The 72,089-nt window shown below is 36.2% G+C and overlaps 4 protein-coding genes and 1 non-coding gene across 5 annotated transcripts; 2 read left to right on the top strand and 3 right to left on the bottom strand.

Annotated features, from left to right (window-relative positions):
- Positions 1-254: 254 nt before the first annotated feature.
- Positions 255-47,793, bottom strand: LOC120782616 (putative uncharacterized protein DDB_G0283051). The gene is made up of 3 exons (XM_040114985.1): positions 47,419-47,793; positions 18,073-18,472; positions 255-362 (listed from the first exon to the last, which is right to left on the bottom strand). Exons 2-3 carry the CDS (start codon positions 18,457-18,459, stop codon positions 255-257), a joined length of 495 nt encoding a protein of 164 aa, XP_039970919.1. The 5' UTR covers positions 18,460-18,472; positions 47,419-47,793.
- Positions 37,164-37,235, bottom strand: Trnam-cau. Its single transcript has one exon. It is a non-coding gene; the product is annotated as a tRNA-Met (tRNA).
- A 6,587-nt stretch (positions 47,794-54,380) lies between the features above and the next one.
- Positions 54,381-55,188, top strand: LOC120771829 (ATP synthase-coupling factor 6, mitochondrial). The gene is made up of 3 exons (XM_040100065.1): positions 54,381-54,499; positions 54,695-54,846; positions 54,921-55,188. The coding sequence occupies exons 2-3, from the start codon at positions 54,695-54,697 to the stop codon at positions 55,084-55,086; spliced, it is 318 nt and encodes a 105-aa protein (XP_039955999.1). The 5' UTR covers positions 54,381-54,499; the 3' UTR covers positions 55,087-55,188.
- On the bottom strand, positions 55,070-63,133 carry LOC120771822 (DNA polymerase epsilon catalytic subunit 1). The gene is made up of 7 exons (XM_040100051.1): positions 62,954-63,133; positions 62,765-62,891; positions 61,678-62,700; positions 61,027-61,621; positions 57,767-60,966; positions 55,782-57,244; positions 55,070-55,622 (listed from the first exon to the last, which is right to left on the bottom strand). The coding sequence occupies exons 1-7, from the start codon at positions 63,037-63,039 to the stop codon at positions 55,325-55,327; spliced, it is 6,792 nt and encodes a 2,263-aa protein (XP_039955985.1). The 5' UTR covers positions 63,040-63,133; the 3' UTR covers positions 55,070-55,324.
- Positions 63,134-63,394: 261 nt separating this feature from the next.
- LOC120766395 (protein SEC13 homolog) lies at positions 63,395-64,968 on the top strand. Its single transcript, XM_040091841.1, has 2 exons — positions 63,395-63,803; positions 63,870-64,968. The coding sequence occupies exons 1-2, from the start codon at positions 63,514-63,516 to the stop codon at positions 64,528-64,530; spliced, it is 951 nt and encodes a 316-aa protein (XP_039947775.1). The 5' UTR covers positions 63,395-63,513; the 3' UTR covers positions 64,531-64,968.
- Positions 64,969-72,089: the final 7,121 nt, after the last annotated feature.

Raw genomic sequence — 72,089 nt, forward strand, 5'->3', positions numbered from 1 at the left:
AAATTGTGTTAACTAATGCACTCAGACGCATAAATAAAATACTACTAAACAGATAAATTGGAAAAACAATGTGTTCTTTATCAATAAAATACACGACTGACTTCTGACAGCGTTGCAGTTGAAGTTGCCATCAGCAAAAATGCTTCTACAGTCGGAGTCCTCGTTAATTTAATAGAATATATTTGAATTTTTGGCATTTTTAGTTTTTAAAAAACTAATTTATCCTTACAAGAATAGCTCAAGACAATTTATTTTCACTCACCGATTGACGCCTCATGATCGGACATATCCGATAAACTGCACATTGGCGGCGGTATGTCTTTGGTGCCATCATCAGGCTCTTCTTTGATGCGGATATTTGTCTGAATATAAAGAAAATTTTATTATTTTTAAGGAAATTTAGTCGTTATAATAAATGTTGCTGACATATTTTGAAATTTTTTTAAAAAACTATAATTTTTTATTAAAAAAAAACATGTGAAATTTTGGTCATTTTTTTTAACAAATTTACAAATAAATATTTAATATTAGACAGTATCAATAAATATAAAATGCACTATGGAAAATAGGAGATACATATAAGTACACTCTTAGAGTGGTTTCCAATTTATTGAGCCGGAGGCTATATACGCCTAACGTTGTTAAGTTATTAAGTCGAGCGCAATACAATCTCATGAAAGCGCCATATATTCTAAGCTATTCGATTATAACAGCCTATTAATTTGATAACACTGGCTTAATCGATTTGCCACTGAGGCTACCTTTATGCCACTATTTGGTATTCCCGCAAAACTAATACGGCTGTGTAAACTGACATTGAGCAATACCAAAAGCTCCGTCAGGATCGGGAAGGACCTCTCCAAGCCGTTCGATACCAAACCAGTTTTCAGACAAGTTGACTTCCTATCGCGCGACTTCTTCAATCTACTGCTGGAGAAAATAATTCGAGCTGCAGACATGAATAGAGAGAAGGCACAATTTTCTATAAGAAGGTACAACTGCTGGCGTACGCCGATGAAATTAATACCATTGGCCTCAACAATCGCGCCGTTAGTTCTGATTTCTCCAGACTGGATAAGGAAGCCAAGCTAATAGGTCTGGCAGTGAACGAGGACAAGACGAAATATCTCCTGTCATCAAACAAACAGTCGTCGCACTCACGACTAGGCTGCCACGTTACGGTTGACAGTCCTAGTTTCGAAGTCGTGGATAATTTCGTCTATATTGGAACAGCATTAACAACAACAACAACGTCCGCCTCGAAATCCAACCCAGAGGAACTCTTGCCAACAGGTGTAATTGAGAAGTAAAGTCCTCTCTTGACGAAGAAAGACTAAATTCTACAAGTCACTCATCATCATTGTCCTGCTCCCAGCATCCCTATTGGGAACTCTGCACGACGTCGTTTTTGCAAAGGACTCAAGCCTTTTGGTAGGAGCCTAGTTTTAATAAGCTACATACCCAAAACATTAACCAAAATGTGTTGAGTTGTTCCATAAGAGACTGTAAGAGATTCTACGCTGTCGCTCCAAAGCAAGAATTTTCAATTACCAGTTATTTGTAGCAGATTAGGGATCAAGGACCACACGAGCTAAAGCATAATGAGCAGAGAAGTAGCGAAACGACATTTATTTTAACCGAACTAATTTATGACAGTTGTTTGTTCGATTCACCACACTCGAAATTTTAGCGAAACATAGACAGCTACATATGTATGTATGTATGTATGTACTACTGTGATCAAATTGAAAAATGAATTTTTAATTTATACTTTGCGTGTTTTTCGAATTGTTAAATTTGTTTCTGTATGTTGGTAGTACTGTTAGTGACAGCTATGCCAAATTTCCCCTCAAAATATTCATTAATATTTGAGATACGCGTCGTTTTGTGAGGCTCTAAAAGTGAATTCTTCGATTTTTATTACTAAGTATGTCTTAACTTATCGAACAAAGAAGTGCGACAAAGGACCATCTCATACTGCATTGGTTATTCGTGATCATTTTCCTACATTTTCAACTAATATCGCGCCGCAACCACCGCATTCGCCCCATTTACCTTCGTGCAACTTCTGGCTATTCAGCAAATTCACATGACCACTCCGAGGACACCGTTTTGACTCAATTGAGGATATAAAAGCTGATTCGCAGAAGGTTCTGATGGCCATCACGACGGAGGATTTTTCGAAGTGCTATGATGTCTGGAAAATTCGTTGGCATAAGTGTATTGCAGCGGGAGGGGATTACTTTGAAGGAGATGAAATGGACAAAATTCACCTTTCAATTTGGTCACAGTAGTACGTACATATATAATACATATTAATAAATGCCTATGCAAATCAAGGCAATTTTAATATTCATTTATAGACTTTTAGATTAGCGCTAACTTAAATATGAAAAGCCTAAAACAATTAGGGTAAATTTTCTAAATTTTCTTTTAATTTGAAAAATAATGGCTCTCAAATTATTATAAGTATTTATAATGGCAAATAAAAACAACGCCAACAACGCTATTAAAAACACAATCTACACACGCACAAACATTTATAATTATAAACAAACAAATAAAATATATGAGGCAGTGCACACAACGGTAGTCAATGCCACTGCTGCTGCCATTAAAACGTCGATTAAGTGCAATTAAAACGAGAGCCAACCACTACGTGACCACACATTTTATTACCACACCACAAATCTGACAGCCCCCGGCGTGGCAATGGGGAACAAGCGTGCAATTACAGCACTACAAATGCACTTATGCGTATACATGGGATTGTATGTGTATTGTGTAGAAGTTGCTGTGCACCCTAGTGATGATAATTGGCCATATAGGCTAATCTCAATGATCAATTAAATTGTCTCTCTGTCTATTTATAAACAAGACACTTTTACCCAATTTATTATATTGCATTATAAACAATATTTATGAAAGATGCGTTTCGTACACACACATATATACATATATATGTATACACACTTATACGTATATTATAGCTGTGGCGTATAATTTTGGATGAGTATTTAGCGACTTATGCCAGGGTTCCTCACTGCACACACGATTCTTTGGCAACAAACATATGATGTGTATGCGACCACCAACCGCCTCGTTAACCAAAACATACATACATACATACATAATTTTATATTATATGAGTGCAATGGTGACACTGTGACTCTAGAAACTTGGCACCCAATGAACATTTTGACTTGATCTAGACTATATTGCATTGGCAGGTTCTTCTAGTTAGTGTTTACGGAGTTGTACTCCATCACAATCGTATACAAAGGCAGCATAGTCATAAATGTTCGTATTCGCTTTTATTTTGCTTTTTTGTTATTGTTATGCGTGACTGCGCCTACTGCATGTAGAAAGAAGAAGCATGCGTTCGCACGGCTTGCCCATATACTACTTGACTCCGAACACTAAATCCAATTGTGCATTTGACTTGAATTGCTTCCACGCACAGTATGCCGACAGAGGAGTACTTTTCGCGACAGAAATATATTTTACGATAAAACCTAACCTTCGACTACCTCGAAGTTATAATACCCTTCACAGTTGCATTTCTCATAACATAAAGGCTACAAAACGATCTTTATTTCGATGGCATACCGGAACTTACGATCGGTCAGTTTGTATGGTAGCTATGTATGTATATGCTATAGTGGTTCGATATCGGCAAGTCTCACAAATGGGCAGCTTCTTGAGAGGAAAAGTAAGATGTTTCGATGTCTCCAAAACTGAGAGAAAAGTTCGATTATATACAGGCGGAAAGATTCTAGAGCTCGATAGACAAAATTAGAACAAAGAACTCTTTCGCTTTTGTAATATATTTTGGAGCCGTCGGTGTAAATTGATTTAATGAGAGAGAGTCAGATCTGAAACCTTGATTCAACCCAACAATTTTTTCAAAAGTTTGAGAAATACTCTCAGTAGGAGGATGGAGCTATGTGTAGAAGTTCACGATAATTCCAAATTCTGGGTTTGAGGTCCGCCACATAAAAAAACACACCACCAATGAAAAGATTAAAACAGTCTCGGATGAGAGACCACCTTTTCATCACGACCCTTGTAAACGTGTTAAGAATTACGATTTAAGGGCATGCACCTGGAACGACCGGTCCCTTAATTGGTATGGTGCCACTTTCCGGTTGATGACCATGTAAAGGCTGACATCACTGCCGGCCAAAAAGTGCGATGAACCGGACAAGGATTGAGACGTGTAGATCTTTGTCACATACAGTATCGATCATGTTGTGAAAAACGGAAAGAAATTATTATTTTTAAGACTTTTTCAAATTTCAACTGAATTCCATTAATTATAAATCGGTTTTATTTAATCCTATCAAGTTTTTTTTCCAACATGACAGCAAAAAAATATATTATATAAAATAATCGAAAATGTATAACTAAAGAATATTTATTACTACTTTTACTCCAATATTAATTGACGTCACCACACTGTACCATCATCAAGAGGGCACCGAGAAAGCCATGAAGTCCGCCAATGTTCTTCTTGTTTGTGTAATAATGGCTCGTACAATTTTTGATACGAGTATGATAGCGAAGGTCACAATGTCAAGTGAATATTTCACAAATACTACAATCATATTTATAACAAGTTTGATAACAACAAATAAGTTTCTAACGAAATGCCCAAAAATAAAAATAAGAGGGGTTTGAAGTGAGGTTTTGGTGGGGAAATGTGTGCCTTACATTAAAGTTTCTGGTAATTTTAAGTGAAAAATCGATAGACTTAATTCAATGTGATTATAAGCGTGTATGTTTATTTTTAGAAATATTTATGCTTCTATGCATATATCTTATCATTAGGTGAAGCGCCTAAAAGATGTACTTATATATATGTATAATACATACAAATATACAAATTGCAATATTCTAAAAAAGCGATAACAGCATAGACATACATATGTACATAAGCTTCATGTATTATTATTTATTATCGCTCGAATTTGGAAGCATGCTTTAGAAGCTTCAAAAAATCGATTCTTTTATCCTTACTTTCTTCCAATGTGTTAATATTCTGAGAAGTTCTGACAAAAGCTAAGATAGGAAAAGCGAGAGAAATCCATATATTGAAGCTTGAAACATTGAAAACATTAATATGCATTTATTTTTTTGGAGTTACAAAATTTTTTTGCGAAGGATAAAAAAATCACATATTAAAAACAATGTTTTCCAATAAGAGTGATATGATTTCTCTAAAGAAAAAACACACTAATTGTTAAGAAACTTCAAATGTTTCTTTATTTAATGAGAAATATAATCGATACGATGAAGTTCTGAATATAACATCATTCAAATTGCTACCACGACTTCCTTTGTAGGAACGAATTCGAAGAACCTAATTTTCGTGTACTTTTTCGACTAAATCAAATTGTATGTCATAGATAGAACGTGCAATATTGACTTCGAAAATTTGGAGAGAATCTGGTTTAGTGCTAAAGACCAACGACTTCAAATAACCCTACAAGAAGTTGTCGAATGGTGTTCAATCACAACTTCTTGAAGGCCATTAAATGTCACCATTTCTTGAAATAATCGAACCCCCATACTTTTCTCGCAATAATTGCATTGTTGCAAGTGCTGTGCGGCACATAGCCCCGTCTCGTTGGAAGCAGATGTTGTCAAAAATTGGTTGCCATCGATCTATACCGCTCTCCGTGGACAGTAACGGTGTCACCAGCTTTATTTCGAAAGAAGTAGTAACCAATGATCCCACCAAACCAAAAACTACCACAAACTGTCAATTTCGGTGAATGGAATGGTTTTTCATGAATAATTTGTGGATTTTCTTCGCACCAGAATCGACAGTTTTGTTTAATTACCGCACCAGATAAAAGTGAGCCTCGTTGGAGAAGACGATTTTCCGTTTACAGTGGTCTAATGGCTTCAGTTCTTGAGTTAGAACAATTTTATACGGATGCAAGCCCAAATCTTTTTTCAAAAGCTGCCAGGTTATGGTTTGCGAGAGCCTCAATTCTTGAGAACGTCTTAAAATTGACAAATTGCAATCTTCAGCAACTTGCTTGACTGAACGGCAGCCAAAATTTCATTACTTGAGCACAGATGGACAATTTGAGACCAAAAAATGGCAAAAGCGCACGAAAAGTTGCAATTGGAGAACGATTATTTTGATAATAAAAGAGAATAATTTGTAAACGTTGTTCTAGCGTATATCTTTCCATGATGAAAATGGGAATATTACTGAATACAATGGATAAAATTACAGATCATGACATATTAAAAGATGCGGAAACGAAACTTATACATCATATCATCCTGTTTGGAAAACCCGGAATTTGAGAAATAAAATATGTTAAGGCACGGTTTAAATAGAAACTAAAGAAATTGTTTACGTTGGATACCACGAGTAGGCTTCCATGTCATTGTTAACAGCCATAACTTCGAGGTTGTAGATAATTTTGTCTATCTTGGAACCAGCATTAACGTCAACAACTTCGAAATCCAACGCAGAATATCTATTGCCAACAGACGCTACTTCGGACTGTGTAGGCAATTGAGAAGTAAAGCCCCTCACGACGAACAAAAACCAAACTCTATAAGTCACTTATTATTCTCCTGTTATATGGTGCAAAGGCATGGGCGATGACAACAGCTGATGAGCCGGCATTACGAGTTTTCGAGAGAAAGGTTCTGCGAAAGATTTATGGTCCTTTGCGCTTTAGCCACGGTGAATATCGCATTCGATGGAACGATGAGCTGTATGAGATATACGACGATATTGACATAGTTCAGCGAATTAAGAGATAGGGGCTGCGCTGGCTAGGTCATGTCGTACGTATGGGCGAAGGAGACCCGCCGGGGGAAGCAGATGAAGAGAAAGACCACTACTCCGTTGGAAAGACTAGGTGGGAAGGAAGGCTTCTCTTGGAATTTCCAATTGGCGCCACGTTGCGATAGAAGAAACGACTGGCGCGCTGTATAATGGCGTAAGTGGTGTCTAAGAAGGAGAATTATTAGAAAAAAGTCGCGTGGTGAGCAGGGGCTTGATCGGCTAAGCTGCAACATACATATATGTACGTAATATGCTATTTAGGGAAGTTAATGTCAAGAAATAAAGTGGATCGAGGCTCACTGGTGCATTGGCTGGTGATCGGAATTGTATATAAATAATATTAAAGATGCGATATTCTCATCTCATTATTTATATGAATTCCTCTTCCTCCAAGTAGAATGGCAATTGGAGTGATGTACCAGTATATTACGCCTGTGTACGCAGTTTAGTAGAAGAATATTACTTTGCTTCCACTTTAGAGTCACAGTCAAAGCACTGATGGAGAAGAAATTATTTAAAAAATAGTTTGCTTAAATAAGAAAATGAGCTACTTAAATGATATAAACTGCACAGATCTACATACTATATATACTTATAAAAGCTGAAAAAAGACCTTATATTTACAAAAAAAATTTCGGAAGTGGCATAAAACCATAAAAGAATTTCGGTGCTTCTCGACAATATCACTTACGACCAAATGTCCTGATCTGTCTGCATGTATGCGGAGATAATTTTTTTTTTTGGGTAATCTGATATGCGATCGTAACCAGCTATGAAAACTATAAAGTACAGTACACAACGGGTTATGGAGTTAGTACGGCACACATACGCACAACCTTATGGGCCACATAAGTCTATATGTATTTAGTACACATGTTCTTTAATAATTTTGAATTTTGTTGTTGCTTAACCGATTGCATACAACTGTCTGTCTGCGCCATTTTACCTTTTGCACTGAATGCTATTAAATTTCATTCACTTTCCAAGACACTGCGCAGGCGCACAGGTTCACTGTCCTGCACTGTCATACGATTTTCGGCTTCCAATGTGAAATTCATAATAATAAAAAAATGATATATGCATGATCTATGTATTGGATATGAATATTAGATTACAAAGTGGCGTATGGCACGTCTGAAGATCAACGAACGTTTCCAAGCGAAAAGGATACAATAAGCACACACACACACACGCACACGTTCATACAATATTTTATGGGTTAGTGTGGGTCAGGGTGTGTCAAACGCTCAAACGATCTAAGCAGAGTGCATAAGGAAGCGAAATACGACAAATTACCAAGCACTCACCTATGTTCTTATTTATATTTGCGTGTGTGTGTGTGCTCATATTATGCATGTAAAAAGTGCACGTTAAAATGACCGGATGAGGTGCGTGGTTTGCAGTTTAGATTACATCAAAGTTGTCAGCCACAACTGGACAACCGTCCGGCACAATGAACTAACTGATCGATTGTCTCGAATGACTACCGACATGTCTCGCGATCGGAGTAGTTCAGTAGGTAGGTGCGGACGTCGTTGGCTTGAATTTTCCTTATTTTTTATGTTTTTGCTTTTTAGCGATGAACTTCACGCGGTGAAAAAAGTCTCCTTTTTATTTATAGTCATCAAAGGCATATACACATACATATATACATATTTATGTGTATAGATTAACGACTGATGGGTAGTCAGCGAGTGACACATGTTGAGGCAAGCATATATTCATACATATATGTGTGGATGTAATGCATTTAGTGTTGCCATACTACTTAAAAAGAATTAGACTGAAAGTCAAATTCAAAACTTTGAAATAATCTCATTTGAATACGAAATCGAGTTATAAATTTTCCTGATCCCCAAAATATCGCTCAACAGGGTTGTGCGCTTAGTTTGGGACCCGCCACGTAAAAAATATCAACAATGAAAAGAGGAAAACAGCCTTGGATTGTTGTAAACTCGGCTATAACCGCGTAAGCGGTGTCTACGCCAATAAAGAAGAAGAAGAAATAGCCGCACATACATATGTACCTACGCTCCAACGACTCTCTAGGAAGTCATAACCTTGAAGTTGAAGTTGAGAGAATTTAATTCACCTTGTAAACCGAATAATTCTAAGAAGAAGATTAGTGTTTGGATTTAAGGTAAAAGCAATGTCTTTAGGAAGTCTAATACTGAGAAGTAATATTCTGCCTCGACAATTAAATCTAACATAGAACAGAGAAGCGTGACTGCTGTAAAGAGTCGAGAATTTCTTTTAAATAATAAAGAGTAGGATCCTGCAAAAATGTATGGGTTTTCCTTCTTGACAACAGCCAATATTTTATAAGACTTTATCCATGCGCTGCACGAACGTTAAGCCGACAGCAAATATATTTAAAAATAGGTACATATATGTATGTATAAAAGCTGCAATATTCTCGATCTGGAGAGCTGACTGCTCATAACATCATTTAGTTTCGACAGTTACTATTTTGTAATAAGGGACTTTCTCATAAATCAGTCTAACATTTGACATACTTAGGATCCCTCAAATATTTTAATGGAACTCAGTACCTTAAATGGTAATTAACATTTTCGATTAATATCAGTAGCCAATTGTTACTGAATAAAGCAATATGACATTTCAGCAATAGACTCGATTCTCTCATTTATTTGGCATTGTTAACTGATTGCGAAGACTATACGCTGGAGTTTACGGTAAAATAGGTTAGGCGATTGAGATGATCCCCACACCAAACTTTGTTAAAATGGCTAATACTAATTCCAGCAACATCGCCAGGTTCGCCGAAAGTGTATCTACCGAGATTTTTTTTAACCTTAGTCTGGCAAAAGCTAGACAGTTTAGAAAAAACTGCCTAAATGATTCTTCCCCGCCTTCTTTCATACAGCTTTGGCAATTTTCATGTGACCTTACTGCATGTGAGCCAATTAAACGGTCTTTTGGATAGCGGAGTACGGACTGGTTGCCAATCTGATGAAATTTAGGTAAGCGTTTCCTCTCCAGCAAGCTTTGAAGTTTCAAAAAGTCAGCAAAGATCAAGGCTAATATTGCAAGTGAATGTTTGTGGTAAGAAGATATTTAAGTATTTTAATTTTGATCGGTCAGTTCGAATGGCAGCTGTATGCTATGGTACCTGAACAATTTGTTCGAAGGTTATAGCACTGTCTTGGACAATAATATGTGTCAAATTTCGTGAAGTCGTCTTGTCATATATCATATAAAGTTTTTTCGTACAAAGACTTAATTTTGACGAAGTAGTTTGTATTACAGCTATGTATGTGCTGTAGTGGTTCGATATCGGTAGCAACTTCGCAAAAAATGATCTGCTTGCATAGAAATGTTATAAGAGCTCCTACCGACCGTGTGAACACTCCCCATATAACTGGACAGTTAAAAACTACAAAAGGAGCGATAAATTAGTGACTAAATATGTCAGAGACACTTTTACACCCGAGATGGTATGAGAGAGTTTTATGGAAGCCGGGTAAAAATTGGACAATGGACGCGCACCGCCCACTTTTAGGTGAAATCCTACTTCTCGGGACCGTCTTACCGATTTCGACTAAATTTAGTTCGTTGGATTGTTCTCACATTCCTATGTCACAGCGCGAAAATGGGCGTCTACTTCCTGCAGAGCACAATTTTGAATTCCATTCTTTCTATTATACAAATTAAGAAACAATTAATATAACGGAATAAAACTTTGTCCAATTAATGTCTTTAGAGTATGCCACCCTGTGACCAAAACATGCCCAAATTCAATCAAAACTGGCTAAAATAATTTATTTCTTTTTTTCGAATTTTCGAAGATCACTATTTTAATTTTGATTTTTCGAAAATCACAATTTTGAACGTACATATGTATCTTCAACTCACATAATAAAATCGTTTCATTGCAGGTATATCCCCAAGCAACATATTTTTATCGTTTTTAGAATTTTTGAAAAACTCTCTTTAAAGCCTATAAACCTTTTTCCTTGATATTTCCTTGTTAAAATCGATTAATCATAGCAGTAACCTAGAATAATTTATTTCTATTCATTTTTCGAATTTACGAAAATAACTAATTTAATTTTGAATTTTCGAAAATCTAAATTTTAAACGTATAGTATATGTTTAACGTACATAATAAAATGGTTTCATCGTAGGTATACCTTAAAAAACAAAAATCCACTTTTTTTTGAAATTATCGAAAATCACTTTTTAAAGCCTATAAACCTTTTATCATATTTTTTTTTCTAAAATAGATATCGAATATATGGACCCCAGTATCTATAGTCGACTTTGGCCCAAAAATATCGGACAATGTATGGGATGTACACTTGAAATTCAGAGAAAACCCTTCCTGGCAACAGTATCTCTGTATAACAAAAATGTATTGAATCGGGTCAATACTTCCCTGAACCCCCATATACCTAATACAACGATTTTCGAGCTTCCAGCGGATTTTATACCGGTCAAAATGTGAGTTATCTCAATGAAAATTAGAGAGCGTGTTTCTACCCCGATATTACCTCTAACTCCCATATACTATATATACCTAAAATTATTGTTTTTCTAACGAACCTTATGTGCAATATAGTCTCAGTCAGTGTATAAGTTGAACATATAATTTATAAAATTTCTTGGAATCCGATCCTCTGGTTGACGTTTTCCTAAGGTATTTCGCTGGCTTTGGTTCTCGCAAATTGCAAGAGTATAAATTGTTCGGTTGCACCTGAACTTAGCCATTCCTTACTTGTTTAAAATAAATTTAGCAGAAAACAAGTAAGGAAGGGCTAAGTTCGGGTGCCACCGAACATTTTATACTCTCGCACGATAAAGTGATAATCGAGATTTCATTATCAGTCATTTGCATATTTTTCAAATACCGTATTTGTGTAAAGTTTTATTCCGCTATCATCATTGGTTCCTAATGTATATACTCGTATTATACAGAGAAGGCATCAGATGGAATTCATAATGGCGTTATATTGGAAGAAGGCGTGTTTGTGAACCCATTTCACCCATATTTCGTACATGTCATAAGGGTGCTAAGAAATTATTATATACTGAATTTCATTGAAATCGGTTTAGTAGTTCCCAAAATATGGTTTTTGGTCCATAAGTGGGCGACGCCACGCCCATTTTCAATTTTTAAAAAAAAACCCTGGGTGCAGCTTCCTTCTGCCATTTCTTCCGTAAAATTTAGTGTTTCTGACGTTTTTTGTTAGTCGGTTAACGCACTTTTAGTGATTTTCAACATAACCTTTGTATGGGAGGTGGGCGTGGTTATTATCCGATTTCTTCCATTTTTGAACTGTATATGGAAATGCCTGAAGAAAACGACTGTGCAGAGTTTGGTTGACATAGCTATAGTAGTTTCCGAGATATGTACAAGAAACTTAGTAGGGGCGGGGCCACGCCCACTTTTCCAAAAAAATTGAGTCCAAATATGCCTCTCCCTAATGCGATCCTTTGTGCCAAATTTCACTTTAATATCTTTATTTATGGCTTTGTTATGACACTTTATAGGCTTTCGGTTTCCGCCATTTTGTGGGCGTGACAGTGGGCCGATTTTGCCCATCTTCGAACTTAACCTTCTTATGGAGCCAAGGAATACGTGTACCAAGTTTCATCATGATATCTCAATTTTTACTCAAGTTACAGCTTGCACGGACGGACAGACAGACATCCGGATTTCGACTCTACTCGTCACCCTGATCACTTTGGTATATATAACCCTATATCTGACTCTTTTAGTTTTAGGACTTACAAACAACCGTTATGTGAACAAAACTATAATACTCTCCTTAGCAACATTGTTGCGAGAGTATAAAAACATATACTCAACACTCGCACATGTGAAAAAAACTAAAACATTTTCGCCATAAAAACATGCAAAAGTGGCAACACCGTCAACTACAAATATACATTTCCTTTTCAATCGACAATTTGCCATATCCACGCTGTCGCACACATATTTCCACATTCGCTTTTGTACTAACAATTATAATTTGCAATTTACGCACATACAATGAACGTCAATTTAGCATTTGCCTTCGATGCGTCGAAGCGTGCCTACACGCAAACAAATACACGCACGCGGATATCTACACAAGTAGGTGTATGCTACCTGCCTGCACACATTCTAAGGATAAATATGTCTATTTAAAGACACTCATCGTTGTCAACACTGTCACTCAGCGCGTGCAAATGCTTTGCGTCAATATGTGTACCTTTGCATGTGTGTGTGTATGTATATATGTATGCATTAATATTAATATTTCTTTGCGTGTATTTGCATGACACTTTAAATGAAAGCCAACAATTACAAAAAAAAATTATTGCAATGCAAATGTCAAGTGTGTATGTGATTATGCATATATGTATGTACATACATAAGTGTGTGTGTGAAAAGAATAGCCAGTTGCATTTGGCTTTGCACAAATCTGGCTAATAACGTGACTGGCATGGCCAATAAGTCGAGGCACACGTTAATTTCCAAAGCTTCGCCCGCAAAAGAGGATATAAATAAATATGTATGTAAACGTGTGTGCTTGTATACATATGTACATATATATAAATATGTTTGTGCTTGCGTATTTGAATGATTTGCGAACGCGTAAGTAGTAGCTGCCTAGCCCCAGTGGCTTGTCCTACACAGCGGCATCCAAACTCTGATCTGCAATAGACACATACATATGCATATATTTACATACATATCAACAAATGTGAACTTTATGCGAACGCAGCGGAAGACAGCGAACGATCGAGCAAAGTGATAAATCAAAGTAATTTATAATGGAAGCGATTGCAAACGCAATTTCTTTGATTTAAATGACAGTTTCACGGCTTCGTAACATTTATTTCGTTAAACATTTATCGCACAATTAGCTAATATCAGTGTGCATCATAAAATATGCTTTCCTTCGGTAGGTTAACCCACGTTTCGGTTTGTGAGGTTAGGATATGCGCTAAAAATGAGTGTCGAGTGGACACGATGACATCAAGCAATCTGATATTGAATGAAAGCTGTCTTCGATTAGAGAGTCATGAATCGAACAAACTACACCAACATTTGTATCTTATGCTCTGAAATCGTGTTCGCTGCTCGTTTATTTGGAAATATACTTTTTCTTTGAATAAAAAATGGTTTCTGTAAGTTGGTTTTCTATACAAAACCTGCCAAAATAGACATTCAAGGTTACATACAAACTTTACAACAGACTGAAAGTTAGTGATATGTACGAAACATTTTTAAAATCAAGAAAAGATTTAAACTATTACGAGTACAGCAATAATTAAAAAATTTATAAAGGAATTATTTAATTCTAAAATTTCGAATTTTCGAAAATCAATATTGTTATCTCCAGTTTTTGAAAATCAATATTTTAATTTCGAATTTTCAAAATCGCTACTTTAAACGTATATAAAGTATATTTACTAACATAATAAAAACGTTTCTTCATAGGTATAACATCAAATAGCATATTTTTCCCTTTTTTGGAATTCACCTTTTTAAGCCTATAAACCTTTTTTCCTTGATATTCCCTTGCTAAAAACGGTTAATCAAAGGTAAAACCTAAAAAAATAATTTATTTCTCTTTTTTCGAATTTTTGAAGATCACTATTTTAGTTTGGAATTTTCGAAAATCACAATTTCGAACGTATGTATCTCTAACTCACATCATAAAATCGTTTCATTGCAGGTACATACATATATCCCCAAGCAACATATTTTTATCGTTTTTGGAATTTTTGAAAAACTCTGTTTAAAGTCTATAAACCTTTTTCTTTGATATTTCCTTGTTAAAATCGGGTAATCATACGAGTAACCAAGAACAATTTATTTCTATTCATTTTTCGAATTTACGAAAATCACTCATTTAACTTCGAATTTTCGAAAATCTTAATTTTAAACGTATATATGTTTAACTTACATAATAAAATGGTTTCATAGTAGGTATACCTTAAAAAAAAAATTCCACTTTTTTTGAAATTTTCGAAAATCACTTTTTAAGGCCTATAAACATTTTATCATATGTTTCTTCTAAAATAACATACATATTTCTATCCTCTATTCGAATAACACCTTTCACAAATACAAAGGGTTCCGTAGTAGAACTTGATTCCGATTGTCCAGTGTATGGCAGTAACATTTATGCTATAAGCTCCGATATCAAGCGTTCCGTCAAATGATCAGCTACTTGGTGAGATAAGGACAGGTGCAAAATTTCAGATCGAAATCTCCAAAACTGAGGAGCTAGATCGTTTATACTATATACAGACAGACGGATGGCGGATCAAGTTTGCAATTGTTTTGAAATTCTCTGTTCAATGCCATTTTTTAGTCACGCCAAATATTTATCCAGCTGTGCTAAACAATTTTTACCTTGATAAAAAAAATGAAATTCCCTGCAAATTGCGTTATCCCCTAAAAACAGTTACCTCAAGATTATGGACACTACATTATCAAATCTACCTTTTTAGATTATGGTTATTATCATAACAGAAAAGAGAAATAATTTGGTAACCCCAATGTGAGCACTCTGTATCATCGTGAAGTGAGGTAAAAAATTAAAAATAATCCCAAAGTATGCAGAAAAATTCTGCTATTTGAACTAATCTAGCTACTAAACTCAGAAATTCCACCAAGCACCCAATTTAAATCGATGTAATAATAAATATTATGGCAAACGAACTTTCGCCGTCTTTTTGACAGCCTGATGAACTTATGTATGTAAGAGAACAAACTTGTTTCTGAGGTATCTTTGTGAAACGTCGATTCCCAGTTAATGGCCCTCCTTTTCCAACATTCTGAATGTTTTAGCACCAGAAATTTGATTCCGCCAACAAAATTTAATGGAACTGTTGTTGAATATTTTCACTCATCGTAAAAATCGGCTATGCATTTTATGTACTTCAGAAAGACAAGCGAATACTAAGCACTAATGATTATTTTAATATGACACTACCAACCTAGAAATAAATATTTCGACGAATGGGTTTTCTCGCGAATTTTAAATTAAAAAGTCTTACTATTTTTTGTCCACATAACGAAGGACTTATGAGATCTGTACTACGAAGTTTTGTATGGATATTTTCAATGAAATCAAAATAGATTCTGTTCCACATTTAGTGCGTGAACGTCTTGAAGATGTTACATGTACATACGTGTACAAAAAATTCATATAAAATTTAAGTGCTTAGCATTTTTATCACATTTTCACTTTGCACAAATTATGGGCTGAGGTATTTATGCCAAGAACAAACGCAGTCACTGTCATTAAACGAACCAAAACTAATTATGTGCTTTCAACATATACATACATAATATCATAAGTATCGGGTGATTATATCGGGTGATCAAGTGAAAAATCGAACTCCCCCACATGCAACTGGTGCACTAGGGATGCACTTTGTGTTGACGAGCCAATGACAAGTGAAATAACTAAAGGGATCAATTTGAATATGATCCGGTACATAAAATCAAATTTTATGGATTTTTAGTAGATTGATACAAATACACAAATTCGAGTGTAAGGTTTTGTTTTTATGGGCAACAGTCAAGTTTACTATTTGGCTTGGGGCTATTGAGGCAATGTGATCCCTATTTGAAAACATGGATCCAAGGCCTTTATCCTGTGCCTACAAGCTGCTGTGCAGCTAATTAGCAGATGTTCTTCTCTTTCCATACGGGCCCATGTGGCAGAAGCGTAAATTTTCGAACCGTTGGTGTACCACTTGATTGTACTATCCATAAGCAGTAGCGTTCTGGGAGCAGAATCGTTCCATTTAGCTTTAATGCTGAGGGTAACCCTGAACTTCTTAATGAAGTTTACACTTTTGGTAATACCGTCTCTTGGGAAAAGAGCCAGTGGTATTTCGCCATTTAAGTCCTTCATGCGCTGGGAAGAGATTATCTTACCACTGCCAAACACTTCTGCTGTCATTTGGAGCAGTGTATGTTTCAGCTACCCACCCGATATATCGGGTGATCAAGTGAAAAAACGAACTCCCCCACATGCAACTGGTGCACTAGGGATGCACTTTGTGATAATGTATAAAAGGTTGACGAGCCAATGGCAAGTGAAATAACTAAAGGGATCAATTTGGATATAGTCCGGTACATAAAATCAAATTTTATGGATTTTTAGTAGGTTGATACAAATACACAAATTCGAGTGTAAGGTTTTGTTTTAATGAGCAACAGTCAAGTTTACTATTTGAGGTGTTAAAGAAATGACTTACTTAGACCCAGCATATTGATAAATTCCAATATACTGCTTGGGGCTATTGAGGCGATGTGCACCCTATTTGGAAACATGGATCCAAGGCCTTTATCCTGTGCAGTCAATTAGCAGATGTTCTGGAGTTTCAGGTTCCATGTGGAAGAAGTGTGTTTTACGGTTGTAATCACCCATTAATTGCCAATATCCCTGCCTGCCCATACGGGATCCCAAGCCTCCTGCGTAAATTTTCTCCGATGTTTTCGAGCTGTACCACTTGATTGTACTATCCATAAGCAGTAGCGTTCTGGGAGCAGAATCGTTCCATTTAGCTTTAATGTTGAGGGTAACCTTGAACTTCTTAATGAAGTTTACACTTTTGGTAATACCGTCCCTTGGTAAACGAGAGAGTGGTATTTCGCCATTTAAGTCCTTCATGCGCTGGGAAGAGATTATCTTACCACTGCCAAACACTTCTGCTGTCATTTGGAGCAGTGTATGTTTGGCTACCCGACCGTATTACCAAGCGAAATGCCGACATCGGAAATGTGCGCATGGCACCCGACACGCAAATGCAGGCGAGTCGTTGCAGTTTCGATAGTTAAAGTCCTACCGAAGTCTGCGATGCTTCCTAGACCGAAGCCACTGCTTCATTTGTGATAATCGGTCGCATGATCATGGTGTACAACCTGACAATCCTTGGCTTGCAGCCGCAAGATTTACCAGCCTGGCGATTGCACATCATAAGAGCACCCCTAATGCACCCTCACTTTCGAATGCAGTGAAGTATGAATTAATATAAGAATAAAAATACATATATGGGAGCATATATATATAAATATTTACGTATGTATGTATGAAAACAGTAAATTATGCAAACTCTCGCCACATGCGTTGCATATTAAATGCAACACTTAGTCGATAAATGCAAAACTTGCATGTTAATGAGACAACATCACCTTTTCTTTCAATTATTCTACAAATTTTGAAGATTTGTTTGATTTGATTATTTTATACATTTTTTTCGTGAAGCAGATAACTCACCTCGATCAGATTCTTCAGGAACGTCACTCGCCGATTCTTTTTCAGACGCATGCTGCCACTTGCGTTGTTGTTGCTATTACCGTTGTTGCACAAAATTGAATTGGTATTGTGGTTGTTGTTATTGTTGGCACTAATATTTTGATTATTATTATTATTTACAATTGCACTAGCACTTACACTGGCACTATTATTATGATTGTTGCTGTTGTTATTTTGATTATTATTACTATTGTTGTTGTTTATATTATTTTTATTGAATAAATAGTTGGTGTTGAAATTGAGTATCTCACTGAAGTGAGCGTTATTCTTCTGATAGAAGGAGGCCGGTGCAGTTGGCAGCATAAATCTGGTAGTTGGCAACTCTGTTTTACAAATCGCAAGTTCCATATTGTGCAGGCATCTGCAAAGAAAAATACATATACTTATAAAAACAATTGTTTAAAAATCTTACGAAATAAAATACAGTTACGGACCAATAAGCGGAGAATTTTATTTCCAACTTTAAATCATAAATGTACCATGCATGTTACATACTTATATTATGTAACATGCATGGTTTGTAATTCCTGAAAAATCAAATTTCTTTAACGCTGACCCCAAAACTACCAACATCTCAACAAAATAACAAATATTTAGCACCTAAACACGAAATAGAGCCCACAGGGCCCATATAAGAGTAAGGCAATGAACAAAAAATACTATTATTTCTAAGTCCATATAAAAGCTGATTGAAGGCCCGAGGTAAGGCAGCTATGCTTATTATGACGGGTGATCCAAGTAGAGGTACTCAAGCTGTCATGCTATTTTTATTCAGAATTGTTTGGCCTGAACAACATTTACAAATCGTTCAACTCTTCTACGAAAATTCACGTTCTGTAAAGAATTTGTTTCGCGCGCTTCACACAACTTATGATCAACATAATCGGCCTACTGAGCGTACTATTTGAACCCTATCACCCATCTTGAAAAACAGATTTATTATTGGATAATATGCGACCGAATAGACAACGTTCAGCACGCAGTGAAGAAAATATAGCAGCATTAGCTGAGAGTCTACACGGAGACCGTGGAGAGACGATTTGGCGCCGTTAGAAGCAACTCGGTTTGACGTATGTACATATGGAACGACATGGTGGATTTTATGTCGGGCTCTTAAATTGAAAGCGTACAAAATACAGCTTGTGCAAGAACTGAAGCCGCTCTATGGGCACCTTGAAAGTTCCAAGAAGATCGGACGTTTTCGAGTCAAATTTCGTTGAGCAATGAGGCCCATTTCTGGCTCATTGGGTATGTAGACAAGCAAAATTACCGCATTTGGGACAAAGAGCAACAAGAAGATTTTGAAGAGCTGCCATTTCATACAGGAAAAGGAACGGTTAGGTGTGGTTGGTGGCCCGGTGGATCGGTCCACAATTCTTTAAAAACATTATTAACGTGTTTTTGTGAATAATTTGATGATGATTTGCAAGTAAAACTTATCGCTTTAAATGTTGCTCGTAATAGAGCAGCTGTAATTGGCCCAAGTACGCTTATTATCAAGTAAGTCGATAATGAAATAGTTGCATGACAATTATACGAATGAATGTATATAGTTACATATGTATGTATGTATATGTGTATTTATTTTTGTTCTAATAGCTATAAATTAAACGGCTAATTGCATATATTTTTAGCTTTTTTACTCAATGAAGTGTTTGTTTTCTTCTTTGGCGTCACTTATTACTTTGTAAAGTACAACAACCACAAAGAAAAAAATAAAAATAAAAATAAAAATAAACATAAAAATAGAAAATAGAAAATGTGAAAAAAGAAAAAAGAAAATAAAAACGTACAATATACGAAAATAGAGACATTATCTGTAAATAACTGGCACGAAATGACAAGCTAACAAATTGACAAATCCAATTGGCGCTGTCATTTAGTTCACACTTTGCCGTTAAATTTCTGCAAATAACACCTACATACAAATTATTTGTTTACTTATGCAATTATGATGTTTTGAGCGTTGTTGTTGTGTTTGACTTTAATTATTTCTACATTGTTTCAGGCAAATTATGACTTTTTCTCAAATCAGTTGTTTTAAAAAGGCAAATATTTTAATTAATTTTTCAACACAACTCAATCTAGACACATATACCATATATGACATACGATTTTACACCTATATTCGTGTATGTATGTGTGTTTTAAGGCAATAATATGGTTTATTTGTTGGTTCAAAAATCGGCACTTTTCAAAGTCCCCAACACCGTAATTAGTAAAGGTAAATATTGAGACAAACAAATATACAAACAATTGCGTACAATATGATATACACACAACTACTTATAGACAAACTGTATATACACATTATATTGTTATTGTGTGTACAGTTGTGTGGGTATGCGTGCGAGTCAATACGTCAAAGCAGGCGACATCAAAGGTTATTTTGGCGGGGATGCGCTGTGCACCAAATACATATTTTATCTTCATAGTTTTCTTTTTACGTTTTCCACACATTTCATTTTTTTTTCTCCATCTGCGAGTGCAACTTTTTCGATCATTCGTGTAGCTAAAAATGAAAATGTGTAAAAAAAAGGCCACAACAAAGGCGCCGTTTTGAAGTTTTATGTTTTTAAGAGCGTGTTGTAATTCTTTCCGCACTTCTCTCGCTCTCTCTCCCTCACACACTGTCTCTTTCTAACTCCAAGTAAGATCTAGTTTATGGGCAAATCAATTCATATGCACACTTACGTTTGTTGGCTTTGTGACTATTTGATGGCCTATTAAGCGCAGCTCATTTCGGAAATCTTGAGATCTGAGGGAATTACACGCACACCTTTGTGGATATACATACATACACCGTATACATATTTACATAATAGATAAATATATAATTAAGGTATATCCGTGCTTGAGAATAAATTATTCGTAAATTATGAACCGTAATTATGTAAGAAGGCGCCTAAAGGATTGCACGAATAACAGCACTGTCCTGAGAGAAACAAAAAACGATACTCCGTTTGTCGGTTCTACACAATTAAAGGAGATTCAGTCTTATATCCGGATAAGGCGTGACGGATTAACAATAGCAGTCGACTTTGTAGCGTCGAGGATCAGCACGAAGATGACCATACTCCATATTACCAAAAACCCAAGAGCTCTCGATAGTTTAATGAAGAGGAAAATAATACTTAGAAAAGTTTAGACACTTACATAATCTTTTTTATTGGCGGAGGCACCACTACCTAATACCCTTCACAAACACAAAAGCTGTCATACAAGAACTTGATTTTGATATGTCAGTTTGTACGAAAGCTTTATGCTATAGTACTATGAGCTGAACAATTTCTTCGAAGATTGTAACGGCTTTCGGTAGTAATCCAAGAAGAATTTCGTGATGATATCTTGTCAAGTAAAAAAGTTTACCGTTCAAGCATTTAATTCCGTATTATGATAGCTATATGCTACAGTGATCCGATATCGGTGGTTCCGACAAATGAGCAGCTTCGTTTGGAGAAAAAAACATGTGCGAAATTTCAGATCAGAGTTCAAAAACTGTGGGACTAATTTGCGAACGGACGGGTCAAATTGACGCAGCTCGTCATGCTAATCGTTTACACATATTTTCTAACAGTCTCCAACGCTTTATTCTCGGATCACTTACCTCCTATAGCTATACTAAAAACGTAGCCAATACTAAAAATATAGCTAAGCAAACTAAGTAGAACTGATTGAACTGTGTGGCACTTTATGGGACTCCAAGTCAAAAACCATTTGAGATATCGATTTAAAGTGGTATTCTAGTCTAAAAATTAAAAAAAAATTATTTTTTCCATAATTCGATAGTATTCAAAAAGTATCTCCCCAAAAGAATTTTTTGAAATTAAAAATATATCAGAAGTTATAACTGTCTTAGTGACGTGGCAACTGGATCGGATTATTCTTACAGTTACGCTGCCTTAAACTTAACGTAAAACTTTTAGTCAAGTTTGATTTACTTCAAATATGACATATTTACATACATATTTTTTAAATATACATACATATCTATCACATGAAGCAACAAAAACTAAAAGACTGAAATTTTTAAATTTTTTTTAACAAATTCGACAAAGTTAAAAAAAATAGTGGAGAAAGAAAAAAGAGACCTTTATTTTTGTATATCCGCCACTTTATGGAAAAGAATTTTTTCACTTTTGCAGCTTTTTAAGACTGCAATATTCGTGCCAATCAAGAATCCATCATTGCATGATTTTTCAGATGGCCACAGGGGTAGTAATCACGGCGACAATGACAAAGCCTTTTTCCCCCTCTACTTCAAAGACGCATAACTCAATGAAATTTTCTTTTTTTTAATTAACTTGGTGTACTCTTCAAATTTAAATAAGCCAATAAAAAAATTATAATCAAAATATCAAATGTTTTTTTAATCACTAGCCAAAAACGCCTGAAAGTCGGACCTCTAAACTAGAATACCTTTTAAAATTGTATATTTATTTTTAAAAGTTTAACATATCTCAATATGAAATATAAAACCGATTTTTAAATATCAGCCCTTCATAGGCAGCTCATAATTTGTTTGAACCTCTAATTTGAGGACAACATTAAGAAATATCACCACAACTTTACTAATGAAATAAAGGTTTAGATCGTGAAAGAGGACCAACATAAATAGCTCTAGGGTCATATATATATGTATACTAATCATTTGATTTTAATTCCTTTGTTTATAAATATGGCAGATAAGTAAACACATGGTGGTCCGAAAACAATTTCCAACAATTTTTATTTGTTAGAAAATACATATGGTACATATACTCGTATAGTGAGAAAAAAGCACCCAAGAATTGTAATTAAATTCCCCAGGTAAATGATGTTTCAAAAAATGTATTTTGCTAAGTTGGTAGGATTGTCCTTAATTACTATGAATAATATGAATATGAATAATATGAACGCGATCTGTCAATCCGTTTGTTTACAGCAGCTGCTTAAGTCGGTACACCTCAGAAGCGCGTTGCGATTTTATAGTGGATAAAAATATAGAACGAAAGATGTATTCCAAATTTCATATTTCTAACCAAATTTCGTGTGAGGAATCGTTGCAAATGTTGGAAAAAGCTTATGGTAATTCAGTTTTATTAAAAACGCAAGCCTACGAGTGGTACAAAGCCTTCAAAAACGGTCGAGAGATCGTTGAATACATGCCTCCTTCTGGACGACTTTTGACTTGTTTAACTGATGAAAATATTAAAAAGGTGAAAGATATAGTGCTTGAAAATAGTCAGGCAAGTGTTAGAGAGATGGCAAGAGAGCTCGACATCTCTGGCGAGTCTGTTCGAATGTTTTTAGTGGATATTTTGGATATGAAACACATTATTGCTCGACTCATCCCGATAAAACTGCAGTTTTTGCAAAAAAAGTAAAGTAAACAGGTCTCTTTGGACATGCTTGATCGTGCCAGTTCCAATGCCAAATTCATGGAGAGTATTATAAACAAGTCAACAATACTCGCAATGGAGGGGAAAACACAAGCCGCAACCAAAAAAAAAACACGCCTAAGCGGGTCAGAAATCAAGGTGATGCTCATTGTTTTTTTTCGGTTTGGTGTATCATGAATTTGTTACGCAGGGACGCACGGTCCATAAAGAGTTCAATTTTTCTGTTGAAAATGCCCGAAATTATGGAAGAAAAGTTCAAGGATTTTACACAATGATAGTGCACCATCGCATCGAGCCACGATTGTTACCGAATTTGAAACCAAAAACGCAATGAATACCACCGATCAACCACTGTATTCATCAGATTTGGCTCCGTATAACTTTTTTTGTTGATCAAATAAAAATTACCGCTCTGTGGAACCCGTTTTCAGTCGATCGAAGAGATAAAACAAAATTCGCTGAAGGAGCTGAAGGTCATATCAAAAAGTGCTTATGAAAAGTGTTTCGAGGACTGAAAAAATCGTTGGCATAAGTGTATTACATTTGGTGGGGATTACTTTGAAGGCGACAAAATAAATATTGATGAACAGTTCAATATTTTTACTTTTTATGTATAATTTCCGCGTACTTTTTTGAAACATTGTATAACGAGGAAAATATAATTTCAGTTAGAACTTTTTACGATAACTTGCATACGAACCACCTTTTATCTTAAGTAGCAACGAACGATATTGCACAATATTATTGGTATGATAATATGCAATATCAAGCAAGCAATGTGACAAAAATAAAACTCTACCAGTTTCAGCGATTATATACAAATTTACATAAGTACATACATATATACAGACATGTATTAGTGTACATAATTTATAGGAGTATAGTTGGCGAGATATCCAACATTATGCGTTTTATAATGTACTTATATAGTATGTATATATGTAATTACATATGTAAATATGTATATATTTGTATATGTAGTGCCAGTATCGTTATGAACTTTTATCACAGGAAGTCCATAGGGACGTTCCGTGGAGGGTGGGCACAGAGTGCAGGGCACAATCACTACTAGCTATTACATACATTCATATGCACGCCTATATAGATTTACATATCACATATTATTAAATATAAACATATACACATTTATTTATAACGCAACAACAATTGTTTACTGTTGTTATATATGTATGTACATATGTATGTGTGTGTGTATAATAAACAATAGTTTTCTCAGTTTTGTTATTAAATTTATTACATTACGCCATTGATGAATGAGCTTGAGCTTTACGAAAATTCTTTGTTTATGTACCATACTTATATTTACTAGCACATATATACATATAAACATATACATATGTATTTGTTGTAAATAAAAAATGCACAGTCATAGATCATCGATAATTGATCGCTGATCGTCACTTAAAATGAGAAAATATTTCACTAGATTTAGCTTCACTTTTCCATAGACTTATGCGAAGTAATAAATACATATGTACATAAGTATGTACATATATAGAAATATTTTTAACTGCAGTTGATTCTAGTAAAAAAATTTAAAAAATAAAAACTATAATACCCTTTACACGTGAATTTATTATAGTATAAAAGAGTATAAGAGGTCTCTATCTTAAATTTGACAGGTCTGTTTGTGTGGCAGTTATATAGTATGTATGCTATAAGGAGTTACTTGGGTTTACGGACCTCTAGAATAAGGTCCTAAGGTAAAGTTCCGGAGACCTAGTCTAATTGCGCCTCGCTTTAAATGCGTCTTTCTCCAAGCTGTGCTTTTGGTTAGCAAGATTTCTCGAGAACTACTCAACCGATCTTTATGAATGTTCTAAGTTAAGGTTTTAACTAAGACTCCAATTTCATTTTTTTCTTTTCATTTTCACTTTAGATGATCCTGTAAGGAGTTATCCTGCCAACGCGGGCGCATCTTTTTTCCGAGGGGTCACCGGAAATATTTAAAATATTTTTTTCCACAAATTTCAGAATTTCTTTGTAAATACTTGTAGTATCTGTTTGTAACACTTAAAAATTCTAATAAAATACTTTATTTCTTATATGAGAAAAAATGTATAGAAAAAATGCTGTATTTTACCCGAGGTAACCCATGTAACACCATAATGCTCGGTTGTCAAATAAAAAAGTTTTCCGTGCAAGGACTTGTTTTTGATAAATCAGTTTGCAAGACAGCTATGTATATCTTATAAGGTTGCGAAATGAGCGGTTCCCACAAATGAGCATCTTCTTGGTTGGAAAATGACAGGTGCATAATTTGAGATTAATATCTCAAAAACTTAGGAACTAGTTCGCCACTACAGACGGGCGGAAATATGTAAGTAGCTAAGTCGGTTAAGATCGACAAGATCATTCTATACTCTATAGGTATCCGAAGTTCGCCGCTTGGTGTTACAAACTTCAAAAGTTGCCCCGTTCAGGGTATAAAAATTACAAATAAATGCCTAAATGTTTCAATCGATTACTTACATAGATAGTTTGTAGTAGAAAGGTCCTTTTTCAAAATCAAAGAGTTTATACTGGTTGTTTGAAGGATAGCAATTATAAGAAGGATTGTAGTTTAATTATATAACAAATATATTCGAGAGATATCTTTATACTCTCGCAACAAAGTTGCTAAGGAGAGTATTATAGTTTTGTTCACATAACGGTTGTTTGTATGTCCTAAAACTAAAAGAGTCAGATATAGGGTTATATATACCAAAGTGATCAGGGCGAGTAGAGTTGAAATCCGGATGTCTGCCTGTCCGTCCGTCCGTCCGTCCGTCCGTGCAAGCTGTAACTTGAATAAAAATTGAGATATCATGATGAAACTTGGTACACGTGTTTCTTGGCTCCATAAGAAGGTTAAGTTCGAAGATGGGCCACTGCTACGCCCACAAAATGGCGGAAACCGAAAACCTATAAAGTGTCATAACTAAGCCATAAATAAAGATATTAAAGCGAAATTTGGCACAAGGGGAGGGGTATATTTGGACGTAATTTTTTTGGAAAAGTGGGCGTGGCCCCGCCCCCTACTAAGTTTTTTGTACATATCTCGGAAACTACCATAGTTATGTCAACCAAACTCTACAGAGTCGTTTCCTTCAGGCATTTCCATATACAGTTCAAAAATGGAGAATATAATAACCACGCCCACCTCCCATACAAAGAAAATCACTAAAAGTGCGTTAACCGACTAACAAAAAACGTCAGAAACATTAAGTTTTACGGAAGAAATGGCAGAAGGAAGATGCACACCGGCTTTTTTTAAAAATTGAAAATGGGCGTGGCGTCGCCCACTTATGGACCAAAAACCATATCTCAGGAACTACTCGACCGATTTCAATGAAATTCGGTACATAATATTTTCTTAACACCCTGATAACATGTACTTGTTTTTATTCGGCTAGAGCATTCTGGAAGAAAATTTTTGCGAAGCATAAAAATGCAGGAGCATATGACAGTTCCAACCAATCTGAAAAATACCATATACTTATGTATAACCTTAATTGTGTTCGAATTTTCTGGCATAAGTATGCTAATTGATTAATCACTTTCCTGGTCGCAATCTTTGAGATCTACTCTCTTAAAAATAATGCTGAAAGCAACAGAAAATATATTCATCTGAATTGGACGCAAGAAAGTATCCGAATACCTTATCAAATCCTCTTTAGGCCAGTTTATGTTAATTATACCAGTTGTTCAATCGATTCGCTAGCCTGCAAGTTAATTTCTTGAATTGTGCAATCGAACATAAAACTCCTTCATTCAAAGTTATCACACAAAGCTACAGCATACGCTAAGACTATGCCGATAAGAGTCATCTGCATAATGGTATCAAAGTCGACCAAGTTTCTATAAAAAAACTATCCATGTATATTTGTGTGTGTATAAATGTATAATTTATTCGGTGCTATTTGGGTAAAGTATTCCGGAGATTGATCGGCAGAAGTGAAAAGTTGAAAAATAGCCAATGACTGATCTTTGTTTAATTTATTATTCACATAATAAATGAACTTGGCTTACACATGTATGCATGTATATGTATGGTACATATTTGGAGGATAAAAGCAGAGTCTGTAAAAGAATTTATTGCTATGACGTATATATGTATCTCTATATATTATATATGTTTGTGTGTCTTTAGCTAGCTTTATATGGAATGTATAATTTTGCTCATACATTTTACAGCGTACACACATACATACATATATACATACTTAGGTCCATATATAACTTTTCTCAACAGTGCGATATTGTTGCTAAGTACATACATATGTATGTACTGTAATATATGACTTTTCGAATAGTTATGGGATTTGTGGTTTTTGCTTTCCGAAATTTATATGAAATATGCTTGCATTTTATCGGTCAAGTATAACTGAGATATAAACTATTATAATACGCACGAAAATTTTCGCTAGAATATTCCAAAAAAACATTATTTTTAGCTTAAGGTTACCAGAACTACGCGTAAATTTCGAAACCCATTTACCCCTCATAAAATAAAGAGCAGACCAGAAGTCCCTTTACTCCAACTGGTCGCTGGTAGGCCAATATGCCACGAATAGACCACTTTAGGTCCTTTGCGATACCAGATGGAGTTCAGTTGCTAGCTTCAAGAGGAATAGTCATCCTTTAGAATGCCTGCGCTTGGAGCGAATGTGTCATACCGTGGGGGCTTCAGATGCTTACAGCCTAGTCTTGCCGATGGAGGATAAGTGATCTAGACATTTCCTGTAGGTTCTCGCTCTGTCAGCCCCATCCAGCGGGTGTCGTTACCAGACAGTGACCAGTTAGTATTCCCATCATGTTCCTGCGTCCTCTTCTGCAATAGGAATAAGTGTGGCCGTTGGTGACACAGCTCCTACTATCGCTGTGCAAACCGGTGTTAGTAGCCTCGTCTCTCACCGACGTTTGGACTGATATCCCAGTTCGCATCGATTCTTTGTTGACCTCCATGTTGAGTTTTTGTTTCAGGGGTCTCTACCACTACCGTTTTATACTACTGCCTGGTTCCTGATTAGCAGTGGCCGTTGTATACCCATTCACTTACTTCAGAGGATACATATAAAGCAGTCCAACATAAGAGGATGAATAGGAAAATACGTCAACCTTCGCTAGAAGTCGCCGGCCTGCAAGGAGCCTGCTTGAGATGATGATATTGTAAGAGATAATACAAAATAAGAAGCTTAGCAAAATCGGTTTAGTAATAAAACAACCGAACTTCAAGAAATCTGGAAAATGCGAATCAAGTAAGCCGTCTATTAGAAAAGAAACAGGTTGCATTTGAAAGCAGGTTAACGCCGTTAATAGCCTTGTAGAAAAAGTTAGCCACGTTCCATAAAACTATATGGATTTCATCTTAAGATCGGGGTTCACTTGCTGCACAACTACTTTTTTCTCAGGTCGGGATATATTCCAATACGAAATGCTTTTAGACATGTATAAATTCAGTTAATATTTCTAGTTTCACTCTGTATTCCAAGGTTCTAACAGAAAGTTAAAATTTTTCGTCTGAAATTCAATACACCCTTATTTCAAACAAATATATTTTTATTCAATACACATTTTTTGTACATCTCTTTATATATTTTGTGAATCATTCAAGCATAAAAATAAATTTAAATCTAGAAATAAGTTGTCGGATGTGACTCTTCAATTCCTTTCACAATAATTTAATTCATTCAGCATTGCAAAGCACAAATTACAACGGCTTTACAACTAATATCTGGCAACAAAGCACCCCTCCTCGTACGCATTGGCTAACAATATCCGACAAGTGTGCGACAGCAGACAGTCAGTTAGTGTGACTAGTCCATTCGCAAGTACTGTTAAATATGTGCATAATTATATACATATGTGTATGGTATATACTCAGAAATGTGTCGGTACACACCTTGCTATCTAAACCCTTCAAATATACGTCGGTTGCGGTGTCGCTGATATGTCTGAGAGCTGTCAGGCGACTTGACTACTGAACTGATTTTCCCGCACTTGACTTGTACGTGGTCTGCAAATATGTTCGTATTTCCTCTATATTTCACTAATAAATAAATGAAATATATTGAAAGGTAGGAGCAAATGCTAATTTTTACACCCAGTACGTATACATACAGAAATACTACCGATTTATCGGATTTTCATTGATAAAAAATTAACATTCAGCACTAGGAGATAATGTTGGAATTTTCAATGTACTTTAGATAATAGAAAATCTGATTGAAGTTCAGTCAGAAGGAAGTGACTTTAAATTTGTAGAGGTAAGGACCTCATTGAAAAGCAATTATTCAGCAAGATCACTGTCAATGGCTGAAATGTGAAGACATCTCTTTTTCCAGCATTGTCAAAACATATTCTGAATTCTTCAAATAGAGGTCAGAAATCATCGATGAGAAAATATAATAAGAATACTTAACACTTCTGATTTTCATGCAACCAAACGGAGCGGTCACCATAAAATCACAACCGAATTGATTTAGCAATCTTCTACCAGAATACGAACAATTTTGTAAGATTTACTTGGCCGCCATTTTAATATATCATAAAAGTCTTTTGAGTTTCGAAATACTGCTTTAAAATTACCGGGTTTCTAGAAAGACATTTCTCGAATTTTATAGCTCTCTAAAGATGAAATTCATAACCAAAGGCAGGTTGCTACGGACTTCATACCGAAATTTTATTCGATCGAGTAAAAACCCAGCAAAATTATGTTATCCTTAAAGTGTGTAACGGAACAGCAATAAAATAAAATCATCTTACATGGGTTTACGGGATTAAAAAAAATTTATTAAAATCTAGAATGCCTCTAGAAAATTGTCCTAAATTTTCAATTCGATCCGAGTAATAGTTTCGGAAATACAGCCGTGAGAATTTGTGCGCTCGAGGCTAGCTAGTCTAAGTACGCCGTCTTTAAACGCGTTTTTCTCGAAACAGTCTTTGAAGTCGGTTGGCAAGATTTCTCGAGAACTACCCAACCGATCTTCACAAATTTTTACACAGGTCTTTGAGATACAATTCTTGAAACTTGGACTTGAAATTTAAATTGTTTTGTAAAAATTTTTCCCAAACTACAATTTTCAGTTTTTTTTTCTTAAACACGTAGTTTAACTTAAACCCGTATTTTTCACTTTAAATGACCCGGTAAGGAGTTATACGGGCAACAAAGGCGTATCTCTTTTCCGAGGGATTAGCGGAAATGTCGTCGCTATAACCAAGTTTAAAATATTTTTTTTCCAAAAATTTCAGAATTTCTTTGTTAATAGTGTATGTTTGTAACAACAAAAAATTCTAATAAAATATTTGACTTTTTATATGAGAAAAAAATTTTGAAAAAATGCTGTTTTCACCCGAGGAAACCCATGTAACCCCTTAATCATAGATCGCGCTCTCTTTTTCCCTCTCTGCTATAAAACACACACACAAAAACGGTGCGAATAACCAATTCCTAACATTTTGAAACTACTCCTTTACCGATCGCAACGTTTTATACAAAAAAAATCACTAAATTTCATCGGTCGCAGGAGGAATTTTCTCAGCCATTCGTCTACTGGGTGTGTAAAAATATAACATCAAATGTGCTCACATTTACATAAATAAAGAACGATAATTTAATCAACGAATATTCAGATTTTCACAATGTTTTATTTTTACAGTGTTGTGAAGTGTCTCAAGTGATCCTCAAACGATCGGTTGGGCGGGCGAACTCATACACACGAATATGCATTGCAAATACTTTGTATGCATTGCCATTCGCATTATTACGAAAGTGACTGAATTGTCAACAATGGCGTGGGCTTGCGGTCAGACGATTTCAAAATTGGCATGATTTGGCAGCATTCTAACATTTGCACGATCGCTTGCACTCACACTACGAAAAACAAAAATCTGACTATATATACTTATGTATGTATATTTGAAAAGTATATTATATACTTAACAGACCCATTCATTCCGAATTATTTATAGCAAATTAATTAAGTTTCATGTCAGCAATTACATATTTAATGTGCATATTATAGTGACACTTGTACACATACGTTTGGCGTATACTGTTGTTGCGCTCAATTATTTAATGTGAACTCTTCTAGTTAATGTAGCGTATAAAAATTATAAATATTCAAAATGGAGTGTGGGCGGTGTTGCCAATGAATCGCGTTGAAGTGTGAAAAATGAGCGAATGCAATTGAGGCCTAAAATGAGTGCATACATATTCATTATCCACATACTTAAGTACATATAATGCTTATAATGAAAAAAATATATTGTTTCTATTTAAACATTTTCATTCTTCATACTATTGTTCTTGTAGTGGCGGAAATTTTAGAAAAAATTAATTGCAGGAACGCCATTGAGTTGAGCTTGATATAAATATCGATCCGTTTCGAGTACGAAAACCCGTCAATCGTCACTACAGTTCATATTTCTTTGCCTTTCTTTTCGCTCAAAGCATTTCTAAGCACAGAAAATGTATTATTATTAATAAAATAATATCCAAACAGTCGATATTAGGCTGTGAATCCACTTATATTTGTTTGCTGTACTCGTTAGACTATCGGGTATGTTCCAAAATTTTTCGAAATCGGTATAACCGAACCTTACTTCAAGCCTGTTCCATGTACAGATTATAAAAACTAAAAAGATTCAATTGCTACACCTTTTGGGATCGTAAACCGAGTAAATCAAAATATTTCGATTTCGAAAAACTTGAATGAGTTAAAGCTTATAAAAAGTATAGGCCAGTGCAGAAGCCTTCGAACTGTCGAAAAGTGTCGAAAAAAATATTGTTTTGCACGAGATGAAATAAGAAGCAGCTCACAATCGTTTGGTGCGGTCTTTTTTGTATTTCTTGAGAAAACTTACCATAGTAATAAATATATATATGTATGTATGTATGTATATATTTTATACTATCAGAAAGTAGAGATTTAAGCCAACACAAAACTTACTCACTTTTTAAAAAAATATGATATTTTTAGAATTTTTGATTGAAAATTTGAATTTTTTCGGTACTAAGTCAAAATAAAGAGAAAAAATAAATTAAAATAGTAAAAATACATTGAGTCTGCGTTCTAAAAAGCTAAAAGTTTAAAAGAAATTACCTAAAAAATCTGTAAAAGATAAAAATAAGAAACCAAAAACTTGGTTATGTCAATTTTTCACATAAATTTTGAGGTTATGAGGAAAAGGAAAAATTTTTCGCATAAATTTTGAGGTTATGAGGAAAAAATATAAACACAAAAGTCGACTTTTCATTACCCACAACTTTTTTTTCCATAGAATTCATGGTTATGCCATAAATCAATATAAACGGATTTAACCCCCAAAAATTCCACCTCGCCTTCCTCTTCCCGGGCACAGATCATAAATTATTTGTTCTTTAATTTTAGTTGCTTTATATTTTGTGTTTCATTCTACTATTTTTTTTGTTGTTTTCAAAAATTGGCTACTTTTTCTTGTATGCCAAAACAGGCAAGTTTTTTTTTATATAAAGTTTGATTTTACGTACTCTTTGAAATTCTACATATTCTTCTACTGTGAAGCGAATGACCAAGTGAAGAGCACAACCCTTCCCCAAAAACGATTTTGGAAACCTTCAAATACACACATGTATTTATATGATTCGCAATGAGTTTTAAAGGAGAACATGACTACTAAGGTTGAGGTGGGAAAATCACAAATATAAAGAAAGAGATCGACACTTGTGAGTCAATACCAAATTTTCGGACATGCGAATTATTGGCATAAATATCGTACAGACCTTTAGCGTTGACATAAACTCGAAAGATCTTGTATAAGTCGGATAATAATGTATAAAGGGAGAGAAGAATATCGGTGATTTTATGATACTACCCTGCTAGTAGACAGACACACACTCAGTACGTAAATATTTATGAGAGTGAACTCGGCGAAGGTGTGGTGCCTCCTGTTCGGGTGTAAATTTATACAAATGTGTGCATATCCCTATACTACAAGATTCTTTATAAAAATCTACGTACATATGTATCCCCATATGGTAGCATGATATCGATTGCCCAACAAAAACAACTCTCATTAAAGTCAATCTGACATTACATTGCCAAAGAAACAAGTGATCGTCAGGGGAAACCATACACAATATGTGGTCGAGAAGACAAATAAAAGAGCAAGGGCAGTGCACAAAAAGAAAGGTCTTCACATACATACATATGTATGCACATATACACATCAAGATTTTTTTACCGTTACGGACAAGTGCATGCATTTTAACCCCTAACACAGGTTCCGCCACCAAAAAGGGAAACTCATTTTTATTGTGTATATAAGTACGTACGTGTATGTTTTATCTGCACATGATCGTACGGCGATCAGATACACGATCAGTTAGTGATCGGTAAAAGTACAGCGTAACATAATAAATATAAAGACAAATTGTTTACACAACTCAAAAATACCGAGGGAAGGTACCCTTCACACACATACATATGTATGAACATGCAACACATTATTTACCGTTGTATTGAAGATCGTTAAAATTGAATTGAAACTGATTTTGTCACCAACCGACTGACTGGCATTTTGCCCTAATGGCCTCCATTGTACGAAGATGTATGTATGTGTCTGTATATAAGTATGTATTAGTAATATATGCAATTGTATTTAGAGTTTGTACTGACTTCTCTTATTGTCATTCTCACTTAATATATGTATAAACATATGTATAAACATAAGCACATATGTACATATATGTATGTATACGTACATATGTACATATGTAGGTAATTTAACGCTATAATTATTCGTGCACATCTTTCGATTTTGTTGTTGGCCACCCTCGTACGATAAGTTTCGAAAATTAGAATGTTTCTTCAACGACTCTTGTTCAGTTCCATGGAAAAGACAATCACGCAGTCATACACACGCATATGTACATACAATTGTATATATGTATATTAGGTTGCTTCAAAAAACAATTTCGAATTTTTTTTCAAATCTTACCCTCTCAAATGTTAGTGATTGACACCCAAAAAATCATCCCTCAAGGCAGGAGCTGTAGCTTATCTCTGAGGTGTCGCTATTTTTTTTTAGGTTCCCATACATTTACTATAGGAATTTTCGTTTTTTCATTCAAAAATAACCATCACATGTTCAGAAAGTTCACTTTCCAAACTTTAAAAATTTCTGCGACAAAATGTGATTATTTCAATTAGACGACTAAACATAGTGATTTAAAATTTGAAATTTTTTCAATAAAAATAAAAACAAGTTTCTGAGAATATTAATTTTGTAGCGCCTGGCTTGAGGAATGATTTTTTGTTTGTTAATCACTAACATTTGAGGGGGTAAGAGTTAAAAAAAAAATCTAAAAATTTTTTTGAAGCACCCTAATGTAACTAGATTTACTAATGAGACACTGCTTGTACCGATAAGGTTAGACCCAATGTTATACGCTATTTTTTTAATACATATTGCAATGTTTGTGTTGTTGTATGTCCTATGTCTGAATATTCGTGTTTCACAATATCACCATACAGAGATGGCCTTGAAAACTCAGCTTGCGGAGCTCTGGAGTGATTACGGCCGCTTTAAAGGGGTCTTCTTTCGTTGATAAGAAGACTTTTGCGTTGCAAAGCTGTTAGCAACAAACCGAACAAGTTGTAATTACCTTCATATATAAGACGGTACCTAAAGAGGTATACAACTCAGATATGTAAGTGAACCTGAATTTCGATCATAGTCACTTAAAGTTATTTGGAAATCGCTTTTTTATAATCTTGCAGCCAGTTTTCTAGTAACTTTTCGTCTATACAGAACTTCTTCTAAATCCATATATATATTTTCAAAGTTTTACTATGCTCACACAGTGTTGATATCTCACGCTTATGGAAACATACTATATGCTCTGTGCAGTCCAGTTTCCTTTGGGGTTCTTGTTACACATTGAGGGCTACTACCACATAAAAATACAAATAGGTAGTGAACACGCCTTTTTGAGGTTTTTAGAGAAATTTTCATTCGGAACTATATTTATTTCTTTCTCTATATTAAGGAGTTACATAGGTTTACGGTTTTAAAAAATCGAAAACTGTGTTTTTGAAGTCGGCTGGCGAAATTTCTCGAGAACTACTTAACCGAGCTTCATTAAATTTTACTCAGATCGTTAAGATACGATTCTTAAAGGCTTGGACGAAGGATTTTTTCGATTAGAACTATTTGAAAAAAGATGTCGCGAATTGTCCTATGAAATTTAAATTTTTTTTTTTTTGTAAAAATGTCTGCCGAAAGCCCAATTTCCAGTTTTTTTCCAGTTCTAAATTAAGGTTTTCACTAAAACATGTATTTTTCACTTCAGATGATTTAGATGATGGATGCATCTTTTTCCGAATGGGCACTGGAACTTGCGTCACAATGGCCGAGTTTAAAATATTTTTTTTTTCAAAAATTTCAGAATTTCTTTGTTAATAATGTATGTTTGTAACAATAAAAAATTCTAAAAAAAATATTTAATTTTTTATATGAGAAAAATATTCTTGAAAAAAGGCTGTTTTTTTTACGCAGTGAAACTCACATAATCCCTTAACAAATGGAATAAATCAAAAATTTCATGAAAATTTCATACGAAAAATAGTCGGTCCATGGTATTTTTTACTCCTGAACTTCGACTTAGAACTATTTTCCTCACGGTTTGGGCGCGTTGTGCTTTAGTTCTAGTTTTTAGTATATTATACAATATTTCATATCCTGATGTTACCAGACATCGGTATTGAGAGAATCTCTCTCTTAGAAACAATATACATATGTATGTATCTCTCAGCACCTTGCTCTACGCTAACATAACAGGCTCTTTGACCTAAGCTAAATATTCCCAACTAGTCCACATTGAATAACTCTTTGCACCAGTTCGATTTCTGCCACGAAAACGCTGTTGCGAACCTAAACTCGCGTACGACTGTTTAATTTCATATGGGGAATAAAATTTATTTATATACTGACATGTGTACCGTGCACTGTACATATAACCCTGAGGTGTGCACATCTGTTGCGTTGCCTAGTTTGACGATTGATTTGATAATGTTACAGATACATAAGTATTATTACGAACACTTTCGACTCAATTGATGACAGAAGAGCAGCGAAATGATGTGCTACGGTGTTCGGCTAGTACAAATTAGGTGCTGAGTAGTGAGGTGTTGATATTACGCGAAAACAATTAGTAATGAGTGACAAAAATATGTTCTGATAAAAGCGAAATTTTGCAATAACATTGGCGGCAAGACAAATTTATTAATTTTCATACGAAAAGCCAAGAAATATACTTATATGGCACACAATATAAAAAAAAAACAGGCCGGGGCCAAGTAGACCATTTTAAATTTTTTTTACTTCACAAATACAATATTAGAAGACTCTCTTCTAATACTTAAAAAAAAAAAATTTTTTTTTTGGAAAAAATTAAATGCATTAAACAAATTAAATTTGTTTTTATAAAATTATAGAAATGTAACTATTAACAATCATATTTTCTTTTTATTAAAAACAACTACCTTTTCATTTTAGAAATATATGCGTAGGTATATATTTGGAACAAATAATTATGAATTTTCAAATTTTTATTTATTTATTCAAAATGTATTTTATTTAAATTGATTTATTTAAAAAAACCGGAATGTAAATTTCCGTCACAACTAGCAGAGCAAGGTTTCGATCCTCGGACCTCTGGGTTATGGGCCCAGCACGCTTCCACTGCGCCACTCTGCTTACTTACCGCTATTCGCTTAGTTAGCCTTTGCTTGCTTTCGCCTATTTTCGCATTCCCTCACTCCACCTCTCACACATTCTCTATCACTTTAATTCATACAATTTTCGCTATGAACACGACTACTTCTGTCCAACTTTAACCAGTTTTTTGGTATACTTTGTATGCATTTCGTAGTAGAAGATTTTCAAAAATAAATGTTTATTCGACAAAATGGTTACTATTTTTGCCACGAGGCAATAATGAATTTTCGTTAAATTTTAATGTTTCAACAATGATTCGATGTAATTACAAAATTTAGTCGAGAATATCGAGAGAAGCAAACAATAAATTGATCTAAATGAACCACTGACAAATAACGTGAGTCAGTAAGCATATTTTTATACCCTGGAGCGGATATATTAAGTTTGCCACGATGCTTGTAACATCCAAAAGAAAACGTCAGTAAGTAACCCTATAAAGTACATACAAATAATCAGCGTGACGCGCTGTGTCCATTTAGCCATGTCTGTCTGTCTATCCGTCCGTATATTTTGAGTTATCGATCTGAATATTTGCACACGTCCCTTTCTCACTAAGTACCTGATTGTTCGTCAAAACCGTACAAACCGTACAAACCATACAAACTGACCGATACAACTCATGTCCTTGTGTGAAAACCTTTTTATTTGATTTGTTATATTCCCGAGATTATACACAGCTTATTATCCAAGAATAATTTTCAGAGAATTTCGATCTCCGAAGAAATTGTTGAGATTGAAGAACTATAACATAAAGCTGCCATACAAACTGAACAATTAAGGGCTTACGGGTTTCAAAAAATTTAATTTTTTTATTATCTTATTAAATTAAAAACACCTCCAAAATATTGTCCTAAATCTTCAAGTTGATCTGAGAAATACTTGCGCAAATATAGCCTTAAGAACTTGTGCGCTCGAACCCAACTAGGCTAAGTGGGCCATCTTCAAATGCTTTTTTTCTCGAAACTGTATTTTTGAAGTCGGTTAGCAAGATTTCTCGCGAGCTATTCAACCGATCTTCATGAAATTTTACACAAGCCTTTGAGATACAACTCGTAAAGACTTGGACGAAGGAACTATTTGAAGAAAAAATTTTCCGAAAAGTGAAGTTATTGTGTTTTAAGTTTCAGTATGTTTGTGTCAACGGTGCGAAAATGAGCTTCGAACAAAGAACCAACATTAAATTTTGTTTTAAAATTGGTAAAACTTTTACCGAGATATTTCAATTGATGAAACAAGTTTATTGCAATGATTGCCTACCCCGTAGCAGAGTGCACTAGTGGTTTCAACGTTTTCAAAGTGTTCATGAGGACATAAATGACGATTAACATGTGGGTCAATAAAAATCCGTGATCACCGGAAATTCCATCGAAACTGTGCGTGAATTCATCAAAAATCAGCCGAAATCATCATTAAAATTCATGGAAATGGAATTGAAGATCTCCAAAACATCGATTTATTGCATTTTGACCGAACATTTGGGCTTACGAAAGGTGTGTGCTTAGAATCCAACATTCGAAGGACAATTATTTGACCAAAATTCACACATTTTAACCATTAATCACTTCGCTTATTCACCTGATATGGCACCGTGCGAATTCTTCCTTTTTGGGAAAAATGCATTTGGCCATGAAAGGAAAGCGTCATGCAGACGTAGAGGTCATTCAAAAGACTTGCACCGGCATAGTGGCGATCATACCGGCCAACGAAACAAACAAAAAACATAACCATTTGTTTTTTTTTTTAGGTGCTGTTTATTTTGGAACGCACCTTGTAGTTTGTTTGTAACAATAAAAAATTCAAATAAAATATTTCACTTTTTATGAGAAGAAAATTGTTGAAAAAAACTGCTTTTTACCGAGGAAACCCATGTAACCCCTTAAAATCAACATTACATACACTTTTATGTTATAAAAAGGCATAAAGTACCGTTTTTTCTTGCTTGTAAGTGATTTGCAAAATAATGCTGAGCTCAACTCAAGAAATTAGCCAACTTATTGTACCGAGTGTTCTTTTGCGGTTCGCTTATAAGTATAAAATAATATTTATGTACATATGTCTGTGGAGTGAACAAAATATATGTATTTATACGCAGAAAAAGGCAATACTTTCAGCATCATTTTGCAAAAATTACTATAATATATAAAGAGGTATCAAAAACTTATAGAAAGGACTTCTTTTTTTTCAAATCGAATCGAATTTTCGATCGAAAAGTTAGCCGTATGAATACGAGAAACCAAGGAACAGCCATTCAACCTTAACCTTTTAAAGACGACAAATATTAATAGTGCTCACTCATGTTTACCTTAAGTATATACATATGTACATATATATATATATATATATATATATTATAATAAGACCTCTTCAATTTCAAATGAATAATCCCATACACTCACAAAAATAAATCTTTCCGATAGACAAAAAAATTAAGAAAAAAAAAATGAATCAAATGAACAATTCTTTGCTTTAATCAATTTAGTAATTATAACAACGAAGCAGTAAATATACTCATGTATGTATGCGTGAAGTAAAGTTTGTGTATATAATATGTTCTCGTTTAACTTAGATAAGCTTTTATTATCAGTTAACCATTCCATTTGGAGAATAATTTAAATTTGTTTTGTTAGGAATAAAGAATGCTTGGTTTTTCTATGAATATACTTATTTACATACATACGTACGTAGTGATAACAAGTTTTCGCCCAACTGAATTAAGTAAACAAATATTTAATTTCTTATGTGACATTATACATATATTGAATATTTGAATATAAGAAAATTTGAAAGCCGTTCATGACCCAAAAACCACTGCTAGTAGAAAACAATCTGCGTTTTACAAAATACTTAAAAATAAATTCCAACTAAGGGTTAAAGCTGAGAGGGAGAACACTATTTAAGTAATATTGATAATCACAATTCAAGTTTATTTTGAGACTCTCTTTTTTGAAGCTAAATCAATTTTCGTTTTTTTTTGTAAAATGAAGTTCGTCGAATCAAATATTGAACCCGTGCTCTATTCAAGAAAGGTTCTTTGAGACATCATCGCGCCCTTGTGGCTTTGCATAGTACCAATTAAGATAAAAACTAAAATGTCTAACATGTTGCGTTCCTCGATAAGTAACTGTATATTTATTTTTGGTTCAACGTATGACACCGCATGACTAAAGCAGCTCACATAGTAGACGCTGCGAGTTCGATACCTTGCACATACAAGGTGTGTTCCAAAGTAAACAGGACTTAAAAAAACAGAAGAAATGGTTTTTTCGGCAAAATCAATTTATTTTATTCAAAATAGTCTCCTTCTGCTGCAATACAGCTTTTTGTACGGTCCAAAAGCATGTCGAACGAGTGTTTTAGCTAGTTGGGCGGTATAGCCAGTATGCCGGTGCAAGCCTTTTGAATGGCCTCTACGTCTGCATGACGCTTTTCTTTCATGGTCAAATGCATTTTTCCCAAAAAGAAAGAATTCGCACGGTGCCATATCAGGTGAATACGGGGAGTTGTTAATGGTTAAAATGTGATTTTTGGTCAAATAATCGTCATTCGAATGTTGGATTCTGAGCAATTTTTGGTCGTCAGTCAATTTGTGCGGAACAAACCGTGCACACACCTTTCGTAAACCCAAATGTCCGGTCGAAAAGCGATAAATCGATGTTTTGGAGATATTCAATTCCATTTCCATGAATTTCAATGATGATTTCGGCTGATTTTTGATGAATTCACGCACAGTTTCGATGGAGTTTCCGGCGATCACCGATTTTGATTGGCCCACATGTTAATCGTCATTTATGTCCTCACGACCACTTTGAAAACGTGCACTCTGCTACGAGATAGGCAATCATCGCCATAAACTTGTTTCATCAGTTGAAACGTTTCGGTAAAAGGTTTACCAATTTTAAAACAAAATTTAATGTTGGTTCTTTGTTCGAAGCTCATTTTCGCACCGTTGACACAAACATACTGATACGAAAAATGACCTTAAACACTCATTTGAAATGCTAATTGATCGGGCTAAACGCTGTATCGAAGCACAAGGAAACACTTTAAATAGAAAAATATAACTTTTGAAAAATATTATTTTTTACGACAGACCTTGTAAAACGCAATAACTTCACTTCCAATCGATGAAATGTCATGAAATTCTCACTGGAGATTTCGATAAAGATAGCAGATTCTAACGCACTAGTCGACATACAGATGGCGCCATCAGGAGGCGCTAGATTCAAAAAGTCCTTTTTACTTTGGAACGCACCTTGTATGAGTCTACCTGTATATATTAACTATGTGTACCCACAGCCATCTGTATTTGCGAGTAATTAAAAAGCGCGGCGAAAATATTGTAGTTTTGTTTGATAAGCAATCAAATTATTGACAACAATTAAGCACACACGTGCCAATAGATAAATGCGTATCTATAACCCTGGTCATGAATAATATATACATACATATGTACATACATAGCTAGTTTAGTCGAAACCATAAAATGGTAGTTCAAAAAGCGCATATGTACATAGAATAAGATCTAAGATAAAACTAAGATTTTAGTGCTGAAAATCCCTCTCCATAGGGTAGATAACGATTTCGCACCAAACTTTGCCAACCAGCAGAGCGGTAATAATGCATCAAAATTATTTTTTTAGTTTTGTATATCTACGCTATCCTTAATAGGTTTTTTTTAATTATTCAATCCTAAAAGGTTCCAAGTAAAAAGGAGCTTATTAACATCGTAAGGGTCATCACAGGACACCAATCCTTAAGATCTTTCAGAAAATGGGAAAAGTGAGTTCGACGGAATGCAAAGCATGCGCGGAGGATGATGCGCCGCAGGAAAATTATACTATATATGCGAATGAGCGGCTTGCAGCCCGATGAGCCGGGATATATCCCACGGCTCTCAATACTCTAACTATGGAATCATTGAATAGTTGGGGTGGGAAAGACCCAGAGTTTTTACCTCCCGGGAGTATAATGTGGCTAATGATGGTCCAAGTGCGGCCGGCTGCTGTGTAGAGCTCATGCGCCTCTTAAAATTATAGTTTATACAGCTCAAAAACCGGAAAAATTCTTAAAAAATCCGATACATTAAAAACGTAACCCCGAAACTGACAGAATTGTCGAAAAGATCTCATCTTAGTTTTAGAGAGCTTGTTATATACCATAAAGATTTTGAAGCTGCTCTTCTTAATATGGAAATGAAATTGTAAATCAAAATCTTATGACAAACTAAAGACTAAGAGACTAAATAGCGAAATTAGAATCCAGAAAGATTCACAAAATTAAATTCAAAGACTACAGAAACTAAAGCAAATTGTCCAGAACGCTTTAGAAGCAGCTGACATGCAATTAAAATTATTTATTGGCGATTCTTGAAACTTTATATACTTTCTTCGATAAAATGCAAGAACTTTCCTTCATTTTTTGAGAAAATGTCATGCTTCAAATAGATTTGAAAAAAAAACTAAACCTTACCAGCCGCTTACCACTAAGAGATCAATTTTCAGAATTAGCAAAATAAAGATATTTTTATGAGGGAACCACGCAGATCCGACTTGTCTGCTTATTTATGCTTCCCTTTTAGGAGGATCTTAACCTAGAACTTTTTAAGGTGAGTTTTCTAATTTCAATCATTAAATTATGCCTTTCGTTGCAGTATCTAGCTCTAAAAGTATCATATGTATATTACCCATGATATTGATAACCCTAGTAAAAAAAAAATCAAAAACCCTTTATCCACCCAGAATTCATTATCCAAAAAATATATATGTATAAATGATCAGCGTGACGAGCGAAATCAATTTAACCATGTCCGTCTATCTGTTAATCTGTATACATGCTGACAAGTCCCTCGATTATTGAGATACCGAGGTGCCATTTTGCATATGTCTTTTTCTCCCAAAGAAACTGCTCATTGGTCAGCACCGCCGATATCGAACCACTATAGCATATAGCTGCCATTTCGCCTATCAAAAACAAGTCCTTATTATTTGATGAGATATCTTCACGAAATTTGGCTCATATTATTGTTCAAAACAACGCTATAATCCCGAAAGATATTGTTCAGATCGGACCACTATGACATATGTATGTATACATAGCCACAATACAAACTAATCGATAAAAATCATGATCTTCTTGAAAAAACTTTTTATTTGACAAATTAGCAGGTATTAGTATAAGGCAACGGTACAATGTCCGAAGAAAATTTGCAGACCGAACCACTATAGCATATAACTGCCATATACCTAAACCGATCGATCAAAATGAAGTTATTGTATGAAATCTTTTGTGAAGGGTATTACTTGTTGTACTTCTCGATTTCGAAAAACCAATTTCCTGAACCAAAACGCATTCTCAAAATTGAAGTTCCAATAAGCTCTATATTAACCATGCTTGTAACTAGATTCATATGGGTTAACAAGTTAGCTGATAGCTGCGCTACTCCTTTTACACATTTCCTACTTTCTGTAGTTTACCTTTACATACCACTTCTCCTAACCCAACTTTATGCCTGTAGGCACTTAACTGTTTCTGGATAACCAAATTAATTACAACTCTAAATTAGTGGCTTTATCTTGATTGGATTCTGGTGAGCGCGCACTAAAACCGAACACACACTTATGCAAGCACACTAGTATTTGTGTGTATTTATGACTTAAGTATGCATATCCCGAAGATCCGATCTGTAAGCAAGTCGCACAGGTAGTTTTCAGTTCATCTAAACATAAACCTGATTTGATATCAACTTTTTTCCACTCTAAATGCGAGTATATTAGCCGGCCGCTAATCAAGCCACTACAAGCAGAGAAACAAAGGTCAGTGTGTATAATTAAATAATGCATGGCGGAGAGCGAAGCGGCAAACGCATGGAGTGTAAACGGTGGTGGAGCGCGAGGGAGATGCCAGTGCGCATGCGCAGCGCTTATGTGTATAGAAAACTAAAGTAAAAAATGTAAAAACCAAAAAAAAATCAAAATCAAACCAAAATGTGTAGGAAATAAAATTTAATTCAACAAAACGATTTAACACAACACACACCACAAAAGAGACGAGTACAAAGGGAGCAGTGTAATATGTCTACGAACCGATCATGGTAATGCTAATGATGATTACAACATGGCTAACATGTAAACGTTGTTGTAAGCGCCACTGCACTGCGCGGACATAGGAAGCGATTCATAAATAAAAAGCATGATGAAAAAAAATTAAAGAAACAAGAATTAAAATGTAGAAAAGACGAACTGGACCCTAACATCAGCACTTTGTTATGCCACAAAACAATTATAAACTGCTGAAGTGATGGGCGCGCATTTGAATGCACTTGGTCATTTGCCGCGATCAACAATTCACCGCAGCAGTGTGAAGCGAAAGGAGGAGTAGCAGCAGCGATGGCAGGAGCAGCGAAGGCAGCATGATCACTGTTGGCAAACTGTCGACGCTGATTTTCGGTGATATCTTACAGCTGCTGTTGGCTGGCCGTGCACTTGATGCGATCAACAAACAGCCAGCAGAATTACCTAAACACACTAACACATGCAAACAAGGAGTATCAGCGATGCATGTGTGTGCTGTGTGTGCGATCGGCGATCGATAGTGCCGACATGGTGGTTTCACAGCATAACATGTGCAAGCACACGGCTATCGAGTAAAAAATATATAAAAAATTATAAAAAAAAACGAAAATAAAAAATGTACAAAGGGCACACATGTGCAACTTCGGGTAATAGGAGCCCTAACAGATGCCACCACAACTCTCCTGTTGATGTGCAGAGGCTGAAGAACGATTCTTTGGCGAACGCACATCGACTTAGTGCTGCTGAAATTATGGCAGAGATGCAGAATTTGAGAAATATGATGATCGCAAAGAGATTGTTGTTGTATTTTCCTTTTTAACTGTCACTTTCTGCTTCAATTTTTATTTTTATTGTAAGGTTATGCTTACTTCACGCTGTTTGTGTTGTTGTATTACTGTTGTTTTTGTTTATAAATACATATGCATGCTTATAAAAATCTAAATATGGACTCTCATTGGGTTACGGACAGATTCTATAGGATTTTATTTATTTAAAGTTTTCATACTTGTATTTATATTGGAAAAAGTGACTTATACCGTCAATGTATTTAAAAGTGTTGGAGAGCCATACATAGTGGTAACGATTATGCAACAAATCGATAAATTATTGTAATCGATTAGCGGCATTTGTATATGAAAATGATTATCGATTTATCGATTGACACGAAAACATTTCGCAACTGATGATACTGATATACAACAAATCGATACATTCTTGTTAATCAATTAACAATAAAAAGTATATGAAAATTGCTATCGATTTATCGATTGATACTAAAATATATCACATCATCGGGGTTAATAAAAAAACTGATGGTACTGTTTGTGCAATAAATCGATAAATTATTGTAATCGATAAGCGGTATTAGTATATGAAAATGATAATCGATTTATCGATTGTTACTAAAATATTTCACACCATTAGGTTAATAAAAACTGATGATACTAATATGCAATAAATCGATAAATTCTTTTAAATCGATTAACGATAAAAATATATGCATATGGTTATCGATTACAACTAAAATATTTCTCAACAATCGATCATGCATTGTTAATCGATTAGCGATATTACTTTATAAAAATGGTTATGGATTGATACTAAAATATTTCATACCATTACGGTAAATAAAAACTATTTTCTTTAATTTAACAATTACTAAAAAAAATACAGTAACATTTATCTAAGAATGGCGATCCATTTGCAGCCTTTGATTCAGAAAAGCAGGATTTCGATCATTCAGTATATACGGGAGCTATAGTACATATATGCTGCAATTTTTTCAAAAGCTTTAGACAATAACTCATGCCAAATTTCGTGAAAATATCTCGGCAAATTAAAAAGTATACAAGCACTTGATCCCGATCGTTCAGTTTGATTGGCAACTATTTGCTATAATGGTTTCATAAAGACGGTGCCAGGCCGCGGAAAGGACGACTACGAAATTTCAGATCGATATCTTGAAAACTAAGGGACTAATTCGCATATATGTATGTACATATACAGAGAGACAGACATGTCTAAATCGACTTGGCTCTTCACATTCATCATTTAATAACATTCGTATACTCGTATTTTATAGGGTCTCTGACGTTTCCTTCGGGATGTTACAAATCTCGTGGCAAACCTGTTAAACATATTGTACGTATGTTTGTTTCTATTAGAGTATATTCTACAAAAAAAATTTTAAAATTTTATTTTAAATACAGAGACCAGTTCGAGATTTTCTATGATCTGACTAAGTCTGCCCCATAGTTTTTTCCTCTTTGTCTATATTTCTACAAGATTCGCTCAGGTTTTTGATTAGCAAAAATTCAATCTAGATACTAGTCATGCTCTTTATGGGACCAGACTACAGAATTTCAAATTTTTTCGGAAAATTGGGCGTTGTTACTTTTTTTTAGTCGGATTTGACAGATAAAGAGCATAGTTATATGGTTATAAGAACCATTGCAAATATCATCGACGTTAAGTTTTGGAGTCGAAAAATAACTGTAAGAGAGTGAGTACTATATATTTCAGGGAAGTTTGTTAGACGACTCATAGTTTTAAGAAAAATACTTATTTCGGTAATTTGAACTTGCATATTCTCATTACAAATTATAAAAAATTATTAAATTTGGGAAATTTTCAGGTTATATTTTTAGCTACAAGTTCGGAAACAGGTCCTAGAAGTAGTAACAATGTATTATTTTAACATATCCTACAAATATTGAAGATGCCTAATGAAACTGAGCTTAAAAATTAAGATCAATATCATCAAATCGCAAAGATCTATTGATCACCATAATAACAATTTCATCCGTACGTATGCCCTTCTCTGTAATCCATTTTAGAAGATAATACTTCATCTTTGGAATATATAACTCCATATTGAATCCAGCTAAACTCAATAATATAAAAGTGACATACCATTCTAACTGCAACCTACTTTTATTTGAATCGTTTTATGCTGGTCTATTGCATTTATACTATTTGCTTGTTTGATTCACCACTCTCTTAAGCTTAGCGAAAATTGCTAATATGTTTTTATTTTCAAAATACACACTATTCAACTTTTACTTTAGTAATGAATTATATTTAATACTCACATCTAGCTGGCTAAAATTGCCAGAGTAAAGCGGTCACTCGATTTTCTGCGATGGAAATATGCGAAGCTAAACGAGTTGAGATGGTATGAAGAATCCAACAGCTTGTTGGCTGATATGCAAAGTTGCGTAAAAAATATATTTTTTAATCAAATTAGCTCACTTTAACAACTTTTTGTGCCCAAAATTTACAAAATCACTTTTCTGATATATTTGAGATTGCAAACTGATATTTTATAACGAATTTTCCACTTAATAATTGCACCAACGAGATATTCAGCTAGTTCTACACATGGAACTTGATCAGTTTAATCAACTATCAGGCACTTTTTGACTTCAGAAAGATTTTACTTTATATTGTAAAATTTTTTTTAAATATTTTAGTTTTTACAACTTGTAAAAAGTTACTTTGCGTAAACTTTATGGTTTTATTTAAGAAAAATCAAATATTTTTCTCTCTAATTTTTAACTGATCTTGAGTGATCTCACAATTTAACGGCACTTTGTTTAAGAAATAAAATTCTTTTATTTTACTAATACAATATTATTTTTATTTTCTTTTGAGTTGAAAACACTGCTTCCTTAACTATCACTGAGCACCTTTTTCACTTTACATATACTGAATTAACTTTAGCTTGGCTAAAAGAATCACAAACCACTTTATGAGATCGTTCTTGTTATGAATTTTAACGATCTTTCCTATCGATCACTTTTTAGTTTTGCACTGAGATTTTGAGTTTTGGAAGTGAGAAAGCAGCTTATTTGAAACTTTTATTTGTGTGTATGCGTATAAAGATGACACCGTTATCTTTACAAAAACACAATATTTTCACTTTTATGAAAAACAGATTCGCACTTTTTCGCATCAGTTAACAATATTTCACTAAAATTTATAGTTTCTCTCGGCTTGCAAACCGCTTGAGTAGTTTACTTTTCTGTCGCCAGGATCATGTTCCAACGAGCTCTCTCGGCAACAAAGTACAAGTATTGGCAACCGATCGCCTCACCACTCAAATTGGATGAACAGTGCGTGCATGCGCCGCAAGAAATTGTTGCTATTTCTTACACTTGCCGTCCGTTGTTATTGTCTCTGTAGCGGCAGACGCCGATATTTACTTTTGTGCAGTGATCAGTTGGTTTTTGGGCGCTACGATAGTTGCAGTAGGTAGTAGGTAAGTAGGTAGAGCCGACAAATCTTATGTTACCACGGCACGCACACACTGTAGAAGAGTGTAGTATAGTAGTATGTGTGTGAGGGTACCTGCTGCGTGGTTGACTGCCTATCGGTCGTTGCGTCGATCGATCGATCAGTTTAGCTACTTGGCTAGCTATACGTATTGGCTTTATGTTGTTGCTGCTTTTGTTATTGTCAACGACGTCGCTGTCATCGTCGTCTTTGCCTTAGTTCGCTTTATGCCGCCGGCGTTCCATATGTGCCCGTAGTATGCAAGTGAGCTGTGCCCGCCAACCTCTGCAGGTTTGTAGCGCTTGGTATCGCTACAGTTGTATGAATATATGTATGTGTATGTGTGGTTAAGTAGGCAGACTGCAAGAGGCCGTTGGATTTTCGGCTGCGCCCGGCGCTGTCTCAATAGTTTTCTTTGTTTTTGCAGTTGTTGTTGGTCGGATAAGTTAATGCACTAATATATTTAGTATGTGTGTGCGGATGTTTATAGCTTTAAATAGCGGTTGCATGTAGGTTTTTCGTTTGCCGCAAATGCATGCATATGTCTGCTGAGCCGACGCCAACACGTTGGTTGAAAAATATTAGTTTTTCTTTTTTGTAAAAAATTATTTTTTGTTGTTGTAAAAATAAAGTTTTTGTTGTAAAAAAATAATTTGTTGTTGAAAAAATATTTTTGTTGTTGTAAAAATATTTTTATTTTTGTAAAAAATTATATTTTATTTGTTGTTGTAAAAATATTTTTGTTGTAAGAAATATTTTTTGTTGTTGTAAAAATATATTTTATTTACGAAATTGTTTTTATACTATTTACTCCTAACTTTACTCCACTGTCAAAAATTAATTTTATTTTTATAATTTTTTTTTTGTTTTATTAATTCATCAAAATTTTAAAACAAAATTTGACACTGTTTTGCGCTTACGTAAAAATATATATTTATTTTGCTTTTGACTGCCAATAGCGGCACACTTATTTATTTACTTTCAATGACGTTTATTTGGCATTTTCCGTTATTCATAGATTTCCCGCATAGTAAAATGCTCGCGCTCAACATTTCTGCTTTTCACAATTTTCAAATTTGCTAAAATCCCAAATCACGCACGTCTCGCTAAAATTCTTTTAAAATACTTTTTCGTTTTACTTTTTCACGCTTCGCCCGCTTAAGAAATTGTATGATTTGCCGCACGCAGAGTGTTGCTATCAACTGATTTCGGTCGCTCTGTTGTTCTGTCGGAGTTCTCCTATCCCTAAAACGCTGTTACCAAGTCGCTGCTGGCGTCGCTGCCGACGTAGCCTGCACTGCCACATACACTACAGCCAAATACAGACATATACATACATATATGCTGGCGATCGTTCGTTGGGGCTCTCTTCCGTTCGACTTTGCTCACGATTTTGTTACTATCTGCAAGTCGGCTGCGCCATGAGTTTACACTCACACGCAGATATGTATGTATGTATGTACATATATGGGTCTGTATGTGTTTGTTTAGATTCGTTTTTGACCACGCTGAATTTCGTACAGCTGGAAGCCGCTGATAACCAAGCGAAAAGTGAGAGTCCAAGTGCGATTATCATAGTTCTGAGCAAATGCACACAAACAAGCGTATGTTTAACCGGGTCCACGGCCCAACTGGAAGTCTTTGCTTAGTTCAAAGTGTACACATACCGACATATATTTAAATAGATATCAATTGTTTGTCTGTAGACAGCCTAATCTAACAGTAAATTTGATAAGAAAAGCATAGGTAGGGTAATAACGGCATATCAGTCCATATTGACATAGTGAAAATTTCTCTTCGACAATTTTGCAGGCATTTCTAATAGCAAGAGTCTCAACAAAGTAAGAAGAGAGCAAAGGTAATCAAGATGCTCTTTAATGACAACACTAGTAATTTCGATACATAAAATTACTTAGCAAACGATTTTTTTGCATTGAAACGTATGAAATCTGAAGTTGATCCGGTAAATCGTTTCGAATCGGATCGATCACCTTGAAAATTTCATAGGATCATAATTTGTTAGTAATGATCGAAGGAATAAGGTTTTTGATAATAATTTCGAATAAGTCCTTGAAAGTGTGAATTTTCAATCAAAAACGCCGAAAATTTAATTTTGACTAGTCCTTCGATTATCACCTGTTTTCATCTATAGACAAATCTTCCTCGCCGTCAGATAACTTTTAGCGTAGATCCTCCCAAAGATCGCATACAGAATCAAGGAACTGTCTAAAATTTTTCAAAATTAATCGCCGATTATTAAAGAACATTAAATTTATATTATTTTTGTTATTTTATTAAATATATACTTTATATGTATGTGCATATGTACATATGTATCTTCTTCAAAAAAAATTCTGACTTGCAGGTGGATAAGCGTCTTATAGACTTCCATATTGCCTCATATAAGTATATTCTATCTTTCGATAGTTCAGGATCAGGTTCAGGCTCTTTAAGAATAAGATAGAGCCAATTGGGTTTCGGATGTGTGGTGCGAGAGAGACTGCGAAATTCACAGAAAATAATGGATTCAATCAAAGATTATTTCTACAAATGCATGCACCAAGCGTAACACGATCACAACCTTAAAATGGGTCATAGAATACAGCGCCAAAGCGGAAAAGGTTTGAAAATTCAGCTCACACAGTGAAAACATAATTTACTTTAGTAAAAAGTTCCAGCATAGAAAAATTATATAAAATACTGATGACTATACATTTTATATAACAGGTCAATTGAGTCCCCGACCTGACATATACAAAGATGGCGCTATTAGAATTAAATCCATATGCCCTAACCTTTAAAACGGCCGTGTATAAAGAGCAACGAATTTCTTCTTCATCTAGCATATTCTTCAGTTTTGGCCCCCAGCGACTATTTCCCCTTCTCAGATCTCAAAACAATGCTCGCTGAGGCATTTTTCAAGCACAGGGCAAATTGCACTACAAAAATGATATCGAAAAGTTGGAGGGTAGCTACACATAATAAGGGTATCACCCTTGAAGAGAACTGTGTTGAATAAAAAAAAATAAATTTGCCAAAAATAAAGTGTTTTACTATGGTAGGCCGGAATGTTTCTGCCACAACAACAACAACATAAACTATATTTCCATTATTAAAAAAAATCAGCTAAACTTTCGAAAATGTAGCCGCCGTTAGTAAATTTCTCTTACGACAGTGACTGCATTGGGCGGTGAAGCTAAGCACATTTCCCACTGCCCTTGGATGGGAGCGTAATAAAAAACTTTCCAAATCCATTTACATTTTTCAAAGTTTGAAATTCGGTTTCGCCCGCACTTAGCTGCGCCTTACCTACTTTTTTATTCTTATTGTGTAATTTATCTCACCGTTCGGCGCAGCATAAAAAAAGGCTATTTGCGTATGCACCATATATCATATGTATTTGTGTGTGTCTGCATTCGTGAAAATTCATTCATCAGCTACAATAGCAACAACAAATCGCTTAATTCGTCCGCCAGCCACACCGCGTTAACCCGTTCGCCGTTACCGTGCTTTTTACTCTAATTCATAAAAATAAATTCATGCACAAGTATACATATACACACACACATAAATATACACATACATACATATGTACAATAATATACATGTGCGCAACAATGTTTGAATTCTACTTGCAAACCTCTTCAGCCAAATTAAAAAACAAAAAGCAAGTGAAAAACCGATCATTCCAACACAAATCGGGCGACAGAGCAAACGAACGCCTGCAGCGACTCTCGCGTCGACGCCAACCGCTACGTCAACGTCACACATCAAGCGCACCATATATTTATCACATGCAGAAGAAGAGGAGCGCGCGCCGGTAAGAAGCAGCGATAGCAGAAAGTCAATTCAGTTTCAATTGCAGAACCAAAACAGAAACGAATTTTCGCTTCTTTGTCTCTCCCTAATTTTGCGCTTACACATTTCACACATTATGACAGCAATATAACGCGCGCTTGTTGTTTTTGCAATCGCAAATAAATATTTTACAAAATTGTCTCCACTTCGATGAGCTCGTTGTGGTACTTGGCTGCGTTGTGGGGGAGTGAGGTGTGCCGGGTGGAGCGCTAATATTGTCACAACTGTGTGTCAGCATTTGCGAACCAACTGGCAACACCGATAGGCGTCGTCTACCTTACGACGAATGCCAAAGCAGAATGAAACACAAGTTGTTTTTGTATGTATTTCCAACAGTTTTTTAGATGTCGGCGGCGCAGTGCAGCGCGTTGGAAAGAGCGCCGATGAGCAACATTGCATCTCTGAGAGTTAATATCCACTGTAGCCGTCAGCGCACCTTTTGCATGCGCGTGTGTTCGTGTAAGTATGTCGGCAGTTGGATTTTATGAATGAACTTCCAATTGTGCTTCGAGCTTTGCGGGGTTTTTGCGTTGGCAGACTTGTTATACCCAGCTATGGACACAATGTGTTGCTGGTAGAAATGAAAACCAAAATCAGATGGAGTAAAGGTGGCAAAAAGAAGTATTTTGGGGATCCGCATTGCGATGGGAGGAAAGCATGTGCAATTTACCAAAGCCGGAAACAGACTTAACCCGCTGGTAACGTCAGTTAACATTAACGTAGTCTCCGTAGAGAAATCCTTCGAACTTAAACGACTCCTCTATTCGTCGATTGCAGAGTTTCGACGCTGATAAATTGCTATATGTATTTTCTTCCAAAAAAGTAAAATATATCACGCCAAACTCTGTCGATCTCAGAAAATGGTGTACGAATTGGGTAAAACAAAAGAAATAACCTCGCTGTCCTCGCTGCAAAACTAAGCAGCACTACATCCTGATTTAAATTAAGCAGTGAAATGGAGGAGTTTTTACAAGCCGGAATTGCTTCGAAAAAATCGACCCATCCTCGAGAAAATTTAACTCACTTGCTAAGGCATTGGTAGACAATTGAAGAATTTGCTTTTATATTTGAAAGATTTTCTGAGATATTGCAACACTGCCCTGCCCTACCCTGCAAATATCCTACACCTGATGAATACATGCCCAAGACCAAAGAACTGTAGAAACAATGCAATTTACTCGACGCACCTCCGTGGAAAAAGGCAACCGGTGTTTCATAGGAAAACGAAACGATGACGGTCTGAGTTTTCGAGGATTCACAATCAACTACATTGCAGAAAAACGGACAGGACAAAATATGAGAACGGACACGACGAAATATGAGAGCGGACAGGTCCGCGCCCAATTCCTACAAAAGCCCGGAACGGAATTAACCCGGCCTTATGCGGCCAAAGGCTTTTATTTCGGCATTTTAACCCTTTTGGATGGAGTCTACATAATCATTACAACAATAACAACAGGTCCACACCTCACCCAAATTAGTAAAATTGGGCTTCGAACTGATATCGATTTCTTTCGCTTCAAGTTCAATGAGCTATACTGGATCTATGATGAGAATTTTTTTCTCCGTATATGAACACCTGCTCAGAATCTGGCTTCATGGGAAGGATACAGCGGAAGTGCAGATGCCAACAGCAGTTAAAGAGATGAAGTCACTATTCTATTTGATTGTAAGGTCTACCGTAAATTTCATTTAATTAGAAAATTTTCCTAATGTACCTTTCAAAGATGTTCCACTATAAAGTATCAAAATAAATTTAAAACCAAAGAAATCTGATATATTCGAAATTTACAGATCGGAAAGTTGTCCACAACTAATTTATGAGCGACATCTATCGACGAATAGTGCTTTAAAAGACGTCAATATTTTTGAACACACTCGTTTGTATTGCAGCTAACTTTGAGCACAATTGTGACATTTGAACTTGCGAATAAATTTTTGACAGCACCAACCGCAGCAGTTGTCTTCATTCTGATTGAGAGTATTCTTATCGCAAATATAATTTGTGAGGAATTTTAATTAACACACATTTAAAACAAGGTAAATGTTACATAAAAATAAAAATTAAGTGCTTGTCCAACCACGCTTCAGTCAAAATAACAAACAAAACAGTCTAACGAACAACAAGAAGCGATTTGACAAACGTCATTACATAACCTTTTAGGTTACTCTGCTATTATTTTTGCGTAAAATTGGAAACTTTTAGACTGCTAAACATCTAAAAATTATTTGCAGATGTTGTCGCAATCAGTACTGTCTACCGTACGCGTGCTGCGCACCGAGGCACGTCGTAGCATTGGCATCATGGCACCAGCGTTCAACAAAGTCTCCGACCCCATCCAGCAGCTCTTCTTGGACAAAGTGCGCGACTACAAGAAGCGCAGCAGGTACACATACTAACTTATAATAGTAAATATAGAGTAGAAAAATAAACGAGTACCTTTTATCTTCCATATTTTAGTGGTGGTAAATTGGTTGACTCAACACCCGAAATTGAACGCGAGTTGAAGAACGAATTGGAACGCGTTGCAAAGCAATACGGCGGAGATGGCAAGGTCGATATGACTAAATTCCCCGAATTCAAGTTCCCTGAAGTCAAAATCGATTCCATCACTTCAACCAATTAGATTTTTAATATTCATTAGGATGCAATTTTCAAATGCCGCTTGTGGCCAACTGCCAACGGTGCATTAAGAAGTTTTGCGTGTTAATTAAAATACGGTAAACAATTTATTTCTTTATGGTCTATAAAATAATAACGCCTCCTAGAAGAAAATAAAAAAAAACTAATGGTAAAACACTCACAACACTTTTATGATTGTTAATGAGACGTACTTAAAGTAGATTAAGTTTGAAGATAACGGGTTATGTCGCTATGACTTGCTCCACTGTCTCCTGCAGCAGTTGCATTTTGTGATATTCCGCGACACGTCGGAAGGTACTTAGCAGACCTTTGATTTCACGACCGCTTATAAGTGGCACGAATTCGCCAGCACAGGGACAGAACTCAGCGAGATTTTCACGTTTTATTTCATTGCAACGTGCGCATCTCAAATCTTGCAGTACATAGGACATGACCTTGCGTTGCACCACGTCGATAATGCGCATTTCGATCTCCTCATTTTCATACGCTACGAAACATTGTGCACACAACCAAACAGGGCTGTAAGAAAAATTGTTTGTAAACAAATTATTGACGTTTGGAGAGTATTTCAAAATAAGTATGTCAACAGCATAGCTAGTCAACAAGTAGCATTATTATTATAAATAAGTTAGTCGCATTCAAATCCTAAAAATTTTTGTTGGAATCTTATGTACTTACATGCCGTCCTTCATTGCTCGATGTTTGTCTTTGCATAAGTCCAAATCACGACAATGGTTACATGCTTTACAAATCACTTCAGCAATGGTGTAAGTGTCGCTTGGATCTTTCCACTCAGCAAGATCTGAGAACTCGCCAATACCCACGAGTCGTAACATGTTACGCCGCAACTCATTCACATCGTCGGTTAAACCCTTGTCAACACTCAACGCTTTCACTACAGCACGCGTCAAATCTAAACCAGGGCTTGGTCGACCTTTGCCATAATTTTTATGCAATTTTGATACAAAATCAAAAGCGGGATGTGATATTTCTTTAATAGCTTGTCTGGTGTCTTTGCCTTCGGCCAAGGACTGCATGAATAGTGTGAGCAGTGTTTCGAATTTCTCGCGGCAAGCATTCTCATCTGGCAGATGTTCACCAATGGTCCAGTTCAATTCCAGTGACAGCTGTTGCTCGCTTTCACCGTCGGCTGTACCGGTTTCATCTGCTTCTGGACGCACAATCTCTTCGATATCATCTTCGTCCTCTTCTTCGTGGTCATTAGTGCGGCGCTTAGGCTTCGATGTGCTATTTGCCTTATCGCCATCTTCATCGTCATCATCAACACCACACAAAACAGTGTCACTTGTTACGCCCGGCGGCAGTTGACCACGTATGCCTGCGTAGTTGGCGTGATCGAGCCACAGCATGAAATTCCAGCATTGCTCATAGGACAACTGAATCGAATGGAATAGTTCCTTATTGCGTAAGCTCTGTACTACATACTCCACATAGCCCAAAGCATCAGCCACAGTCTTCTTGCCCGAATTAAGTATGATGCGATTAAAGTCGGCATAGATAATTGTGGCGCCCAAACGCTTGAACTCCGCCACAATGCGCAAGAACATTTTACGCATTAAGTTATTCAAGGTACGTCGTAAAGCCGGATCGTACAATAATGCGTTTGAAGAGCGCACCCAACGATAAAAATGTATCAATTGGAAATCAGCAAAGATATTCTGGTTCAGGGCTACTTCGCGCAACCAACCGTTAACCATATGCCGCAGCACACGAAAGGCGGCGGAGCACAGCGCCGTTTCATCATAACTGGGTAACGTTGCAGCGGGCACGGTGCCAATCATTTCCTCCAACGAAGCTTGTGGTATCACATCGAAGGTTACTGCCGAGCTGGCACCCTCCATCTCTTGTATGCGATTTGATTGTAGCAAGGCGCTAACGGCTAAACTGTCCAGCGCCAGCTCTACACACACATCACTATAGAAACCCGGTCGATTCTGTACGACCGTAATACTCTCTTCAAATTCAGCCAATAGACGACTGTCATCGGCCTCACGACCACCCAAATCCGGTCGTGTAGTGGTCGACCACCAGAGCACGAAATTATTGCGCTGTAGAATGCGCGCAAAAAATAGATCCGCCCCGAAGAGCACTGTGTCGGGTGGCATATTACCGATGGGTACCTGAGGGGTATTAAATAAAATTTGAAGTGGAAGTTAATTCTTGCGTTTATTATTTGAAATTTTTTGGAAACAATTTCGGCGAAAGAAATATTAAAAATTTGGGAAATTTGAGGTTATCCGGATATAAGTATCAATATTTTGAAAATAACGGAAAAGTTTCCCAAAAAAAACCAAAAACTATATCATCTGTTTAGAATTTTTATGTCGGATTTCGAGATCATCCGGATATATTTAAATTTTTGAAAATAAGTTTTCAGCATACATTTTCGGAAACAATATCCGTTATTAAATATTGAAAGATACTCAAGGATGTTTGAAATCCGTTCAGAATTCCTAAAGAAAGTCGAAATTATCTAATTTTGAAAACTTTAAGCTTTACTAGGAATTTCATTAGTTTTAATTAGATTTTACTTCATATCATAATTCAGAATTTTCGAAAATCAAGATATAGAAAAAAACAAGGTCATAATTCAGTCACCAACCTCAAGGTCACCCATTTTTTTTAAAGCAATGTTTACATACCTGAAAGTAGCGACACTGATCCAACATCATCTCGACCACATTGTTCAGATGCAAAAAGTGCCGTACCAACGCGCGTGAGCCCTGGCGCTGCCAATCCAAACCAGACAAAAGGGACGCATCGTCTGTGATGTGTATGAGCGCTTGTGGGAAGTCAAGTAAGACAGGCATAGCCGAGTTCAGCTTACGCGCTTCTGTCGCTGTTTGCACGTACAGCATGGAGGGACCGCGCTTCTCATCCTTATAGGCGGTAAGCGCGCGCTGTATGTGGCGATAGATCTGCTTCACATCTACTTCGATGAGCACTTCGAAAGTGAACTCTTCCGGTGGCAAACGTTCTATTTCAGCCACATCTTTCATAGTTTTGATAAGCGCCAAGCGTTCGGCTGTGTAGAGTGTGCGCATATTCGGCATTTGATTGGTACGCACTGTGTCTAATGCGAAGATTAACGCCTTTCTGCTAGACAAAAGAAAGAGACCCCATATTTCCTTTTTGGCTGTGGGCGTGTTGTGTTGATAAAGATATATTTTACGCAATTTGTGTTGAGAGTCTTTCAAATATGTGTGACCCTGCAAGCGTTGCTCCAGCTGTTCAATTGAGAAGCTATCCAAGTCTTTCGTGGCGAGCGAGGCCAAACGTTGTGCCTCCTGGCGCTGAACCGAACACATGCAACCCATATCCATGAGCGCGCGAAACTCTAAAGACATTTGTGTCTCATATATGCCCTCAATATCCGGCGTCGCCAGATCGGCGAGCATACCCAAACAATTATCCTTGAACACCTGCTCCGGTACACTGTAACGATACAGATTATAGACGGGACGCGCGCGTGGTAGCACGCGGTTGACTTTCTTCCACAATTGGCCATCTTCGGGTGGCGCCACGCTGCGTTGGTTTACATAGAAAATACGCGGAACCGTCAACTTGATGCGATGCAGTTCGTCACCAATCATCAGCCACACAGTGAAATGGCCCATATCATCATTTGCCACTATTTGCAACACATGCCACACGTGATCGATGAGCGCGCGTTGTGCCCGTCGCAAGAAGCCACCTATTGTGCCGGTGGCTGTTACGCCATCTCTGGCGCTCGGCATTAGTGGCGCCAGTGTTTGTTCGTTGCGTGGCCTCTTGTTGGCTTGGCGCACGCGTAGACGACGCTCCAACTGCCACGCCCACTTTTTCTTTTGAAAACGCACCCATTCGATTATTTCGGTGCGCGTTGTGCCAATCGCTGGCGGCGCACCAAGCGCTTGGCGCCATGTTGCCGCTTCGGCTGCCTTGTTAGCTTCATTTTCTGTCTCCTCGCTTTCACCCGAATTCACGCGCTTGCGTTTCGTTACAACAGGACGTCCGTCGAGCGAGCCTTCAGCTGTATTTCTGGCTACCAAATCCTCCATATCGGCGATCTCGCTGGTGGCGCGTACTTCACGCGTTGTTTTCGCTTTCGGCATGAACATTTCATTAATGCGTCGCTGCTTCAGCACATCGTTCTTTTCGAGTATTTTTTTATGCAACCAATCGGGATGTTGAACACGCGGCACGGGATTCGAAAGTCCCTGCAGCGCTGCTGGTATGGTAATGATTTTTTGTATAGTGCCACCCAGACGTTCGATGTAATAGTTCCAGTCCAGCACATCACGTATATCTGCATCCCCCATTGTGCTGTCCTTCAGCCAGCGGCGCAAATGATAACGACGCACATTCGGCTCCGACTGGAAAATAGCCAACGGAATTGCACGTTCTGTGACGGGTGCACCTTCTGGTTTCTTCGAAATTATATACTTGCAAGCCAGACCGGCATCTTTGACTATCTGATCGCCCAAAAATTCGGCCAAACGCTTCGCTGTGGAAATGGAAGTACTCTTTTGTTCACCATAATCTTCCAGTTTCTTAGACATCGATTTGTTTTCAGCGATCAAATCAAAAAGTTCCGAATCAGGTAGATTAGAACCGCGACTGTAAAGCACATCCAGCCAGTAGTCAGCAACTTTGGCGACAGAGGCATAGCATTCCTCTAAAGTATTGCCCGCCAAGAAAGCTTCGAAAACTGAACTTTGAAAGTTCTTAATTAACTGCAATTCACCACGTCGTTTCACCTCGAAACCTTTCAACTCAGCAAGTGAACCATCGAAATTGAAGACAGCATAACGTTTCTTCAGTTTTTTACCCTCTTCTTTTGCCGCCGGCAACACCATAGCCAAGTAGGGACCATCCACCTCAAAGAAAATTGAATTCTCTTCACGTATGCGATATTCCGGCAATTTGCCATCTTCTGCGGGTTTGACCAATTCATGATATTGATCATTGGTGAAATACTCTTTCACCATTGTGTTTAGCACCGCATTGGGATAGGAGATGTTGAATTTCTTTTTCTTTTCGTGTGTCGTCTGTATCGTAAACTCTTGAGGAAACGAACCGGGCAGAATACACCAAATACCATCAGTATCCAACTCTAATGGGCGTCCGACACGTTCGATTATCTCACGCGCCTTTGTGATTATGTTTGAACCAGTATAGCAGACAATGCCCGCCATTGGCATAGAATGCCAACGTGCGCCCCTTCGCATCACATAACCGTAGAAAGAGTTCAAAATACACTTGTGTGCCAATTGCAACGAATCATACAGCACTTCTCTGCCCTTCGCTGCTTTAATCTCGGCAGCATCACCAGACGACAGTGCAGCATTGACAGCTGCCTTCGCCACCTTTGTGAGCCCTTTGTACTCGTAGCGACGATCACGAAATGCGCGCACTGTATCCACATAGAAACTGTTCTCCTGTTCACAAACGGTGGAGGTGCGTGTTTCCAGTTTTGTGATCTTCGTCTTTTTATAAGCCTTACGACAGTAATCGCTGAGACGTTTCTTCTCATAGGCGGCCTGATCTTCGCGTGAGAGTTCATGGAAAGCACGGTTCGGTCCGCCTGGGAAAAGTGGTGGAAATTTTTCTGTTTCCAATTGTTGTTGTATGCGTTGAAACTCATTCCGTGTCGCTGGCAACATCTCTCCACGCCACAGCCAATCCATGACGCGTTTACATTTAGCGCCTGGCTTGTTAAAATCGCAAGCAGCGCAATCGGTTTCACTCACCATAGCCGAAGGTTGCAGGCGGTTGGTGAGGATGATATTAGGATACATAGCGCCAACGTCCAAATGGTATATGACAGGTTGTTCTAGACGATTGGGTATATCATGGAGACCTTAAAATAAATATAATAAAGTTAACTCAACATCCTATTAAGTAAATTGGGTATAATTACCTTGCAACGCTTGTGTTATTTCTTTATTCACATCCTCTAAATTCGTCACCTTGTCTATTGGCACACCCTCTTCCACCTCAATGGCATGCACTAACACTTTGGTTACATTATCTTTTAATTGATTGACCATATTTGGATCGAGACGAAAACGACATGGTATATCCGCACGAAAGACGCCTGACTCTAGAGCTTCTACATGTCCGCCAACGTATGTTTCCGAATCCAATACATGACCCTCATTCGACAATTTATTTAGCTCATTCTGTTGCTTGTTGGGATATACAATGTTGGCATGATAAGCTTGCACCATAAGTAAGGTTTCACAAAGCGTGCCCGAACCCTTGCGCAAAATTTCATCTGGTTCCATAGGAATGATTGTGTTCAAAGCGAAAATGAATGGATGTACGTATTTCATATACAAGTAGTAGGTGGCTACCGCATCAGACACTGAGTAGTTCGACAAAACTTGTGGTTGCTCCACAGCCATGCGACACATATCTTCTGGATCCAGCTCAACTGGATCGTAACGCAATTTAGCCTTCGCTACCGCTTTTAGACCTTGCGAACCGACTGGTAGATAGGAATCACGTTTTACCTGGTAAACATAAAAACTATAAATAATAAATAAAATAAAGAAAATTTATTTTTTACCCAACATAGACAATCCATATGTATAGCGGGGCGACTCAAATAAAAACCATCTCGCAGTTTTGAGAAACCAATCTCCTGTTTCATGTCTAAATCATAGACAGCAGCACGCGTCTCAACAAACGGCCAATCGAAGAAGTCACCGTTGTATGTAACCACAATATGTGGACGTACTTCCATTATATGGTCGAAAAATTTCTGTATTAAATGCATTTCATTCTTTTCATTAAATACGATAAAATTGCCTTCGAATTCTGGTTTCGGTGTATATTCAAAGTCATCTACATCTGTGGAAATTATTTCACGATTTGTTATGAGATAACCTTGACCATCAATCATATATGAAATCATCATAATTTGATCTGTTTGTGCATCCGGAAATTTTAACGGTAATTTTGTGGTTTCAATATCAAAAGCTAAAACGACTGGCTCAGGTCGCTCGAGCAAATCGGGACGTTGTGTTATTAATGGTAATTCCAAACCACCGCTACGGCAGCGTATATTGTACCATTGACCGCAAAATATGCTTAAATCAATTGACACACGCACATGATAAGGCACGTCATGCTCACGTATGTCCAATATAAGATCCATATAATCCATTTGTTTTTTGACTTCACCATCGCTACCGATATTGGACGCCGCCAGTGAGGACGACAACATTTGCATATAAAATGTGTTGGATTTCTCACGTTCCAAATTGCGTTTGACCGCTGCGTTTAATTCACGACGCACTTTCGTCATAGCCGTTTGATTTAGAAATGAAAGTTTGAGAAAGTGTTGTTTTTTACCCACTAAATGATTTGCCAAGTCGAGGTCTTCTTTACTTATGTGTTCTACATTTGCCAATTGGCCAGAGTATTTGCGACTCAGAAAACGTGCCACTTCATGTGACTGTTTCTCATCCGGTCGTATCAATAAATATGGTTTATATGCTACAGTACATTTGAAGCGTGAGCCATCCATTTGAATGAAAAACAAATCTAAGGCAGCAACCAGACGACGGTCTTCATCCAAAATTTCAGTCTGCAGAAAATAAAGCATTGCATATTTAAGGCTGTTAAAAACCTGAATAACAAACGTAACTTACCGAGTGCATGTTTATGAGGTAGCCAGTACGCTCAAGGCTATCCTTTACACGGTCGAAGCCATATTTGGAGTCGATTTTATCGTTTTCACGCGACTGTCGGTATCCAGCCTCGTTGAAGAAGTCATCGCTGTGTACAATTCAACAATTACAATTTTGTCACATTTTGTTTATATTTTGCAAAATGCTCACCCTTCAGCACGTGTGTCCGAAGTAAATTTGCCTGTGTTTTGAAGAATTTTTGGTCTATTGCCACCCCCATCCTCCATTATGTGCATAAAATTTATTTGCAAAACTTTGGATTTCCGTAGATTTGCAGAACTTGTGAAAAACTTATTGCAATTGATGTTTATTTGGCGGCAAATTGTTTGAAGTGAAGAAGGGTTGCCGACTTTATAAATTTAAATACAGTCAGCTGATCGATTTGTCATACCAGATGAAATGAATAAATAGTAATTAAAAAAAAATGTTAAAGCCAAATATATATGTAGAAGAATATATAAATAACAAAAATAACTTCTAACTAATGCTACAAATGTTATTATTTAGAATTTTTTCTCAGTTGGCTTAATACAACATTTTTCGATTTTGTTTATGTATTCTAGTTTGTATTATAGTCCGGCACCACCGATCATAGCTCCACGTCAAACGAAACGCGAATTAGCTCAGAAGCCGCCTTGCCCGATAAAAAAATAAATTTTTTGTGATTTTTATAAGCTTATATCGCACAGTATCCATTAAATTTGGCTAAAATGGTTAGTTTGATCAACACAGTAGACACCGGTCATGAGGATATGATCCACAATGCAGTGCTGGACTACTATGGACTGCATTTGGCAACTTGCTCATCAGATGGGTCTGTAAAGGTGTTCGATGTAAAGAACGGAAATCAAATTTTGGTTGCTGACCTCAAGGGTCATCAAGGGCCTGTGTGGCAAGTAGCATGGGCCCATCCCAAGTTTGGAAATCTATTGGCTTCCTGCTCATATGATCGTAAAGTTATCGTATGGAAAGAGGGCGCTGCAAATGAATGGACGAAATTGTAAATACATATACACATAACAGATAAGACGGTATCGTTTACTAACAAAAATACTTTTTTTTTTAGCTATGAGTACAACAATCACGATTCCTCCGTTAATTCGGTAGCTTTTGCGCCTGCCGAATACGGTCTGATACTAGCGTGCGGCAGTTCGGATGGTTCGATATCCATACTAACATGCAACATAGAATATGGCGTTTGGGATAGCAAGAAGATCTCGAATGCACACACTATCGGTTGCAATGCAATTTCTTGGTGTTCTTCAACTGTGCCAGAACCGGCATTCGATCAGCGTTCTTCAACACGAAACACTGCGGTTAAGCGTCTCGCTAGTGCTGGCTGCGATAATTGTGTGAAAATATGGCGAGAAGATTCTGATCGTTGGGTGGAGGAAAATCGGCTTGAGGGACACTCTGACTGGGTGCGTGACGTAGCTTGGGCGCCATCAATCGGGCTGGCCCGTTCACAAATCGCTTCGGCGTCACAAGATCGTCATGTTATTATCTGGAATAGCACTGATTTAACGACATGGTCGTCAACAATATTGCATACTTTTGATGATGTGGTTTGGAGTGTGAGTTGGTCAATGACTGGAAATATATTAGCCGTTACTGGTGGTGACAATAAAGTGACACTGTGGAAAGAAAATAACGAGAACCAATGGATGTGCATCAATGACGATGCCGCGGCTACAAATGCACAAACAAACGAGCAGCGCACGCTGTAAAAATAAATGGCTACCAAGTGAAAAGTCTATGACAATATGTAAACGACGTTTCTTAATTTGCCAGCAGTCAAAAAATAAATATAAGACGTACAGACATATAATAGCTAGAAATGTGTGCTGTTGAAAAAAATATAAAAGTATCGAAAGCATATTTTTATTTCTTTATGCACTTTTTGTTTGTTGTTTCATATTGTCATAGACATTTTATACATTTTTGAGTTGCTGTTAATTTGAAATTGATTAAATGGTTTAGAGATAAGAAATTAAGTCTTGTGCAGATTAGTCTCGTATTAATGTTCATGTTCTTCTATTTCCATATATATATAACTAAATAGACATACATACATACTTATGTTTATTTTCTAATATACTTGCTCAGTTATTGTGAAGGCAGGATTGTCGTATTGTAATACAAAATAAATTTCTAGCTAAAAAAGATATTATGGCTTTATTTCGCCTTCTCATTTTTCTTTGAAAAATAATGGTTACAAATTCTTTTATACTTTCTGTAGTTAATTTGAGAATTATTTACTTGTCTTAATTTTTCTGAGGGAACTTGGTTATGTATGCATTTTTTGTAGCCGTGGAAAAATCCCGCTAAAAGTCACACGTGTGCCAATTGCTAATTATGAGAATATATTTCTTTATTATTGGAAAATGCAATTTGTGGAAATTTGTATGGATTAGTTTTATACACGTGCGGCTTCTAGGAAACCGAAATCACTAAAATTTCCCTTTTGCATTTACAAAACCGAAATGTCAATTATACGATTTGGTGAAATATTTTAAATGTGGGTCATCTCCATAATGTCCTTTTTGGTTACATAACGTGTTTTATCAAGAAGTGTTCTATATATTAATACAGTGGTTTTAGATGTGTATGACATATATGTTGAGATATATTATTATACATATATTAAGACATTATACAATTACAGGTCAACAAAATTTAAATTTTTTAAGTTTTTCATATGTACATATATTTGTGAATTTGATTAACATCTATATATGTATATGGTATGAAACTGTATAGTACACCATAAAATATCGGTATATGTAAGTGTTCTTAAATACAAGTGAATAGGATTCACATGTTTCAGTTTATAGTTCTTTTTAAACGGAACGAACTCGGATTTTTATCCGGCCAAAGATTGTAAACTCGGCAGTACTTCTCAAATTACTTGGAGCAACAACTCAATGCCAGAACATATTAGTAAAATTCATAGAAACCCTGCTGCGTATTGAAAAGTATAGTGATATATTCAGCATTATCAAAGAAATTACTATGATAGAAAAAGCAGGAACTATGTTGCGCTAAGTATATGAAAAAGGAGTTTGCTCTTCCCAGAATGCTTTAAATATTACAATTACATATATTCCACTCACTCATACATAATTTTTGAAAGATTGGATAGAATTTTCACCATTTGTAGGTAAACGAGATTTTTTTCTTGTAGTTATTGATGCTACGAGTTGACTTCGTTTGAGGATTATCCAATAAGGCATTCCTCTTTTATCTTTAACAGAGAATTTAAGTGCCAATCAGAAAACCTTATAAAGTATGGAAAATGCACCACTTTCGAAATAATCTGCAACTTTTCACCCATTAAACCGAACTTAAAGATCATTAGTTTATAAATGGTGATTAATTTCGAGGTTTCCTACTTATTTGAAGAAAGAACACAGAAACTTCAAATTTAATGAAGAATATTTATGATCATTCGAAAGAACATTCTTTGTATTTATTTTTTGAAGATTATCTCTTTCAAATGTTGACCGCGGCTACGTCCATCCTTTGAGTCCAATTTTCGATGACTCGTTCGAGCATTTTGACTGGTAACTGGCGAATGACACGCGTGGTGGTTTGCTCCAAGGCCTTAATCGAAGCGGAATTGTGCGCATAGACTTTAGACTTTACATATCCCCGCAGGAAAAAGTCTAACGATGTGATATCACACGAATGCTCACTGAAGTATTCTCTCAATAAATCTATTGATGGATGCGATATGTGAGAAGTGGCGCCATCTTGTCTAAGTTGAAATAATGAGCTTCAATTCCAAGCTTCAAATAGTCGGTTATCATCATATTGGTGATAACGGTTGTTGTTGTTATTGTTGTAGCGGAAGAATTCTGCCGAGTTGACAGTCCTTGTCCGGATAAAAATCCGGGTACGTTCCAGTTACGTAGACCCGACTGTCGTGGGAACGGCGCGGTAATAACAATCGCCATTGACGGTTACGTTCTCACCGGCATCGTTTTAGAAGAAATATGAACCGATGTTTCCAACGGCCTACAAACCACACCAAACCGTTATTCTTCTGGATGAAATGTCAGTTCTGGAATCTCTTCAGGTTGCTCTTCGTCCCACATGAGATAATTGCTTGTTTACATACTCATTGAGCCAGAAATAGGCCTCATCGCTGAACAAAATTGAACTCAAAAACGTCGGAACCTTTTTGGAACTTTTCAAAAGACTATAGGGCGAAGCAATGTCGCTTGGGAAGGTCGAGCGGCTTCATTTCTTGCACAAGCTGTATTTGTACAATTTCAATTTAAGATCTCGAAATAAAATACGCTAAATCGTTTCATACGTCAGTCCGAGTTGCTCTGATCGGCGCTGAAGCGATATCTCCACGATATTCGTGTACTCTCAGCTCCGGCTGCTATATTTTCTTCACTGCATGCTGGACGTGGTCTATTCGGTCGAATATTATCCAATAATGATGCTGGGTCTCAAGATGGGTGATGATGTTGCGAATAATGCGCTCAGTAAGCCGAGTTCGTCTGTCTTTCTCTCCGTCCGTCCGTATTAGTTTATTATGGATTAAACAGCTCTACAAAAAAAAAAATTCACACTAGATATCTCAAAAAGTTTTGATGCTTTCACGTTTCCTTATTCCTAAAAGTATTGAATGTGCCTTTTATTTATGATAATTTCATAAATATTTTGATAATTATGGGCTTGTTAGTAATAAAAATTTAGTTTTCTAGTACTGATAAGGGTTTTGAGCAACGTTCTCGCGCATACAAACATCACGTGATCTCCACTCTCAGGCTCCTTACCCGAAAATATACGAATAATTATCCGAAATGTGTTAAGGTTTCATTAAAAATCGTGGATATATGTATCTAGAATTACAGTCTACAAAATTTCTTATTTTACTCAATGAAAATCTCGCTTCTGTTTCCAAAGTATTACCCAGATATCGGTACGGTCTGCTTCTACAACAAAGTTATTTATTTTCTCAAAATGACCTTAGCGATTTAATATATGAACAAGTTAGGAATTGTAAAACGATTTGTCAAAGTGTTGGAAGGATATTGTTTGAGGGACATTTGTAGAAAATTTCAAACTTCATAGAGAAAAGCTAAAAGGTGGAGTCTTTGTTGAACCTGATATACGGCAAATAATTATATTACTTCATGGTTATAACTGTTCCGGAAAAGCTTTGTATTGATTGTGAAAAATTTCCTATGCGAAAACTCATTACCGAATGACAAACTGGAGTTAGATTATATTCGCAATCATCTGGATAAAGTTTCGGATAGTTTATATAATTATACTTGTAGTGAGACACTGAGAAAGCTGTTGCACTAAGATCTAAAAGTAGAAGTGATCTATCAAGGTTGATGGGAACGTTTGGCATTTATGGCAGATTACTGCTAGTTCTTAAAAAAGGATTGCCGCTGTCTCTTAATTCGCTGAACGGCGAATAACCGTTGCCAATGCGCGAAAGAGTATAAATCTCTCGCCGGACCTTTCTCTCGAAAACACGCCTGCTCATCAGATGTTGTCACCGTCCATGTTTCTGCACAATAGAGCGGGGATGAAGAGTGACTTGAAGAATTTGGTCTTTGTTCGTCGAAAGAGGACTTTACTTCGCAATTGCCTACTAAGTTCAGAGTAGCACTTGTTGGCAAGAGTTATTCTGCTTTGGATTCCCAATCTGACATTGTTGGTGGTGTTGATACTGGTCCCAAGATGGACGAAATAATCTACGACTTCGAAGTTATGACAGTCAACAGTGACGTGAGAGCCAAGTCTTGAGTGCGACGACTGTTTGTTTGATGACAGGAGATATTTCGTTATGCCTTCGTTCCCTAAAGGACCCATTTGCTTCGCTTCTTTGTCCAACTTGAAGAAAGCAGAACTAACGGCAGGGGTGTTGAGACCAAAGATATCGATGTCGTCGATTAAGGTCTGCAGCTCGAATTATTTTCTTCAGCAGTAGATTAAATAAGTATCACGATAGGAAGTCCTCTTGTCTGAAAACTCGCTTCGTAGCGAACGTCTCGGGAAGGATGCTGACGGAGCTTTTGGTTTTGTCCAACGTCAGCTTACACAGCTGTATTAGTTTTGCAGGGATACCAAATTCAGACATAAAGGCTGCTCCTCTTCGGTTTGTTTTAAGCAGCTTTAAAATCTACGAAGAGCTAGTGTGTGCCGATCGTCTTTTCATGGGTATTTTCCAAAATTCTGGTCAGTTGTTGATATTCCAACCCTGAAGCCACACTGATAAAATCCAATGAGTTTGTTAACGGTTGGCTTTAATCTTTCCCACAATACGCTCGATAAAACCATATATGCGATGTTGAGGAGACTTATCCCACGTTAGTTGGCGCTGATTGTGGGGTCTCCCTTTGTGTAGATTGGGCAGAGCTCACTTAAATTCCAATCGTTGGACATATTTTCCTTTTAACATATTCTACAAAGAAGCTAATGCATGCTCCTTATTAGTTCTTCGCCGGGGAATTTGAATAGCTCGGTCGGCAATTCAACGGCCCCCGCCGGTTTGTTGTTCTTCAGATGGGATTGCTATTCGAACCTTTTCATTCTTCTGAATTTTGTTAAGTAAAATTAAAATAAAGATTTAAAACTAAACGAGAACAAATCTTACATATGTACTGATAGTTTAATGAACTATGGACACAAATATAACCAAAATCGATCTTATACCTAGGACAAAAAAACCAAAAAAAAAAAAATAAATAAAAATTAAAAGCCCATCCAAGCCACTTATGATATGTCCATAGCCCCCAACACTGCATAAAAGCCTAGTTTTTAATCATACGAATTTTTTCCACCACTCACTTGAGTTTACATGCAGCCACGGGCGCCTCCAAATTAATTGGCGTAAATTTAAATTCATTATTTATTTGCACAATGTTACTTATACGCCTAGTGGCACATTTCTTACCAATGCTTCAGCTGGCGATTTTCTTTGCGGGCACGTACATATGTATGTGTGTGGGTGTGTATGCATGGCACTATGTGTGTGTATATATTCAAGCATTAAGCAGCCGATTAAAGCAAAAACTCTGACTTGGCACAAAGTTCACTATACTCAAAGGCATTAGCACATTCCAACGCCACCGCAAACTGTGAGCGACACTAGCAAAAACAAAAATGCTTGTTGTTATTACTAATATACACTCATGTTGCGTAAATTGAAACTAAGTTGTTTTCTTCTTACTTATAAATTAACAAAATATTTGCTATGCAAAAATTTCGCACACCACTGTAAAGTGTGTGCGGTGAACGTTTGGCGCTACGACGGCGATTCACGCAATTTGGCGCATTCAGGTAAACTCACTTGGACACTCATTAACCTCACTTTATATGCACATTTAATTTTTGTATTTACTAACGGCGACATGCCAACGTCGCTACATATAACTGTACATAGATTTTTATAGAGTGAACTATATCAAAGTTGCGACTAAGTTTCAAAGTCTTGTAGTCGATATCAACAGCTTAGCTTGCAGATCAATGCCACCGTCAACGTCACCACTGTACTTGGCATATACTCACTCATGCATGCCAATATATATACATGCACATATATAACTATACTTGTACATATACGGGGTTTATAATTTAAGGTGCCTTGATTTTATGATTGGTTTGCCATATTTCACCGGTGTTGAGAGTGTAATTGAGGGTAAGTATTTATATGTGAAGGATTAGACACAATCTCGACACTTAAAGCTGCGGTCAAGCACCCTTAGCTTTGTGGGCAAAACACATGCAAATTGCAGTTGCTGCTTTGTGGCATTGCTGAATGATATGACTTTGACAAATGCTCTCGAACAGTCCTCCGCACGTATGTATGCATCCAAATAACGTTTCAAAAATACTTCTTTACTGTCGCAATAGGAGTCAAAAGTTCTTTCAATAAATGGATTATTTCGTTGGCTGTATGGCATGTAGCGCCGTCTTGTTGCAACCAAAGGTTGTCCACATCAACATCCATCATTTCAAGCGCGAAAAGATCATTAATCGCCTATAGCAATGAGACCGTTATGGTCGGCTTAATTTTTTGAAGAAATGTGGACCAATGAATCCCTCTGCCCATAGAGCACAATAAACACTGACTCCTTGAGGATGTAACGGCGTCTCAACAGTTGCTTATGGTTTATCATAACTCTAAATATGTTTATTAACAATAACAAAATTTTCTCTAGAAAATAAAAATCGGTGTCAATCTCGCTTTGGACACATTAAACGCACGTGCAATGCGCTTGATAGTTGTTTGGCTTCAACTCTTGCACGAGTCGGATTTTGTAAGACCGCCAATCAAGATCCCTCTTCAAAATCTTAGACTCATTCGGATCTGCTTCGATACTCTGTTCCACAGCGTCTTGTGTGCTGACTGTACGGCATCTCTGAGTATGAACAATATCTAAACTGATTATTAATCAAGTAACAGCAGTCAAAAAGACCAACTCCGAAAAAGAGACTGAATCTTTGAAAATCACGTCAATTATTTGTAGCGGCATTCGCTAGATTGTTAAACAGTTTCGACGTCATATATGTACATAAACCCACGTCTCGTCATCCGTAACGATGCGTTTGACGAATGTAGTGTCCACTGCTACGTTGCCAAGGCTCTCTTTTGCCACTTACTTCCGACTTCGGTTTTGCAAAAGATTCAGGTCTAAGCAGCATTGAGACGTTTCATACCCAAAACATTAACGAAAATGTGTTGAGTCGATCCATTAAAGTTGTTGAGATTATCTGTTAACTCTCTGATGCTGAATCAACGATTTTCATTTTTCATTTCATCACTAACCGCGATGAAAGGACGATTCGCATGAGGCAAGTTTTTGATAAGTCACTTTCACTGAAAGATTTGTGTCATTCAAATACATGTGTACGCGAACAAGTTAACGCAGTTAAATAAACCAGTCCTGGTCAAATTTGATCAGTTGCTATACTGCGTAAATTTTATGGTTGGATCTCGATTAGTACTTTTATAAACTCTCAAGTTCTTGTGAATGATTTAATGAAATTAAAAATGTTGGTAGATATGAAGAAGACGTGGTTAGTTAGTTTGAAAAACTACCGTTGTATAGAAAAAAGGTAGTAGTTGTATAACCGAGTTTGCACTTTAGCGTAATTCAAAGCGGTACGGCTCCAAATTTACCCGATTAAAAGTTAGCCTGAGAAAACTGACTATAATCTCTACATGAGTTACTCTTCTAACCGACAATCCCGAGAGTACCCGATTTACTTTTTTGACAGATCACGCATGAGTCTTGTCAAGCCGTCATATTAT

The sequence above is a fragment of the Bactrocera tryoni genome, chromosome 1, assembly GCF_016617805.1.
Source record: "Bactrocera tryoni isolate S06 chromosome 1, CSIRO_BtryS06_freeze2, whole genome shotgun sequence".
NCBI lineage: Eukaryota > Metazoa > Arthropoda > Insecta > Diptera > Tephritidae > Bactrocera > Bactrocera tryoni.

Coding starts and splice junctions, on each gene's coding strand:
- LOC120771829 (XM_040100065.1), top strand. CDS start 54,695: ATGTTGTCGCAATCAGTACTGTCTACCGTACGCGTGCTGCGCACCGAG. Junction 54,847..54,920: donor GACTACAAGAAGCGCAGCAG/GTACACATACTA, acceptor TCCATATTTTAG/TGGTGGTAAATTGGTTGACT.
- LOC120766395 (XM_040091841.1), top strand. CDS start 63,514: ATGGTTAGTTTGATCAACACAGTAGACACCGGTCATGAGGATATGATC. Junction 63,804..63,869: donor GCAAATGAATGGACGAAATT/GTAAATACATAT, acceptor TTTTTTTTTTAG/CTATGAGTACAACAATCACG.
- LOC120782616 (XM_040114985.1), bottom strand. CDS start 18,459: ATGGAACTTGCGATTTGTAAAACAGAGTTGCCAACTACCAGATTTATG. Junction 363..18,072: donor TCCTGAAGAATCTGATCGAG/GTGAGTTATCTG, acceptor CTTTATATTCAG/ACAAATATCCGCATCAAAGA.
- LOC120771822 (XM_040100051.1), bottom strand. CDS start 63,039: ATGCACATAATGGAGGATGGGGGTGGCAATAGACCAAAAATTCTTCAA. Junction 61,622..61,677: donor ATATGGATTGTCTATGTTGG/GTAAAAAATAAA, acceptor TATGTTTACCAG/GTAAAACGTGATTCCTATCT. Junction 55,623..55,781: donor CGAGCAATGAAGGACGGCAT/GTAAGTACATAA, acceptor TTTTTCTTACAG/CCCTGTTTGGTTGTGTGCAC.